This window comes from Amblyomma maculatum, chromosome 4 (assembly GCF_055883805.1).
Source record: "Amblyomma maculatum isolate TAMU_Amacu chromosome 4, ASM5588380v1, whole genome shotgun sequence".
In the NCBI taxonomy this organism is placed as follows: Eukaryota; Metazoa; Arthropoda; class Arachnida; order Ixodida; family Ixodidae; genus Amblyomma; species Amblyomma maculatum.
The window spans coordinates 10,501,148-10,573,236 of NC_139347.1; the positions used below are offsets into that span (position 1 = coordinate 10,501,148).

At 46.7% G+C, this 72,089-nt stretch overlaps 1 protein-coding gene across 2 annotated transcripts; it reads left to right on the forward strand.

Moving 5' to 3' along the window:
* Positions 1 to 4,297: 4,297 nt before the first annotated feature.
* Positions 4,298 to 49,217, forward strand: LOC146190290 (adenosine deaminase-like). 2 transcript variants are annotated; one of them, XM_084600738.1, is made up of 9 exons: positions 4,298 to 4,487; positions 24,218 to 24,363; positions 25,097 to 25,158; positions 26,494 to 26,616; positions 32,400 to 32,659; positions 34,483 to 34,628; positions 45,055 to 45,296; positions 46,248 to 46,374; positions 48,773 to 49,217. In XM_084600738.1, exons 2-9 carry the CDS (start codon positions 24,343 to 24,345, stop codon positions 48,965 to 48,967), a joined length of 1,176 nt encoding a protein of 391 aa, XP_084456864.1. In that variant the 5' UTR covers positions 4,298 to 4,487; positions 24,218 to 24,342; the 3' UTR covers positions 48,968 to 49,217. The 2 variants fall into 2 exon arrangements, with proteins under 2 accessions (XP_084456864.1, XP_084456865.1); XM_084600739.1 differs by lacking the exons at positions 4,298 to 4,487; positions 24,218 to 24,363; positions 25,097 to 25,158 and adding an exon at positions 25,585 to 26,021.
* Positions 49,218 to 72,089: the final 22,872 nt, after the last annotated feature.

Consider the following 72,089-nt stretch of genomic DNA (forward strand, 5'->3'; position numbering starts at 1 on the left):
TAGAGTATTCTCCACAAAATGAAAACTGGCCGATTGAGTGCAAAAGGTGGGTTTGGGGGTATTAGCTTGATCGTATTGGGCAATCACAACCTGACCCCTGTTTAGGCGTTTGTGTGAATGTGGGCATACGCGTGGTTTTCCGCGAGTGCCTAAAAGTGCGTGGCTTACGATAAGAGTATGGGGAGGAAGGACGCATTTAGTTCAGACCCTCTTTCTTTTCAAGTATGCGGTACCCGGCCTTTTCCACAATCGTGGAGAGATCCCTTGCAGAACAAAACGGAAAAATACACTATTTAAGAGGTTTTAAACCTTGCGTTCTCAATAACAGCAGGGGATTTTAGCGCCATACTAAAACTCCTAGGCACGGCACCGCTGCGAAGATAAACAAAATTAGCAGACATCTAGCTGCTCTTAAATTGATTAAGATGTTCGAAAGCAGTGTTTGGCATGGTTTGGTATGATTTTGCTTGGTGGTTTTAACGTTTGGTGAAGTTTTAAATGTCTTTAGTTATTAACAACAATAACTGGTTTACAGGAAAGGAAAGCCGCAGTAGCTGCCAAACGTTTTCCGTGGACACCTGAACCGTGCCGTAAGGGAGAAGAAAGCGGAAAAAGAGGAAGAGGAGCCGCAATGGAGGGCTGCGGAGTACTTTTGACCACCTGGGGATGTTAACGTGCACTGACATCGCACAGCACACGGACGCCTCTCCGTTTCGCCTCCATCGAAACGCAGCCGCCAGCGGAAGGGTTCGAACCCGGGTACTCCAGCACAGTAGTCGGGCACCCTGACCTCTGCGCCACCGCGGCGGGGCCTTTGCGCTGCCTGACAATATTGCTACGAAGACGAAGAAGCGGGCTGTGGCGCGAGGCGGAGTGCTTGCGCTAGGCCCGCTGGGCATCAAAGCATGTTTCATCGTCGTATCATCACGTCGTTCTGTTTCTGTTGTGTCGCCGTGTTCCATCGCTTGTTATGCCACCACGTAACAATACGTTTAGTGGGTTTGTGTTTTGGGGATAAAGAAAGGCACTCTTTCTGTCTCTCTTCTTGGTGGCCACCCACGCATACAATTCATCATCGTCATCAGCCGGACTATACCTACTGCAGGGTTCAGGCCTTCCCTGTTTTCCTCCAATTAACCCGGTCCTGTGCTAGCTGCGTCCACTTGACTCCTGCGAATTTCATAGCCTCATCCACCCACCTAATTTCCTGCCGACACCTGCATACAATTGCATACAATTAACGGTACTTAATTGTAGGTACATATGGCGTTGGCTCGAAGCCGTATTGCAAATTAGCCTTTAGTTTGACTAGCAGATAGATGCTGAATGGGAAGCGAAATGGTATGATGCCACGCTAAACGCTGCGTAATGGACGGTTACGTCACAATGTTGATACGATATCAAGCTATGCTTTTGTTGCCACTTGCTGACCCTTCTTTCCACGCTATGAATGAGCTAGGTAATGCTCTAGCAAGAAAGAAAAAAAAAAAAACACGTCACAAATGACGCATTTCCCAGCAGGAGTTTATTTCATTGCATTCTATGCGAGCTCCGCGCCTGAACCTCGGTCATTGCGCCTTATTTCCATTCCTCAAAATCCACCTTTCACCTCCCAACTTGTGCTAAAAATAAAATTAAGTATGTTTTCCCTTCACAAAAGCCGGCAGATGAGCCCCCAGCTTTTCGCATCCATGGAAACAGATAAAGATCGTCACAAACTCATGTGCACGAAGGGATAAAGCTGCTGTGGGCTTGTAACAATGACCTTCTGTGGATGAACTGGGACCCACACCACAAAGTCAAATCGATTGAATAGCGTCGGCAATAACTGAATACTGGAATTCACTGCTCTCGGCGGTTATGCTTTACACTAAACTCGCGACTGATGAATTGGTGTGGTTTGTGGGGTTTAACGTCCCGAAGCAACTCAGGCTATGAGAGACGCCGTAGTGGAGGACTCCGGAAATTTCGACCACCTGGAGTTCTTTAACGTGCACTGACATCCGGTCATCTAAATTAGTGATAATATGCAAGCAATGGAGCACAACAACAACAAAATAGAGTACTTTGAACTTTATTGTAAAATAATCAGGATAAGGTTTTCGCCTCAGAGGCGATGCCACAACCTGAAAGGAAACGGATATTGCAGACATCATTTCTTAACGCAGACTTTTGCTGAAAGCAATGCGGGGGGGGAGGGGGGGGGGGGGTTCTTTGAGGGTAACCACTGGACGGTGCATCAATGACGTCAGAGTATACTACATTGTTTTTTCGGCATGAACTAATTATTCACGAATGAATAAATAATGAATAAGATAAAGAGCTCGAAAACTGGAAAATGGATTTCAGTTTATGTTAAGTGTTGCGCAAAATATCCAAAGAAGCTCGAATTCATAACATTAGTTCTTTTTTGTAAAGTTTTACATTCACGCATTGAAATGGCATTAAGGATCTCATTGAAACACGAAAGTGGAACAACAGCAGTTTCTAACATTGCGCGCCTGCTGGACTTACGGCTGCATGTAACAAGGAAAACAATAGAAAAACGTCTCAGCAAAATCTCTCTTTCGAGAGGTTTTTTTCCTTATTTATTTGATACCGAATGCCAGCCGAAAACTTCCTGTACAAGCCGAAATATAACATATTTTAGTGGCGCGGCCACCATTAAAAAATGCGCGCCCTTTTCAAACAGGAAGGTCAAAGGCGCTGTATATATATCGTAGCCGAGACGTTTAAAATAACAGTGGTTAAGCTTGGTTAAACTGAAGGTCTTGATTATGCTATGTTTTCCGTTCGTTGGCGACATTAGCAGTTTGGGGCGCTCGTAATTGCCACCCGACATAGATATAAAGCTCTGCTTTAGTCAATCCCTGTCAAAGCGCCTGCATGAGCAGCGCTCTTTACTTGCTATTCAAGAGGACCGGAAGGTTGATACCTATCCTACCTTCCTGGTATGAGCAACTCGAGTCAGCAACTCCTCCCAACTTTGTGACGTATGCGGTAATGTTATGTCGCACAACCCGTCGACGAATGGGTGCTCGGCCATGTCGTCTTTCAACAGTTTGACGCAGTGTCTGTCTAGATGACATCATTTAAGGTCAAAGGACAAGGTCATAATTTAAGGTCATGGGTCGATACTGGTGCTACTGGGATTTACATTAAAGGTGTAACCTCGAGAAGCGTATGCATGAACGCCAAACCCACGTTAATTTGACCTTGAGGCTGTTCGAAGGACAATGTCCAACACGACATATGGGTCAACACTGAGTTACTTTGGTTTGACTTTGAAGATTTGGCCCTCAGAGGCATGAGAGAAAAACCCATGCTGGATTGACCTTGAAGATGGCTGAGGGTCATTATGTCGGCATGGAATGGGGAAGGACTCTTGCATAGAGTAGAGCTATCGCTCTAAAAAAAAAAGTAATTTCTTCTTCCTTCTATTTTGAAGGGTTTATCGTTTTATTAAATATTTTCTAATATACCCATTGAATGCAATGTTCAATAACAGTATAAATATTCATCCAGTCAAACAACTAAAATACAATTGCTGATTGTCTGAGGCGGCAGGCGACCATACTGTGTTAATTGTAGCTTGGCTCAAGGACTTTGCGACTGTCGTTATTATGTATGAAGCGTGGTATTTGAGATTGTTTATATGAGAGAAAACATACCTTTCGCGTCAATTAGAGCAGTTACTAATTACTCGAAAGAAGTGTTCGCTCTCCCTGCAACATTTTTTTTTTTTCATATCAGTTCAACAGGATAACAAAGGCGGCAAAAAATGCGGGAGAATACATATAAATCTACCGGGAATCACGCGCGATAGCTTCGGCGCCAGTGTACGTGCACTGCGCACACACGAATGATGTGACGGCCCGTCATCTTCGCGCAGCTGCGCATCCCTGCCTCACCGTCCGTCGTTATATGACCAGCGATCGCTTATAAGGGGGACTGAGCAATAAATAGTAAGCTTGAATGCAAGATTCCGGCGGCTGCAGTGCGTTCAGAGGTTCCGGTTAAACGAAAAATGAAGCATAGTGAGAATGGACTAAAAAAAAAAAAAACTGTCAAAAATTAAAAGGAACAATGTGTGAGAAGACCGTGACGAAAGGAAGGTACAATTTAGGGAAGAAAGAAAGAGGTGCTTCAAGCACGCCGCTGGCGCTAGCGTTGATTGCCCTGCTGTGCGCCGCTCAAAGCAAGCGCGCAAACCAGTAGAGCGGCGTGCGCACGCGCGTGGTGACGTCACTCAAAGCAGCGCAAAACCATAGAAACGGATGGGGAAGCCACCAGTGCAGGCCCTGTCTCCCAACGACGACCGACGGCGTCGCGTTGTGCCGTGCTGTTAGCAAGCCTCTCCGGTGTTTGTGCCGACGTCTGCGCATCGACAAGCGTCGCCGCCCAGCGCTTGCGGCGTCGACAGAACACGTCGTCGTTACCGACCGGCTGCGAGGCTTCGCCGTCGCCTCTGCTGCAGCAGTACTCAGGTAAAGCGGGCTTCGGCCGGTCGCTGCCGCGGCTCCGGCAGTAGTAGGAGCAGAGGAGGAGGGAGAGACACTCGCGTCGCGAGCCTAGTCACCATCAGCGGAGAGCGCGCTCCCCATCCCAGCCTATTTCATTTCTGTTCCCTTTATTTTTTATTCTCAATCATTTTTGATTTTCCTCCCCTTATGACTTTTTTTTTCTCATCTTCTTGGGGTGTTACTGAAAGCGATGCAAGTTAAATAGAGAGCATCAGGCAGATCCAGAAAGAAATTGAATAGTTGATGGGAAATGAGGATATGGGCGGGGAAAGCGTAGGAGTTGGAAATGGGGAGACGAATATCGATTTAGAAAGGAGAGTCGAATGAGCGAAGAAAGAAAGGCGTAATTTGTTACTGTCTGCTGGTTGGTAGCTTTTAAGCCCGAAGGTTGTATTCTCAACGCCTGCTGGTTGAATCCAGTCATTGTGGTCGGCTGTGGTGATTAGGCGCCACCGCAACACTCCGAAAGTTGGCTGAATGGATTGTGCGCGGTAAAAAGCGAAATAAAGGCTACTTTTCCGCAAGCTATTCACTTTCTCATGAGTCTGTCTTGAACGGCCGGAATAAAAAGTTTTGAAGACATTTCGCAGTTGTAGCTTGTAAGGCAATTGCTTCTAAACCTGTTTTGAAAAACCAGGAAACAGCGTTTATCGTTAAGAAAGCGCATTTTAATTTTATATTTAGGAGAACGTACTAGGTATATACTTTCCTCTTTAAAGAGGAAAATATATAACAGTTGCATCTTACCTGTACTCACCTATGGGGCTGAAACGTGGAGGCTAACCAAGAGAGTTCTATCTAAGTTGAGGACAACCTAGAGGGCTATGGAACGAAAAATGGTAGGGGTAACTTTAAGAAATAGGAAGCGTGCAGAGTGCGTCAGAGAAATAACTCAAGTTACCGACATACTAGGGGAAATTAAGAAGAAGAAATGGGCATGGGCAGGACATGTAGTGCGAAGAGTGGATAACCGATGGTCGCTTAGGGTTACAAACTGGATTCCAAGGGAAGGAAAGCGTAGCAGGGGGCAGCAGAAAGTTAGGTGGGCGGATGAGGTTAAGAAGTTCGCAGGGGTCAAGTGGATGCAGCTAGCACAGAACCGGGTTTAAGTGGAGAAATATGGGAGAGGCCTTCGCCCTGCAGTGGGTATAGTCAGGCTGATGATGATGATGACTAGGTATATGTATTCATGTTTTCTACAGCGGATTTGTTCTTGCTAAACTCACGTAACTAAAGGAAGAGAAACTGCCTGCATTTGGGACAAAAATAGAGGAGGCGATTTCAGTATTGTACATCTTTGTTTTCATGTTATCAAGCATTGTGTATTCTGCTTATGGCTTTTGTCATACTGGAATAAATTGCATAGAAAAAGCACTGCAGAAGTTTAATTAATTTCTCAGGTATAGTGCGTACATCTGACTTTGCAACTGTTGTTCTCTTTGGAGCCCTTCGTCCAAAAGAGATATACACGCCAATGATGGGATAGCTTAAAGTAGTCATTTCATCACGACCACATTTAAACGAGAAAAAATATAAAATCTTTGTCGTTTGATCACTTCTGTGTCACAGAAAAGTGCATTACCACACTCAATCACTATTCATTTACTATTAACTCATTCACTATTTACTTACTCTTAACAGGCTTGCTCTTCCGCTCGCTCGCTCTCACTCACTCACTCACTCACTCACTCACTCACTCACTCACTCACTCACTCACTCACTCACTCACTCACTCACTCACTCACTCACTCACTCACTCACTCACTCACTCACTCACTCACTCACTCACTCACTCACTCACTCACTCACTCACTCACTCACTCACTCACTCACTCACTCACTCACGAAACTTTATATTAGCAATGTGTCATTGCATACCGCCTTTGCACACACAACAGTAAAGCATGATAGGGCTCATGTCAGAGACACGGCTGCGAGAGAGACAGCCGTTTTGCGAAGCTTGTCCCTGCTTCCTGCCAGACTCCGACGTTTTGAGTGCGTCAAAATTATAACGAGACAACAGCAGGCACTGCGCAGCAGTACACATGCACACCACCTGTTCGTCCTTAATGCAGCTGCGGCGTCCAAGCCACATTTAAACGTGCGTGTCGCAGTGAAAGAATCCCGCATGAACAATGTCCTGTTTCGGCTGACCTTTTCGCATCTGAAGCCTTTCAGCCTCATAACGCCATGAGCTTAATCGAATTCGGTCACCCGCTGACTCGATCCACTCCGAAGACAGCACTGGAGAATGTGAATTATTTGCATAAATGTGTTTTTGCAGGCCTCCTCTGGGGCCTGTAAAGTTCCACTATGTACTGCTTTCTTTGGCAAACTTGATCGCATGAATCATTTAGTTGTGATAAAAACTCTAAGGATGATTACGGCATTCCCTAATGTGAAATTTGAGCACAGCTATTTAAGCGTTTTTGCGATATACTGAGCCAAAGAATTTCAGAGATGTATGTATGTATGTATGTATGTATGTATGTATGTATGTATGTATGTATGTATGTATGTATGTGTGTGTGTGTGTGTGTGTGTGTATGTATGTATGTATGTATGTATGTATGTATGTATGTATGTATGTATGTATGTATGTATGTATGTATGCATGTATGTATGTATGTATGTATGTGTATGTGTGTGTGTGTGTGTGTGTGTGTGTGTGTGTGTGTGTGTGTGTGTGTGTGTGTGTGTGTGTGTGTGTGTGTGTGTGTGTGTGTGTGTGTGTGTGTGTGTGTGTGTGTGTGTGTGTGTGTGTGTGTGTGTGTGTGTGTGTGTGTGTGTGTGTGTGTGTGTGTGTGTGTGTGTGTGTGTGTGTGTGTGTGTGTGTGCAGTTGCAAACCGCTCGTTATTTCCTCACGAGCCAGAGCTCGTGGCTCTTCTGTTCGCTCTCCTGAGAAAATCTCTCTGGCTCGACTCATGACCTTCCCGTGGCTCGTGACTCTCTTTCACTCGGTTACACTGCCAACCATGCATGGTGTGTCAGAGAAATAACTCGAGTTAATGGCATTCTAGTGAAAAGAAGAAATGGGCATGGGCAGGGCATGTAATGCGAATAGACGATAACCGATGGTCGAAAAGGGTAACAAATTGGATACCAAGGGAAGGAAAGCGTAGCAGGGAGCAGCAGAAAGTGCGGTAGGCGGATGAGGTTAAGAAGTTCGCAGGGCCAGTGCCGGTCTTTGGGCGACCAGTGCGATCGCACAGGGCGCCAGCATGAAGGGGCGCCGATCTGCACTGAAGAGCTCAACCCCTACCTCCTTCGTCCAGCCCCCTTGTTTTTCGTCCTTCACGATATTAGCTGTGCGCTTTTTGAAGTGAGAAAAACAACATTGGGGGGGCTTGCAGAACCCCCCAAACGAAGGCAGCGAAGGGGAAACGTGCCTTTTCAAACCGCCATGGGGCCTCGGGTCGTGGTGTGGTTTCCGTCTTCTTTTGTGACACACTGGAACGTCTGCGCGGCACTCTCGTACTGCCATGCACCGCCAACCAAAACAACCACCGGTGCCGGAAATGACTCTGGATTTTGTCTACATCTTTTTCACGATGGTGCCAGCTTGATGGTTGGTAAAACGAATGGCACGGAAGCTGCCGTTCGCGGGAAATATTTATCCGCCGGCCACTTCCTCAACCTAGATGTCTGTGCGGCATGGCTCATATCACAGAAATACGGAATGGTTTTGAAACGCTAAATGCAACGTTGAACTTTTTCCGCAAATCTTCTAACCGCTCACACATTTTACGAGCTATGATACGTTTGGTGCCCCGAGTCCACAAGGGAGGGTTCAGCCATCGAAATACACAGGTCAATCAGGTTAATGAACTGTCAAAAAAAAAAAAAAAATTGTTTTAATATAAGGCGTCCGCCAGAAAAAAAGATTGGCAGTGGCTTAGCTCGTCTATGCCAGGATATACATAGCGAGAGCACAACAGGTCTGCTTCAAAAATGTCCGGATCGCAGATGCACTTTCGGAAACTCGAATGGTGTGATTAGTCACATGACGGGTCTTCACATCCTCTTCTGTTGGTTCCCATTGACTGGCGTCTTCCATAGGCTCTCTCTCAGTGGCTATGCGCCGCCTGTTACGCTTGGCAGTCTGGCATATCCGTTGGCAAGCCGTTCCTCTCTCTGTCCGGGCGTCTCCGCTGCTCTCTCCGCCTTACGCTCATTCCCTCTTTGTTGAGTAGCCAAGCACCAGGCGACAACCTCAAGATCAGAAGAGTTAATCTTCTCTGTCTATACCACCTTTTAGCAGCGGCTGGACTCTCCTTCTCTGCATTCATGCCAAACGTTGTGATACAGCCGTCTATTTCATCTCCGCCTTTTATACACAATGCTGCGTATGCGACGCGCGGTCCGGGTGATAGAGCGGCGAGGCGGCGACGAAGGGCGCGGCGCACTTGTGCGGCTTCTCTGGTTGCCAAGGTATTGGTGCGTGCGCATAACTGCTAATCCGTTTGACGTCAAGCGCGGCTGCAACGGTGGAGTGGGCCGTCACTAGTGACGAGTGGGCGCGCTGTCGCGGCCAAACGATAGCTGCGGTGACGGCGAAGCGCACGCTACACCTGCCAAATGGCACCTACTGCTCCTCACAGGTTGTTATGATAACGGCGCATGCGCACAACTGGCCTCCCCGGCCACCGCGATATGCTCGACTGGCAGCCCAGTGTATCTTTCGCTGCAAAAGTTATGAATCGAGAAAAGGTAAATATAATAAAAGAGTGAAGGCCGAGGGAGGGGGGGGGGGGGGGGCTTGGTAGGAGTTCGCACAGGGCGCCGAATGAGGTAAGGCCGGTCCCGCGCAGGGGTCAAGAGGATGCAACTAGCACAGGACCGGGTTAACTGGAGTAATAAGGGAGAGGCCTTCACCGCGCAGTGGGTATAGTTTGGCTGATGACGAGTGCACTGGCAATGGCATCAATGGCGATGTGGCTCAGATAACGGTGGAAGAACAGCTGCGTTCTAAAAGTGCTACGCCTTTGAGCAGCTGCCAATCGTTTAGCAAATTTTGCACGACAGTTTACGCGATGCAATCAAATGAGGCTTGTGCCCCATCTTCCGTTATGAGCAGAGTGATGGATATGCTGACGTTCTAAACGAGCACCGTCTAAACAACCGCGGCACTGTAACCAACCCGTATGCGTCTCCTTGTATGTCAGACTGCTTTCCTTGTTTTAAGGCGAAATCCTTTAATGGCTCATGCTGTCGTGGACAAAATGTGTCCCGCTTTTGCGGCAGCTCTGATTGGCCGAGGCGGGATGACGTCATAGAGGTCTATCAATCACAGAGCACCACCGCTATGTCTCAATCAATGATCAATTAATAATTAATAACTAATTGATGACTAATTCAGTAATTATTTCATTAAGTAATTATTGGATAATCGGTGAATAAATACTTACTGACTAATTAATTATTTACTAATTAGAGCCAGTTACTTAGCAGAATGCGACACTGAGGCTTTCGCCTTTCACTACTTTAGTCGCTAAAGTCCCTCGTAATTTTTGCCTTTACTGCTCTCTCCGCAAGCAGTGAATCTGCACCGCGCTGCCGGACTCACCGTGATACACGATCTCGCAGTAGGCCAAGTGCGGAAACAGGAAGGGCGTCTACGAGTGCTCAATAAACCCGGAGAGCATGGTGTCTTTGCAGAAGCATCGCTGGTTAGAGCCACGACTTTGCGAATCTGTGGCTTTTTTACTGGCTGTTATAAAACGGACACATTCACACGAAGTTACGTTGCATTGCCTGAGTCTGGAAATTTATTAATTTGCCAACAGCCAAGGTCTGCCTTATGGTGCTGTCGTGCACGCGGTGATGAGTGCAGATAAGAAGAAATGAGTGTGCGGAAATAAGAGAAAAACCATAAAATACTGAGAAATCGTCAGGAAGTGTTGGCTTGAAAGCAGGAAAGTCAGGATGAAAATATGTCAAGGTCGGATAATACCAACATACAGCTGTAATGACTCACCTTGCAGAACGGGGCTCAGGTTGCATGAAAGGCGTCGAACACACTGGTTGGTCTTACGGTACTTCCAGGCACTTCAGATTTGACCATCGAAACTAGGTGGGTACAGACGATATTTTTATGAATTCATCAATACCGAAAATACAGGTTTCATTACCGCCGTCTAGTCTTTAAATCGTTTTGTCCCAGAGAGCAGGGCAGCACAGTACGTTTTTGGGGAGTAATCCATTACGCCGTCACTCACAGCTCGAGTCGCTTTGGGACCTAAAATGCAACCCATTGGTTTTCTATGGAAGCTTTAATTACTCGCTGTTAGTGCGGCAAGAATTTTTTAAGATTTTTTTTGCCAAGCTTCGAAGCTTAGACCCCGCCTATTAACATACGCTTAGCAACTAGTATGGTATCCCACAGTTACCCCACAATTAAAAGGCGTTCCAGAATCCCGCACTGGAGGAATTCGAATGGAAGATAGTGTGTTAGCAGATGCTATTTATTTATTTATTTATTTATTTATTTATTTATTTATTTATTTATTATCTGAATTGAGACCGGCAGCACCTCCACCAAGTGTAATGAAGCGGTTGAGGTAGTTTGCACAGCAATATTTTTATCTTATCGTAGCAGCTACGAAGGCCAGCAGTCACAGCGACAGCTCGAGCTTTTGTCATCTTCAAAACTTCACCGTCTTCGGCGCGCGACGTCTCTGTTTTCCTCTTGCTGCTTTTTACAGGTCAGGTATCTCTCTTAGAATTTATTTATTTATTTATTATCTCAATTGAGACCAGCAGCAGTGAGACACATACCCTCGGTCCTTCCATAGGTCCTCCTCCTACAGCCACTACCCTACCAATAGTCGCCAGTACTCAGTATATCTCACTAGTGCCCCTTCAGCATATATTATGTACCCTGATTCAATACAGGCTATACGCGCCATTCTTACGGGTCGCATTCCTGAAGAACGGCAGGATGATCTACACGAAGTTCTTAACAAACTACGTCCCCACACTAGCTGTCACACTGAGGTGGATTCTTGGTCTCGCTGGAATCCCAGGCAATGAGGTAATGCATCGAGGCCTCGCCCGCGAACTTCAGCACCAGGCGCCTGGGTTTCCCTGGTCTTATCCGCTACTCTTCACTAAAAAAAAAAAAAAAATAGCTGTGGTTTAGCTCTGGGTAAACCTGGATGGAAGCGGAAACTTCTTTCGCCTGCTACATTATTCCCCTATCCCGCCCTATCAGTGTAAGGTGCTGAATTATTGGGGACACTTAAGCTCATCCTTTAAGGGCATGACGCGAGAGCGTAAGCTACCAGCCCATATATAAAGTCACGCTTTAACCAAGCCGTATGAACGCGCCTGCGTGTCCTGAGGTAACGTGAATGCTAAGGGTTCTGGCAGGCCGATTCTGATATCATCCTCCCATATGAAAGGAGCGACCCGAGTTGGCAGCTCCTGCTCATGGCATAGTCATGAATTCAAATGTCATGGCAGTCCGGTTCTAATGCCACTCTCCCACACGAAAGGAGAGGCCCGAGTTGGCGCTGTTTCAGGCACCTACCGATACTGACGCTGAAGGCTCGAGTTGGCTGCCACAGTGAAGCTTTCGTTCAAAAAAGAAATCATTCTTCACTATGATAACATAAGGAACGTCTTCGTACACTTCCTTTTCGGGATAAATCCCAAATGCCACGCAAATACGCATTCTTCGATGCACACACCTAAATAGACTTCATGCCCCTTCCACAGTGCAGAGTAGCAGGCCAGATTTGTATTATTCCGGCCAACCTCTCTGCCTTTCGTTTCAATAAAACCGTCTATCTATCTATGCTCCTGCTCGATCGTTACTAGACAACATCAGAAGTTCCTCCCATGCCCGAATTATCCTGAACCATATGTTAACCTAGAACACTGCATGTTTTTCTGCTCTGTTCCAATTCAGTCCTTTTACTTTTCACACCCTTCTCCCTCAACGTGTGCGGGCTCGGTTAGCCTCTGACCAGCTGAAGGACCAATTGGCCTTGGTGACCGTGGCCCAGGATATTCTCGGGGCTTAATACTGCGTTTAATTAAAGTTTTTTTTCTCCTACTCGTTCTTATTTATTTACCCTAAATGCCGGAATGGGAGTTTCATAGGTGGTCACTAAATTACGTAGGTGAACGAAATCAAGTGCGAAATGATCGAGAAAGTATGGCGAACTTAAAATTCATCATAAAACAAAGCAAAGTGAGATGATACTTTCGATCACACGTATGGCACATTCGTTAGAGAAAATGGGATGGAAAAAATGCTACACACACTTAGGAAAGCTTCGCAGCGACAAAAAAAAAATAAATAAAAAATCCTAGCCATATTGTAAATTGGTAAATTTAAGTGGCATCTTCTGAGTGGTGCCCCGTATTACGTCGAGGGTGGTCTGACACTGTAGGTGCTTGTCTATGGAGCCTTTCCACAACTCAAAGGACACTGCCGCTCCTGCAGCTTGAATCGCGCATCCTGCGACACCTTCCGAGTGCGCCAGCTCTCTGCTATCGTGGAGCGCTCGTCGCGTGAGAGGAGTAAGCAAGTGAGCGACGTCTCCCTTGACGGAAGCAGTGCTCCATATCACGCCGCCGCCGCGATATGGAAAAAAAAAAAAAAAGAGCCCGTGTAGCTGCCCTGCATTGATATGTGTTTCACGCCGGAGCTGGACCGGTAGCTGCCGCGATGTGCAGCAATATTCAAATAACTCAGGGACACATAGAAAGGAGGAGCAGGAGGAGGAAGATGAGAAGGAAAGGCAGGGAGGTTAACCGGTAAAGGAACTGGTTTGCTACCCTGCACTGGGGGAGAGGGGTAGGTGGGTATAAAAGTTGTGGGTGAAAGAGGGATAGGTGAAGACAGTACAGTCACATCACAGACATGTCACATCATATCACGTCACAGTCATATCACGTAACATAAAAAATCATAGCCTTTCGATCAGTCCTACTTTTCATAAAGCGGAGCAGTGCCTGGGAGGCTTTCACCGCAGACGATCGCCGTGGCCAGGGACCTAGGATCTTAATTTCAGTCAGTGGGCGCCCATCTAGACGCTCCAGCGCACGGCATAGACACTGTCTTTCCTCGCTGTATAAGGGCCCGCACTCACAAAGAATGTGGCCTATAGTCTCGTCGCACCCGCAGTTTGAGCATGCAGGGCTATTTGCCATACCTATCACAAAAGAATAAGAGTTTGTAAATGCTACACCAACCCACAGGCGGCACAGCAAAGTTTCTTCACATCGGGGGAGGCCAGGTGGAAGCCGGAGCTTCAGGTCAGGGTCCGGGGATTTTAAGCGGCAGTTCGGTCAGAATTCCACAAGGAGGGCGTGTGTTGCCGCGCATGTGCGCGAAGCCTGCCCGCTGCGTCTGCCCTGAAAAAGGAAATCAACACACAATCGCTGTCTTGGTGGGCTGTTCGTGCGACCTCGTCCGCCCGGAGATTGCCCGCGATGCCGCTGTGTCCTGGAAGCCATTGGTAGATGATGTCATGTCCTCCATTCATGGCATAGTGATGAAGTTGTCGTATTTCCGCGACGAGTTGCTCATGGGCATTATACAAATGGACTAACAGATAGAGGAATGATTGCACAAATTACTCTGAGCGTGCATGTTAGCCTAGACTTTGTGCGTTATGTCTTTACAGTACAAGTTTAGACAAAATCCCGTCGGGGCAAGGGGATCGCTCGAGAGGCGAGCAAAGAAACCGTGCAAATAGGAGATTAAAGGCAAGCAAAATATGCTTGGGTGAAGGTTTTGCCAGCCTTTAATCTCCTACTTGTTCGGTTTCTTTGTTCTCCTCTCGAGTGATCCCCTTGCCCTTTCCTTCGTCCACCTGTACTAAAATCGGCCGCCGCCAATTACTCTGAGAAAAAAAAAAAGAACATTGGGCGCAATAATTGGCGATTGTGCAAAAGTCCTTTTGTCGAAGTTGCTTCGTCAAGAAAAAAAAAAAAAATTGGGGACGTAAGCGCTGTTTCAATTTTCCGCGAAGAAGCAAAAGTAGGTCAAAGAAAAAAAAAAATCATTCGTGAAACAAGATACGATCGCAGAATTTCATTTTAAAACTTTTCATTTGCGTTGTTCTTTCATACGAGTTCATTAGTGAAACAACAACAGTAGTTTTTCGCCTCGTCTTTGGTTACCGAACTTTCAAAAAATGTGGAGCATTAGAAAATTTGCATTTCACAATTAGGAAATAAATTTTTTTATTTTATCAGAGACCAACTTTTGCTTCTTCGCGAAAAATTGAAATAGCCCTTAGGCGAGCAAAATTTTCTTTTCGACAAAACGTCGTCGGATAAAAGACTTTATTTAGCCCAATCGCTAACACGCGCCCATTTCTTTTTTTTTCTTTTTTTTTTTTTAAATTCAGATGAATTTGCGGTTGGTCGATTTTTGGTGTCGGGACGTTTCGCATGGAATGACCGAAAAGGCGTACACTCTCTAAAGTTGGGCCCCGCCGGGGTGGTGCAGTGGTAAGACGCCCGACTACTGTGCCGGAGTTCCCGGGATCGAATCCCGGCCTCGGCGGCTGCGTTTCGATGGAGGCGAAACGAAGTGGCGTCCGTGTGCTGTGCGATGTCAGCGCACGTTAAAGATCCCCAGGTGGTCGAAATTACTCCGTAGCCCTCCACTACGGCTCCCCTTTCTCTCTATCCACTTTCACTCCCACCTTCATCCCTTCCCTTACGGCGCGGTTCAGGTGTCCACAGAGCAAGTGTGACAGATACTGCGCCTTTCCCTTCCTATGAACCAACCAACCATCTAAAGTTGGCATCCGCGTAAGAATGAAATGATTTTGTCAGTAGTTTCTTTTGTTCTACGTTTGGCGAGTGCCCCATTTTTTTTTGCCAATCTGTAAACTTTGACGATGATTGTGTGATCTCATGTTCCTCCGCCTTCGTCCGGCTACGCGTTGCAAGAACTATGAAAAACCAGCTAGCCCGATAACTTGTCCTCTTCATACTCATTATGAACTCGTATAAAACAGCTCGCTAGGCTTATCGTCGAAATGTGCAGCCTTTCCTATCGAATTGGAAGAGGAAGGAACGTTGCGAGCAGTGAACTTGGCCAGAACAGCAGTGTCTGAGTACGCTCCTAGTGCAATGAAAGTGACTGTTCGTGCTTTGACATCGGCTTTAATGCGAAGTTGAGATTGAGGTGACAATAAAAGGAGATGCGCCGAAGGAACCCGGAGATACATAATCTTCGACTTTAGTTTAGTTTTTTAGTTTTTTAACGCGCCAGCGGAAAAGTCGGGCGCCTGCATTGCCGGCGTCGTCCGCGTCAGCGAAAGGGCATGCCTCTGGCAGGTGGTAGTTGGCTGGTGACACGGCTTGATGGGGATTGGTCGTCAGGTTCTGTGACGTCACAAGACTACGTAGCATGGCAGAATTGGCAGGCGCTGCGGGCATCGCATTTGAGGTTGCAGCTTGGGATCGGAATCGAAGCTTGCTGGACAAATATATCCCGACACGTTGTCCTTGTGCTACGCAGGTACGCTCGCATACAGCTTGGATAAATGCGGGGATTTTATATCCGTTGCAAATTAAAACGTTACTGATTAGATGAGTTGAGAATTGCATGTACGCGACCCCGGATCCGCAAGAGGAGCCGTGAAACGGGCGCCTTTTAAGCTTTCACGTCATATATCCTCTATAAAGTCTGACCTTGGACGCCTCCCCTCCCCCCCTCCCCTACTCCCTAAATACTAAAAAAGTAAAACATTTGTATCGTAAATTTGAAACTTTGAATGCGACATGAATGTTCAGTGTTCTGCATGCTGAATAATGTATGCATGCGATGTCACTTTCTGAACCACTTTTCAGAAGCCCCTTACCGCAAAAATCTTTGTACCGCTCTGACTCTCACCCTCATTTATTCATTTACTGCGTATGACCCATTTTTGTCTATATGCTGCAATAAGAAAGTCTCCTAAGGACAGTTTAGGCATCTCTTCAGATGTGTAAAACAATATATGCATTCCGGTGATGCAGTGGTAAGACGCCCTCCGACGGTGCCGGATCGGTAGCCGGGTTCGATCCCGACCGCGGCGGCTGCGTTTCGATGGAGGCGAAACGAAGCGGATTGATTTATAGGAAGGGAAATGCGCGGTAACTGTCTCACTTATTCTCTGCGGACACCTCAACCGCGCCACAAGGGAAAGGAGGAAGGTGGGAGTGAAAGTGGAAAGAGAGAAAGAGGAGCCGTAGTGGAGGGCTACGGAGTAATTTCGACCACCTGGGGATCTTTAACGTGCGCTGACATCGCACAGCACAGGGACGCCTCTTCGTTTCGCCTCCATCGAAACGCAGCCAGCGAGGTCGGGTTCGAACCCGGGTACTCCGGCACAGTGGTCGGGCGTCTTACCACTGCACCAACCCGGCGGGGCGTCAGCGCACGTTAAAGATCCCCAGGTGGTCGAAATTAGTCCGTAGCCCTCCACTACGGCTCCTCTCTCTTTCCCCTTTCACTGTCACCCTCCTCCCTTCCCCTACAGCGCGGTTAATGTGTCCACAGAAACAAGTGTGACAGATACTGCGCCTTTCCCTTCCTGTGAACCAGTTATTATTATTATTATTATTATTATTATTATTATTATTATTATTATTATTATTATTATTATTATTATTATTATTATTATTATTATTATTATTATTATTATTATTATTATTATTCCTTCGTTCCGAACTATGCCATTATCTTCGAATTAGTAGAGATAAACTGAAATGATTTTTATTTAAATTCTTTGGCACAGGCTCCTCGATGTAAAAGTTTCAAAATATGTTGAGAAATGGCAATTGCAGTTGTTTTATTCAAAGTGCACTTTAGCGTGATTATGTTATTTCGCCTAAAAAAAAAAAAGACGGCTTACGGGATTAAAACCTCTCCGATGACGACGCTCTGCAGCGTCGCAACGTTTGTCCCCTAAAGCGCACCCTGCAGCATGATGGAAGGAACCAGGTAACCCTCTAAGACGTAGAGGCAACCTGTCGTTAATAAACAGGCTGTCCGTAGTTATTGTGTCACGATAGGCGCGGAAAATTTTGACGTAGCAGCAGCAGCAGCTTGACTAAGCCTTCGGGGTTTTGCAGCATCACATGGTTCCAGTAAAGCGAAGCGAACACGTTTGTTGCAGTACCAGTCTCGCGAATGGTGTCCATTATATTCCTTACTCGCTTGCGCAAGCTTATTCCAACCATGAGAGTCCAGTTTGAAAAAGGGTAATATCGCGACACTGGAAGCTGGATCACAGGGTCACGTGACAATTTTAAAATCTTGCAGATTTTAACTCTGAACACCCCATAATTATTTCGAGAAAAACAAGATAAGTGCATTTTTCAACATGCTCATAAGTAAGGTGGAATTTTGGGAGAGTTGAATTTGTCTCATGATGAAGTTGGCACAATAAAACGAGAACCAAGGTAGGAGCGCTCGTGGTGTCTTTTTTTTTTCTTTACTACCTTGGTCCTCGTTCTTTGCGCTGACTTCATCATCAATGCTCAAGACCATTTACATGGAAATTATGGTCCATGACCAAATAAGGCGCATTGAAGAAGTGTGCTTACCTGGTAAATAGTATTGGCTACGAGCCTGCACTGGCGTAATATTTGCAGAGCGTGGCGTTGCTTTTTAAAGCTTGGTATAGCTGCACTCAAAGCCCTGCACAAGAACATTAGTTCGGTGCCGTTTGCTTTCTATGGAAATGAAACTATGAGACTACCTTAAGTTCAATGTGGCTGTCATTATACATCCGCGGACTGATGGTTTCCCGAATAGCATGCGCTTTACAAAAGAGTTACAGCAAAGCCGTTAGAACAGCGGGAAATACTCAATGCTCGCGTGGTCGCTGGCCAGAAAGATAAATATGCGGTGCTAACCCTACGTAGTCAATCATGTTTCTTCGAACGTCCAGGTCTGGTACGTTTAACCGATGTAACGATGCGTTCGGGCCGTAACCACAGGTTGAGTCAAATTGCAGCCATCCAACCTCTTGATTCTCGAACACAATTTCCATCACTGCCGCAGGCTTTCAAGGACGCTCACGGTTCGGAAATATACGCTGCACCTTGGGCTCCGTAATGAAATCACAGGACTTGAAGTGCGTGCTTTACACATCCGTGTTACTATAATGCTGTTAGTCTTCAGACTGAAGACGCTTCATTGTCATTTGAAGCTCACTTAACACCGCCGTTGTTGCGACGGCGTTTTAGACAGGCGCTCTTTTGTGCTTTTGCTTATTGATCTTAACCTGGTGATGCAGGTTGCACAGATGTGTCAGTGTTACACCAGGAGCATGTTTTGTTGAGTGCGCAATACAGCCTATTCTGACGGCACTGGCGGAAACCCAGTGGAGATTCCAGGAAGTTAGGAACACTATATATTACACCGCCCGCCTACTATACCGCGCGTTATAGAGGTTAGGGATTAAGATACTTTAGTTCGCGTATTATTCGACTAACCCCTTTTTTACAAACCTGAACTGTCACGTTTTTTTTTTTTCGTAATGGTGCACCAAGGTGATGCCTGCAGGACCGTGTGAACATGGTAAAGCAAAACAGTAACTAGAAATAGGAGGTTTCCTGCTTTTTGTAAGCGCGCGCTTACACGGCATATATCGACTTTGTTACGAAATGATTTCGGGTCCAGCCTGGCGCAGTTTTTATAACTCCTTTTGAATCATACAGAGGTGACGTTCAGCGCACTTACGGAGTTCTGGTCACTGAAGTAGTCACCGTCAGTTATGCAGTAACAAATAGCTGGCTCATTGCTCTTTCTATCATTTTTTCTTTGTGCGGTTAATGACCGACTTTTGATCGTTCAATAATATCTGCCGGAAAGAGGCTTCCAGGACATGACGGCTGATTGATTGATTTCATTTCTGATGATATTTGTAGATGAGGAGAGAAATAGAACAGCGCGAGGCAATACGGGGCACGTGAAGGACAAACGCATGCGCTGACTAGCAATCAAATGGTTTATTGCTACAGGTGAGGCAGCATATAAAGGAACCAACATGTTAAAAACACGAAAAGGAAACAAGCACCTTAGGAAATAAAGTCAACGGGCTGCTGACGCAGGTGTCGCTTAACTTTTCTATATTGGAAACCTCAAAAATGAGCCTCGGGGTTTGATCTCGGGCGATGATTGAGATGTGCTTTGCAGTATTTACAATGCGTTGCAAGATTGTTTCAGGATTACTTGTTTTGTATGTTCACGCAGTCGATCGTTGACGTCTCGCCGATGTAAAAATGGCCACACGACTTTGGAATCTTGTAGACAACATCAACGCAACAGTCGACATACTTCTTGTGCTGTTTGGGGCAGCCTCTCTTCTTGCTTCCATCGTCGTTCACTCGTTTGCACATTCCGCTCAATTTATTCTTGGCCGAAAAATCCAGCCCGCTTTGCTAGCAATTTTCTTTAGATTGTGCGAAACTTTGTGCACGTACCGGGTACTCGCTGTTTCCTTTTTCTCTGCCACACCAGTGTTCTTCCGCAGTCTACGTTCGGGAAAAGAAAACGTACAGATTTATCCTCGCCGATCCACAAATATATTGCATCCATTTCCAGAGCACAGAACTTCTGAAGGCAACTCCGAAGGAGCAATTCACATTTGCGAGGTCGGAGTTGGAGGCGGTCGACCTTGTAGAATCTTTTACATTGTCAGTCTTTTTATTATAATTGGCATGTCCACTGTCATCAATGTGCTTTACCAGAAACAAGTTCGTTGTGGGTGCACCAGAGACCAAAATATTCAGTTATAAACAAAAATTTTACGTTACAAAGTCCGATTGCCGAGAATTGAGGGAAAACATTGATCGTAAAATCTATTTCGACCTACCATGGAACTCCTCGCCGCACAGTAAGCACGTCACATGACGAGCTTTCTGTGCTCTCCGGGCTGCGTGCCCCATATTTTCCTTCATTGCGACAGCTTCGCACCACTACTTGTTTCCAACAACTTGACATATGTAGAACAAGTGGGGGCCTGTTCGGGGATGCGAAGGCAAAACATGTCAATTTGATAAGCATGATTTTCGCTGGTCAGCTATTCCTATGTTAAAAAAAAAAAACGAAAAGAAAATGGCGCTCACATTAAATTGATTAACTTATTCTTGTATCTTACGCGAACATCTCATATTAAGGCGTAAATCGTCTAACTTTTAAAAAGTAAACATTTTATCTTTACTTAACCATTTTAAATCCAACATAGTTTCACTTTAATTTCAAGACCTCGAACAAAGGCAAATATTACGATGGAGATGGGGTCCAGGCGAATTCCACAATCCAGCATACTACTGAAAGAAAATTCACAGGGCATTAACCTAGTGAAGGAACAAGGGTACACATGAATGCTTTAAACTGTATTTCACGACATTATTTCTCACGTGTAGCGGTTTTGCCTGACTGTGCTTCCCGCACCACAGAAATTCGTCACATAAAGCCCTTCTCCGATACTTATTTACGCGCTGCAAACGCACTGCACAAAACGCTGAGGTGTCCCACAGTTAATTGCTCTTATTCTGACCTTATTGCATAGTAGATCCTGTCTGTCTTATTGTCACCAACTAATATTTCATTGTGCTGTGTTTGTTATTCTTGAGTTTTGACGTTCTTACCGACGGGAGGAGCAGGATTGTTTAGTCAGTATCAGTCATCTCGACCGTTGACCATATTTTGTGTTTCACTTTCTACAATATCTATCCTCTAATGTTTAAGTCCGCCGGAACAACGGGCATGAAATCGTTTGCAGGCACTGAAAAATAAATATCTGTTGTTCTGAAACAATAAGTCGAGGGCATATTTGCAGCCTCCGTTCCTTCTTGCCTTTCTGTAATATGGATTCCGTTCAACTTTATTGCGCAGGTTATGCGAGAATCCCATAGCGTGAGACGGTACTTCGGTTTTAAAGAAGGCATCGCGTCTGTGTACATGCGCATTTCCCCGAGCCGCACGCGGACGTCGTTTTGTTTGCTGTGTGCGTGGCAAAAGGGTGGTTCCAGCCTGTGACGGAGCATCCTCTTCATTTAGAAGCCGCGTGGGCGACCGAACTCCGCAGGCGAATCGAGACATGAAGTCTGCTCTCGATGCATAACCTTTTTTGCAGACGCAGATTAACCCTGCCTTTCCGAAGGCGGAGTTGGGAAGTATGCATGCTTTTGAAATAAACTTCAAGTGACGCTACGTCTTGCATTTCTCGTGACAAATGCGGAAGTGACGAGCAGGCTGCAGTGAGACGGGAAGGGACTTAAACTTCTCGCTGTGTGGATCGCCTATAGCGGCAAGCAAGTCGCTAGCGCGCTGTTTTGCGGAATGCGACCTTTGCAACAAGCAACCATCTAATAGACGTATTCTGGTATTTTCGCAGGTTGTGAAGCCTTCTGACTAATTCAGGCGTACCCGGACGTCTGCGTAAATTATGATACTCGTGCTTGCCGAGATAATTAATCATAAGCAATTAAGTATTTAAGAACAAAATGATGTACAGATGGGAGGAATGAAAATAATATTATTTTGTGGTCACCGATCACAATATGGTAACTTTTAAAGAAGAGGTCACAGATGTTCATAGCCTTTTAATCAGCCGAAGATATACGGATGGCTTTATTTCGAACACATCGAAAATCATTCACAATGTGCAAATACCTTCCATTACGAGGTTGAATAATGTGAGAACATCTCAGCTTATGAATACCTGTAACTTCATTTCGGAAGCTTTTTCAGCGATATGCCCGAAGGTGCGAAGCATAGAATAAAATATATTGGCTACTGGAGCGTGCGCTTGGAACTTGGCCGCAGTGTGTTAGTGGTCAGCTGGGAGACGTACAATAAGTAGCATACTTTGTTGGGCTTCAAGAAGAAAAAAAAAAAAAAAAAAAACCTCTGTGGAGACATCAGCTGTTCTGACTCACCTTGATGAGCTCAAATAATCTGCGAGGTACAGGATATTCATGGCGCCCTGTCTTGGGGCGGCCATTTCGGATTCGCTCACTATATGCTTATACAACAAAATCTGACAAAAATTCTTCTGTTACTGAAATTACAGGTATTGTGGGTTTTCTTTTTTTACACTTTGTGCTGTACGAATGGGATACTTTCGTGTGTATGTAGTGAGTCCATTACGCATAATAAAGTTTAGCAAATAAGTTATAGCAGTGACCACTATGTATGCGAAACTATTAAAAAAAATCTTTGTCATTGATACCTGAGCCATTTTCATTTTGAAGTGAAAGCTTCAATAAGGTAGGTAGAGCCGGACTTCGCCTGGGGTTCAATTTGACATTCAGGGAGTAGGAGGACGAACTGTTGCTACGCGGTTCAGGTGCCCACAGAAAATTGGTGACGGTTAAACTCGGTTAAGCCTGCATATGCATATCGAAAGCTACCAAACATATTTTTCACAAAGTCCGACTCGAACGTTCTTGTCGTCGATGCACTGGCTGTAAACCGTATGGTGTGATCGGCGATTCGGCGCGTCTTCCTGACGTCTTCCGAATCTTCTTGCTCTATTTGACCGGCTTCTTCTTGTTTCCCTTATTCTGGGGCTCGGAGCAACTAGTTGTCATGGTAACGGCGTGTGAGTAGTAGTGACTAGCGACGTTTACCTGATTACCTGAAATGCGCCGCTGACTAGTCTAGTGTAGCTTTCGCTACAAAAATGTGACAGGTACTGTGACTTTCCTTCCCTATAAACCAACACACAATGTCAGCTTGGGCTAGCCATTGACCTTCAGTGGCAGGACAAAGTGTTGTTGTAAATGTACTGTGTCTTCCTTTCCCCTAAACATCCCATCGCTTGAAGCATAACATTGTGGACCACCTTGGTGCCGCACCCTTTGGCCTTTTGGTAACATTTGAGCTTTGGCTAACCTTTCGAACTTGGAGCTGAGGAGAGAGTAGAAGCGGATGGAGCACGTGATTATAATAACGTAGCTGAAGTCACGTCGCGCCATCCTGCGATTGGAGCAGCCATGAAGTCAATGGACGGGTATAGGAACCAGGAACAATCACGCCTCTACTGAGAGCCAGCCATGGACGCCAGTGGCGATGATGCTGCGCTTAGCACGTCGTACCGATGCCATTTAAGTCGGACTGCGAAATAGCTCTACCAAGCGTGAATATGCTGCGAAGCTTTCGCTGAATACCATGTTTAACTATGCTATATCTCTGGTAACATTTTATGAAGCCGCCGCTTCATCGCCCAACGACAGTGACCAATGCGGAAGAACAAATGGATCCAAGATGAATATTGGAAGCTTAGGAAATGCGTCCCCACTTAAGCATGTCACAATGTCCGATCGTTCTTACAGGCGGAAAGCCCCGAAGCATAAGTAATTTTTAGTGTGCATGTTTGTGTGCGCGAGTACGTGTGTGGCTCCCACATTTGTTATGCATGCTTTTGGATTACCCTTACTGGCTCTCATTTTTCAAGGATGCGCATCCTTGTCCGGTAGACGCGGTTATTTAATGCACTGAGCTCAAACATTCATGCACAAATTTTAATGAAACAGAATGTCTTGTGCATAGCATCAAAGAGGAAACACTGCGACTCACTGCAAATAGGTGGAACTGTTTCGTCAAGTTGTGCTCACAATTTCTGAAATGAAGCCTCGGTTAATATTCTTTACTCGCATATTCTAACAGAAAAAAAAAAAACACAGCCGTGCATAATTCTTCTTTTGTTGTTTATTTCAGATCTGAAACCCCAGCGGATAAACTTGCACGAGCAGGGGACAACTAGCATTCCAAAGTTGAAAATATACGTTTGGGAAGCGAAGAACTGATTGCTTAAAGCTCTACGGTTTTTTTAAAAATTAAAGATGGGACTGCCTAAGTTCAAGGTAAGCATATTGAATCCACACGATAAATTAGTAAATCAGTGCCGAGCGGGCGGAAAGTTTTAGTGCAATATTGTGGTCTATACATGGCCTACGGTGGGTCATGAAAATTCACTTATCTGAATAAATTTTCTTGCCACTTAACTTGAGTTAATGAAACGCTAGGAACTCGTACCACAAATAAAGCAAAACACGTGTTGCTCATCTACGAGGATTGCGAATTAATGTTTTCTTACTAGAGTAAGCAGGTCACTTTGACTCATAGTCAAATAGTATAGATGTCGGAAAGCGATAGGATTAGCAAAAAGCAGCAGCAGTACAAGCGGGCTTTATAGAATCAAAAGGATACCGGTCTCACCATTGTATAATAGACAATGGTCTTATCTTTGTATACATTTTAGTGTAATTAAATACAACTCAGGACCGCTGCGACGATTCTCAGAAGCCTTCCAGTGTCTGGTTTTACCAGTGGTTAATCTCTTGTCAGTCAAGTGAGATTAACACACTTATTAGCCGCAACGCCATGATAACCGGAGGCCGTCATTGGCTAGATATCACAATGATTTGCGTGGAGATGCATGTCCACTGCAAGGTGGAAGTTGGCGGTTACTCAAGTATGTCGCGTTGTGCACTGCACACAGCACAGCTCCCGCATTCTTAGTCGGCTTCGGTTGGGTATATACGTTACAGTCCTAAAAGGATGGTACGGATGTAGCATACGCTTCCATATTCTCAGATCATGCTGCACAGCCACTTGGAAGGGCACCTGCGGCACACCACCATCTGGGAACTGGCACAGTTGAGTACTCTTTTTTCTCGCACAATAAAAAGTGATTGCAATAAATGCCTCATTGGCAACTGTCACTGTCATTCCCTTTGGTGTTTCATAGTCCTGGACGTTGTGAAGGATGGGGGCGTCGAGTAACGAGCACGCCGTCCATAAGGCGTGGAATGCACGCCGAGACTGTTGACGCCAAAGCGAATATTACGGTGTCACATGATGGAAAGCACTTCTTTTACCGAAAAAAAGTATTTGGCTGAATAGCTTGGCGGGTTCATTTCGGAAGTATGCTAAGTTCTTTGTCTTCTGGCGTTTTCGATATCGTCTACGAGACAATGTTTAACCTAAATTGCCGGCCAGAACTGCTGGATAGTCATGCTGACTAATTAGAAAATCGTACTCAGTAAAGCTAAACTTGGCTGTCGCCGCTTCGCTTTCAATACCCCACAATTAAGCTAGAGAAGACTTGTGATGAGGTACCCGGGAAGGTAACGGGAACTTCATTTTATTCTTGCTTTCTAGATACCCTCAGAACCATATATCCATCTCCTGTGAGAGAGTTCGGCGCATGTGTGGAGGAACAACCATTCAGCTTTAGTATTCAGCTGTCACCATTTTGTGGCGACGCGCCTTGGAAGCTCCTGAAAAGCTTCCACCAAGAGAAGGCATTTGTCAGTGGCGTGCACTGTCGAAGCCTTAGTTGTTAAAGGTCGCGTATGGAGCTGCGATGCTGGTTATTAGAATCCATGTGAGAGTGAAGAACTGTGTCCGAAACGCCCCTGCATTGCCGATGAAGCAAACTTTTGGCAGAATAGCGGCAAACTCTCTCTGATGTGATTCAGGGACTTGGATATCCCAAAAGGCACCCGTAAAGCTGCAGGTATTGGTGATTTTTTCCAGTGCAGCATTTTTGCGACTTTGTGTTGCGATGATGGAATGCTGCATGGCGCTTTTGGTCGATTAGATTGTCAGTTGTTCAAATACTGATTTTTTTTTTACGAATTATTCTACCTACCCGCCAGATTCGAGCACATAATTAGAACTAGAATAGCTTTTGCGTTTAGCTTGCAAATCTACTTTCTGAAAGCGTAAAATTACGGAAGGTTGTGGGCACACACTATGAAACACGTTCAGATAAAATTTGAAAGAGAAGTGAAAAATATAACTGGCTTATACTTTACAGTTTCTCGATACATAGCGCATTGGACCTACAATTAGAACAAGGGCGTTTTGAAGTATTACTCTCAAACTGAAACTCCAGCCAGCTGTAGTGGAATAAAATTAAGTGTTCTATGCAGTAAAGCAGACTGGCAGCGTGCAATGTTAAAGCGCAACAGCCCTTCTGTTTTTAGGGCAAAGAATATCGACCTAGGTTACAGCTGCCTCCAGGACATCATCCTCAAAACTCAACCGGAGAGGGGCAGCACCCTTCAAAACTACCTCAAGGAGATGCCGAATTTCCTGCGGGTGGTGGCGTAAGTACAAACTGTATATATGTCATGCGAGAAAAAAAAAAGAACTTTAAGAACAAGGCTTTAATGTGATGTTTTTCTTGTGCTGAAAACTAGAAAGAAAACGTTATGTGAAAAGCTTTGTGAGAGGATCTTCAAGAGCTGAAATAATATTTGTTATGTGAAACGTCCAATATCCGACCGCTATTATTTCCATGAACCTTGCTATAAGAAGGCAATTCTAGCATAACTATAAGTAGCAGCTTAGATATGCCCACTGCAGTTGAATATAATATTTATTGATATCCATTAACCCTTTTCTTGGATGGCTACAATTGCCATATCCCAGTTAATTCGCAATCTTTTCTACCCCATTCGATTTCCCGCTAAAGACGGACCTAATTTTCCTTCTATTAGAACATGCCCAGTTAAATAGGCCAGTAGTTAAATGCTCACCGATCTGCTTGTCGCTGCCAGGCTCGTTTTTCCCTCTTTGTTTGAGCTAGGATTTCCCATATATATATACATATAGGTTGTTTTTGGATAATATGCCAGGGAAATTCAAAAAAGATGTCACACAACTTTCCCGATTATCCTGTTTTATTCTAACAACAGTTTCGGACGAAGGACCGTCCTTCTTCAGCGTAGAATTAAGATTCTCATTTCTACCCTGAAGGGCAGTACACCGTCCGAAACTGGTGTTAGAATAAAATAGGATAATCGTGTCGGGAAAGTTGTGTGACGTCTTTATATATATATATATATATATATATACAGTGTTTTCCAACTATATCGGAACCATTCTGAGAAATTCTCCCGCCTCAAATGGAAGTTCATTTGAGCTGAAACCGCTCACAAAGCTTGCGCGTTGCTGACCATTTTGTTACGAGTGAGTTTGACCATAGTGCTTAGCTGGCTTGGCCGCGCATGATAAAAAAAAAATTAAGTCACGTATGCGACGAGACTGAGGAGCAAAAGAAAACCAACGCAGTTTCCAGCAAAAGGCAATTGTTGCGCCATCTGGCGTCGCTGGAGGAAAGCGCCGCGGTTTGCAAGCGCCTACGCAATCATGGAATGCATTTGTAATGGCGCTAGATGGCGCCACCGCTGTCCTTCGGCGGAAAATTGGTGTGTGCGTTTTCCGCTCCTTCAGCCTCGTCACAGACGGTTCTGGTTTCTCATCACGCGGGACCAAACCACATAAGAACCACTGTAAAACGTACTACACAACAAAAGGGACAACAGTGTGTGCGCGATTTCAATGCAAATGAGCCTCCGGTAGAGAGAGGCGAGATAATTTTTCAAAACGTCTCCGATAAAGTTGCAGAACACTGTATATAGCCTGTCTGACTCGGGATCCAAGGGTCCGATTTTCATATTTGTAAACCCGAGTTGGCAGTGCTTTCTAAATCGGTCATGTCATGTGCTCTCGTGACTTCACATAACCCAGAGACCAATAAGAGCTCCGTCAATTCACATGCCAGCTAGCACCTGCCAGATCCATGCCCGTGATTGATCGAGCACAGCACCGACAACGCCGATGTCGGTGCAGAATCATCTGAAGGCGTGGATTTGAACGTTATCGCGGCAACAGATTGCGCAACTAAGCGATCTAATCACGTAGCGGCTCAGCTGTTAGGAGTTTTGCTAAAGTAGGTACTGCACTCTGCCAAAGTTCAGTTCAGTTCAGTCGTTCAGTCGTGTCCGACTCTTCGTGACCCTATGGACCATGTCACGCCACGCTTTCCGGTCTCTCACTATCTTCCTAACATCATATAACTTCATCTGCAGTGCCTCGAGGATGCCATCTAACCATCGCGTTCGCTGCCTACCCCTTCTCCAGCGACCCTCAACCTTTCCCAACATCAAATCTTTCTCCAGCGACTCCTCTCTTCTCATCAGATGACCAAAGTAGCTGAGTTTTAACTTTAGAATTTGACCCTCCAATGAGCAGTCAGGGTTTATGGTCGACAATATGGACTAATTTGATCTTCTGGCAGTCCAAGGAACTCTCAAGAGTCTTCGCCAGCACCACAATTCAAACGCGTCAATTCTTCGACGGTCAGCCTTTTTCACAGTGCAACTCTCGCGTCCATACATCACAGCTGGAAAGACCATAGCACGAGTTATACGGATCTTGGTTGGCAGACTAATGTCTCTGCTTTTTACTAGGCGGTCAAGGCTAACCATTGCTCTCTTTCCCAGAAGCAGGCGTCTCCTAATTTCATGGCTGCAGTCTCCTTCCGAGGTAATCTTGGAGCCCAAGAAGAGAAAATCTGTCACAGCTTCCACTTCTTGTCCCTTGATGCTCCCGGACTTGATAGGACAAGACGCCATGATCTTTGTCTTTTTAATGTTCAGTTTAAGCCCAAACTTCTCACTCTCTTCTTGTACGCGCATCAGAAGTCTCTTGAGTTCCACTTCACTTTCTGCCATTAATGTGGTATCATCCGCATATCTAAGGTTGTTGATACGTTTTCCAGCAATCTTAACTCCAGCTGAAGACTCGTCCAGACCCGCCTTCCTCATGACGCACTCTGCATATAGGTTAAATAGGCAGGGCTACAGTATGCAGCCTTGCCTCACTCCTTTCACAATCGGAAACCAATCAGTAAGACCATGCCCAGTTCTGACTGTGGCCTCTTGTCCTTCATACAGGTTCCTGAGGAGACAGATGAGGTGAATTGGAACTCCCATCTCTTGGATAGCTTGCCACAATCTGCTGTGATCTACGCAGTCAAACACTTTCGCATAATCAATAAAGCAGAAGTAGATGGGTTTTTGGAACTCTCTTGCTTTTTCCATGATCCAGAGAAGGTTGGCAATTTGGTCTCTAGTTCCTCTGCCCTTGCGAAACCCAGCTTGCACGACCGGAAGATTCCGATTCATATACTGCTGCAGCCTACCTTGGAGGATTTTCAACGTCACCTTGCTAGCATGCGAAATGGTGCAATACAGTGAGTGTCTCGCCCTATCTCCACACACACACACACACACACACACACACACACACACACACACACACACACACACACACACACACACACACACACACACACACACACACACACACACACACACACACACACACACACACACACACACACACACACACACACACACACACACACACACACACACACACACACACACACACACACACACACACACACACACACACACACACACACACACACACACACACACACACACACACACACACACACACACACACACACACACACACACACACACACACACACACACACACACACACACACACACACACACACACACACACACACACACACACACACACACACACACACACACACACACACACACACACACACACACACACACACACACACACACACACACACACACACACACACACACACACACACACACACACACACACACACACACACACACACACACACACACACACACACACACACACACACACACACACACACACACACACACACACACACACACACACACACACACACACACACACACACACACACACACACACACACACACACACACACACACACACACACACACACACACACACACACACACACACACACACACACACACACACACACACACACACACACACACACACACACACACACACACACACACACACACACACACACACACACACACACACACACACACACACACACACACACACACACACACACACACACACACACACACACACACACACACACACACACACACATCACGCGCGCGCGAAGAATCTACCATAGGACAGTTCTGTATTTGAGCGAAAAAGAAAGGAAAGTAGACCGTCTAGGCAATACGGCCAACAGCGCAGATAACCGGCATCTCTTCTATGACGTGAATGACACGACCTGATTCGCACGGAAGGCACATCAAGTTTCGTTGCATCCTGCGGAACGAAAATAGCAGGAACGAAAATAGCAATTCTAAAAGAAAGTGCATCGAGCAGGAACGCTTCTGAAGATTGGTTATCGCTACTGTAAGAATATCGAGGCAACGGAGATGTACCTGAGCATTATGCAATGAAGGCTACGCGTTGCCACAACGTACGCTCTCCGTCATAGTTTTGCGCTCACTGTTTAAGCCCATTTAAATAGACAGATAGAAAATAAGCAGACCTAGAAAGAGAGAAAAGAGAGGGAAGGTGCGAGATGAATTGTGGACGCGCATTGAAGCCCACTGAAACCATGAGAAGGCAGCTATGATAAAATCTTCCATTTATAGGAACCCAGGCACGGCAATCCAGCTGCCGGTGTAGAATACAACCAATGGCAACTTGCTGTAGCACGAAGAATGCTTACATCGATGTCCTCCATTTGGCACCGCAGATCATCAAGGATAGCTCTCTCTTTGTTCAAACCACTTGACTTAATGTCAGCGAGCGCACACTAATGCACCGCCTTTAAGGGTATGGTGCGACGACGTTAATGACACCTGTTGTCAGCTTTCCTAGCGGATTCTCTTTCACGTTCGTTCATTACTCTGCTTGCTTAATCGGTGCGTAATATTTTATTTGTGTCTCTGTTGTCCCTAGCGTACTAATTAATATAAAGCCCTAAGGTTGGTTGGTTTGTGGGGTTTACCGTCCCAAAGCGACTCAGGCTATAAGTGACGCCGTAGTAGAGGACTCCGGAGATTTCGACCACCTGGGGTGCTTCAACGTGCACTGACATCGCACAGCACACGGGCGCCTTGCTTTTCGTCCCCATGGAAAAGCGGCCGCCAAGGCCAGGATTTGATCCCGCAACCTTTGGAACAGCAGTCGAGTGCCCTAACCACTGCGCCACCCCGGCGGGCTATAAAGCCATAAACTACCACCCTACATGGTTACCGGTAGGCTGGATTCTGTTCTCACCCTCCCATATCTCAAAAGCGAAGCCCAAGTTGGTAGCCATGATATGTGGTCTCGTGCCATCACATAACCCGATGACCGGTTAGTGCACGTTCCTGCCCCCTGGCAACTGTTACTTGCCAGAGACGTGCTCATATTTCGCTCATAATTCCCACGCCGACGCCGGATATTGTGAAGAGAGGGGCTTTGACGCGGGGGCGTTAAAACGTTTTGTAGCGAAAGCTATACTACGCTACCCTTGAGCATTTCGCCGGTGCATGGGTGCCTGAAAGAGTGCCAACTCGGGCTTCTCCTTTCATGTGGGAGGGTGACATTAGAATCAGCCTGCTATGGCATTTGAATTCACTTTAACCCTATGCCACGCAGACACGTTCATAACAGGCATGAAAGTGCGTTCTGCGCAGACGCCGGTGAACTTTGATGCGTTTAACGGAATGCTGGTTGTGTTCGATGCAACGCTTGGTCGCCCCATTCGGTTCAGCATTGTTGGACGCCTATAATTTTTTTTTTTTGTGTCGTCTGTGGCGCACTTCCCAGAGTTATACCAGCAAGAGCACAAAGGCTCACATAACGATACACATTCAATCGAATCATATTATAAATGTCAGGGCAGCCGGTTTAACCAAACCATTCTGTATCCGAATTAAGTATTTCTAACACATATTCATTTAGGAGGCGGCATTACTATATTAGGATGACCAACTATAACGGGGGAAGGAGCGCGTGATGAGGAGGACAGGACAGAACAGACTGGAACCAATGAACTAGATCAATGATGATCTAAAAGATGAGGACGTTGAATTTCAAGACGGGTGCAGCTATTGATAATGATAGTCATTGTAAGAAGGGCTCATAACTGCAGATGAAATGTGCGGGTTTTAGAGAAGAGGTCTGTCATATGGCACGTCCACAGGGGCGACCGCGCTGCCCTGGAGCGAGTCGCTTTTGAGGTGGGAGAGGACCAGGCCAACCAGGGCGTACTGTACAGCGAGATGCGCCTCTTCCCGCACATCATGGCCAGCCGGCACACGACGCTACAGCTAGGACCGGGACAACACACGGTGCTCGAGGCTGCCGAGGCGGTCGAGGCCGTGCTCGAAGGCTTCCGCCGAGCCGAGAAAGAGCACGGCATAATGCTACGACTGGTGCTGGCATGCTTCAGAGACAAGCCAGGTATGTGCGATGGTTCTTGAGTCCCTCTAGCCCGCCTCGCATATGTCCGAGACAGTCCGCAAGACGAAGGTAGCAAATGTTACTTCTTTTTAGAAGCAGCCTGGGTACTTTTGAAAAGAGCTAGGTGCACAAGGAAAGATTTATGAGCAAAAACGCAACAACTTCATTCTGCGGCTTGTGATTTGCCATTACGTCATGCTCGCTATATCTAACAAAAAGAAACAATCGATAAGCAGTTTCTTAACTGCCATTGTTTGTTACGTTGAGTAGTACTGCGATGCAGTATATTTCTATACACCACGGCTAAGTTATATGTTTGAAATGTTACTCATGCCATGAAGGCTCGTGATTTAGCTTTGTTATTCCATCCAGGAAGCATCTGGGACAAGAGAAATTCATTTCGTGCGCATGGGATTTGATCTATAGTGAGAGTTTTGAGATTACCTTACTCGGATATAGCCACCTATTATTCACTCGCGTAAGTTTAATTGTTCTTGCTCGAGCGAGTTGTTCTAGAAGAGTGACGTGGTTGTGGCTATTGGAGAGGCATAAAAAGGTAAAGAATTGTTGAACACCCACTCAGGATTGCACATGGTCTTCCACCAACCTCTGCACGATCACAGTTGTTACAGAAATTATGGGAATAACTTATATAATGCTTATTTCACATTCAACAGCCCCTTTTAATTTAAGCAATCATTATGGCAGCCTTTATTTCAGGGAACAACTATTTATTTGGCTTTAATAAAAGGAGCTCCTCATTCACAAGTAGCGAATAATCGCAAGTTACATGAAAATCAGAGGTTCTTTGTCATGGTCATTGGACTGGTGCAGAGCTGGCTGGCAGCTGCAACAGGAGGCAAGATTGGCTCAGTATGCCGTGGTTAGGGGTGCACCCTTGTAAGCGCTGGGGTTTAAAAATCTGCTAAGATATAAAGGGCGAAGTTATTTGATGTGTGGCTGCAGAGAGGAACAAATCTCTAGGGGGCGTTCTTTAAGGTGACTTTCACAGTTGAGATAATAATGCTTGCTCTGTTGTCCAAACGTCACAGGATTTGTCCATAGTAAGGGGCCCAAGGGTCTCAGTACTAAGTCGCGTGTAAGGGCTCTGTATAAGGAAAGAAGAATGTTCTGATCACTCTCAAAGGAATTAGGATGCTGGCGATGCCCAGGGAGCCAAACAGTGTGGACCAGAAGCTAATCCCTTGGGCTTAAAATAAGCTTTATGCGTTTTAACGACCTAAAGCGACTATGCGAGACGCTGTAGTGAAGTGCTCCGGAAATTTCTACCACCTGCGGTTCTTTTACGTGCACTGACATCGCACAGCACGCGGTCGCCTTGCTTTTCGCCTCCATTGAAAAGCGGCTGTCGCCGCCTGGATTCGATCCCGCATCCAGCCGAGCGGCCTGCTCACTGCACCGCCATGTCGGGCCGAAATAAGCTTTTGACATAGGCAGTGCACCGGGGGCGGATTTATGGTGTCTCTTGGTAAGGGCAGTGTAGGTGAGGGGCGCCCCCCCCCCCCCCTCTCCTCTTCTTTTTTTTTTAACTCCTTGCTCTTAAATCCGTCTCTGCAGTTTCATATCACAGTGCGGTGTACACTGAAACAGTGCATCTGGGGCACAGGTAATGAAGGAACAAGACGAATTTGAACTACATTCTGAACACTGTACGTGTCATGAAGACATCTTCTTTTTCTATGTTCCCACTCTTCCGGACGTTCACCAAAAAGGGCTCATCAGCAAGCAATGAAAAAGAAGAAAAAAAGAAATGTAAGAGTGCACAGAGAACCTCCATGTTACTCTTTTTTTTTGTTTTTCAGAATGGGCGGAGGAAGTTGTTAACCTCTGCCAGCAGTACCGCGACAGAGGCGTAGTCGGCATGGACGTGTGCGGTGTGTTCGCCCCAAAGAAGACCGAAACCGAGGGAGAGGAAATCCTCCATCCGGACGTCATCAGGGCGTTCCAGGTGCGGACAAGACGCTGGCACGCATTCCACGCTGTGCGGATTACAGCTCGCTTGCAAAGGGGGAAAACAGGGTTTGATTTGTGCTGCTATTCTACCAACACGCATGCTTTATGAAGCAATATCGGAGATAATATGATGGTGGAGATCACAGGACGGCAGCGTTGACAGTGACTCAGGGATGACAAATCAAGGCACCCTATGTCAACAGTGTAACCCTCATACGACGTATATTCCGCTGCGGCATGTGTATACAAAACCACCGACTTGCTTATTTGTTTACTAGGAATCTGCAGTAGCGGAGAAAAACAAGCGACGGAGAAATAAAATGCAAATGATAAGCGAGGAAGCACGTATTGTACAAGTGGAAATTTGAAAGTGAAATGTGGAGCCAATGCGGTTACTTTTCGCACAACATATTTTAAAGGGCCCGTTACTCAGAAAATTCGCCGTCGACGTTGTGAGCGAAACAGCATGGTGCTGGCTGGGCACTGATTCTTGGATGGTTTGTGCGACTTAACGAGACAATATGATATCACAAAGTTGGGAGGAGCTGCCAACTAGGGCTATTCATTTCAGGCTGGAAGGTAGAATCAACCTGCCAGTGCTTTTAGATGCCGAGTCAAGCATGCGACACCCAGGCTACGCGGTCGCGTTCATACGGCTTGGTCAAAACGGTTTTTTTTTTTTTTTATGTGGGGTGATAGCCTACGCTACCGCGTCATACCCTTAAAGGTGGAGTTTAAGTGCCCCCCATTTTTTTCACAATGAAATATGCTTCAGGGCTGTGCCAAGAAAAATAACCGTGGAAGCAACATTACTTGCTATTCGCTTGTCTTTGAAGAGACCCTCGCCCTGCTGTATGGCAGCCATCTTGGTACTAATGCAGAGACCACCTGCCGTTGTTAGAACCAGAATTTCAATTCGATCGCAAGGCTATAGAATCAATGTTTTATCAAATGCGTACGAAAACTTTAAAATGCCGCGGAACGTTTTCAAGCCCCACTGGTTATTAGATAGATCTTTGTAGTGCACGTTTTTACTCTGGGCATACGTCCTGATTACTTGTAGGCTAGACAAGCATCGAGAAAAATGTATGTCCTGCTTACGTCAACCATGCGTGCAATATCTGAGCCGAGAATTAGCATCAAATAAATTCTAAAGTTTATTGCTGCCGGTAGAAATGCATTAATTCCCGCCATTTACACAACCATTATGATAACGGACGGTGGCCTTACAGAATGCAAAGGATAAAAGACCGGTTGTAAGGCAGGTTGTGTTGAAAGACGCCAGATGATTCCCGACCATCTGTTGTTATTCAACACCCACTGACACGTATTTGCATTCATTTCCACTGAATTGTGCTCGCCCCGGGTAGTATCAAATAAATACTCACTCTCATAAATACTTTCCAGCCAGGGATAAATCACGGTGACTCACGGGCACTTGCAAGTTACCGAGAACTAGTAATCCAAGCCATTTCCGAGCGGTGACATGACATCACTCATATAAAGTCGTCGGCTAACATCGTGACACGCTTTAATCAAATAACTGATCTGAAAACAAGAAAAAAAAAAGCATGGGTAATGTAGACGAAATGAAAATTCACCAGACTCCACGTTTGCACTGTTTTGTTGTTTATTTATATATTTTATTTGTTTGGGTAGTTCGTTCTCTTTCCATTCATATTTCGGTGACATCATATACCTGAAGGACTGAGCTCATCGCTTTAGCGTTACGACCCCTGAATACTTTAAACGTCGCCTTAGCTCAGTGCTGCAAACAGATGTGCAACCATGTATGGTATTGACAAGCCGCAACTTTGAATCAGTCAGATCCGTGTTGTGCTTTTGCTTTTTTTTTTCTTTTTTTTTTTTTTTTAGCAGAAAACTGGAGCCGTGTCAGGGCTAACATCTAGTCTTGACGGTGTACCGTCACCGAGGAGGTCAATACGCTCCACAAAGCTTGCGTAAAACGGACCATCACCTCCGAAGTACTCTGCTCGTCTTACGTTTAAGGAACGTCTGAATAGTAACACGCGTCCTTGCATTTGGTATTCCGAAGAGGGGCGTTGCGAAAATGTGGTGAAAGAACTGAGGAATTCAGTGCGGCGGAATGCTGCTACTAGGTAATTTGTTTTCAGATTACTACATGCAATCCGAGGCGTAGAAATCACGCGGGCCGTCTAAGTTCGCTGTGGTATTAGGCGCAGGATATACAATTACTAACGTATGAGAGAGAGAGAGAGAGCAGGTGGAAAAGCAGAGGTATTAACCAGAAAAGGTGCTCTAGTTGACTACTCGACTGATATATAAAACGGGAAAACGAGTAGACAAGTCTAACCAATGGATGACTGCGTAATACTATTCCTTTGAAATTGAAATAACGAAGCGCTCAGCAGATTGTTCATGAAAACCATTTTCTTGTCGCTACCTTTAGTTTCAGAAACCGAAAACATTTCACATTCCGCTGCGATACAACCGTACATGTGAAAATTTTCACAAAGGTGCCGGAGATATGCCATTGGCTCTAACTGTGAATTTTACGCGGTTGTGGTAAATACAAAAGCAACCTGTGCTTCATAGTAAATTGTCATGCGTTTAATGCCGACTTCACTTTTTTTCATTTTGCAAGTTCACTCCCATCATAATATCCAGTGTTTCCAGTAATAGCGCCAAACAACAACATCATCATCATCATCATCAACAACAACAACAACAACAACAACGACGACGACGACGACGACGACGACAACAAAAACAACAACAACAACAACAACAACAACAACAACAACAACAACAACAACAACAACAACAACAACAACAACAACAACAACAACAACAACAACAACAACAACAACAACAACAACAACAACAACAGCAACAACAACAAAATAATCGTTATCTGAAAGGAAGGGCGACTGCGCTCTTTTTAAAGCTAGATAAAAAATCGCCAGGTACCGATTACATACCAAATGAGGTATTGAGGCATTATTGCTGGTGGGTCGCAGAATTGGCGGTTAATATTTTTTTATTGCACCCCTGCTCGAATACTCTGTTCCACACGACTGCCTGCTCACTAAAGCGGCACCATTTAGAAATTGGGTGACAAAATGAATATGAAAATGATCGTCCCATCTTTATTTCCTGCATGCGAAATAGTCCAACACGCAACTGCTAAATAATTAGCGTGACTTATCGCAAGTAATAATATTTTATATAACCCGCGATAAAGTTTTCAACATCGCTTGCCAATAATAAAGGAAGCATATGAAACTCTACATACTCTCTCTGCAGCCATGAAATAAAGACAGCAAATAGATATAAATGTGACAAAGCATTCGATAAGGCGAGTTCTGATGAAATTAAAAATGAATGAAGTATAATATAGGACCCGTAACCAGTACCACATCGATAAAATAACAGAAATTGAAAGGTTACTTTTGAGATAATATTTACCGCTTATTCTTAAACAGGCTCAGTGACAGCTCTACGCATCAAAGCTCGACCACCGGAAAAAGCCTTCCACAGAAAAGATATAGCTCTCTTGAAGTTTCTTTACATGCACCGTCAAGATGAGTTTATTTACACTCCGTTCAATAGATATGTCCCACAGGCAGAATTCCTTCCCTGACTAGTCAACTCATTGCTATTATGCAGCAAACACCTGGAGTGGATGTTTGTGAAAATTGTTCTTTTGGAAACCATTGTCAAATCCACTTATTTTGTTATCCGTACATTTATGGACACCAAACTTCTGCGGAGTCTTTCGAAGAAAAACTGAAATTGTATTTCTGTATATAATGCGAATTTCCGGCTCTGTGTTATTTTCTCACCTTATAGGATGAGCTTACAGTACCTAGCTGCTTAATTAAAAGAAACACTGAAAGAAACATTCACTCCGCACGTATTGACTGACCTCGGGTTCACCGCTGCGCTCGTTGTGGTGGCTTCTTTCCATCGACCCTAGTATCACAATTGGTGAAATTGCCAGGCAAGAGAATCATTCCTGAAACAAACAAACAAACAAACAAACAAACAAACAAACAAACAAACAAACAAACAAACAAACAAACAAACAAACAAACAAACAAACAAACAAACAAACAAACAAACAAACAAACAAACAAACAAACAAATCTTTAAAACATCTATGAGCAAAATAAGCAGTGCTTTAAGGATGGGACAAATATAGCAAAAACAACACAGTGCAGACCTTGTTTTCTGTTAAGTGTGGTTTTAGTGGTCATAAAATAGATGATTCGAAATGTAGATCCTTCTAGGCTTACATTTAAACATGCATCAAGCACATAATTGCAATGGTGAGCTTTGAGCATATGCAGGCTCGCTCAATGCGAAAGGGAATGATCCGAACTTGTTCGTCATTTTTCGGCTAAAGACAGTATTGACTTTTGGTTGTTTACGCAAAGAGGAATACTAATTGGCCTAGGGCGAAAAATCTGTTCGTCACTTAAAGTAACGGGGTAATCATTTATTGAGTTTTGAAGCTTCGCCCTTTTTTATATTGAGCGACCATGTATGTACATTCACGCTGCAGATGGATAGGAATATTCTGCTGTCTCATTGCAGTATTACTTAATGAGGTGGATTTACGGGAATATAATAAATTGATTAGGCTCGATTTTTGTCTCGATTGCCAGCATGCACTCGTCGATCGCTCCCTGAACCTCTGAGGGTTCGCTGCTTTCAGATCTCGCAATCATGGGCCTAACGGGAGCCGAGGGATGGTTATTTCCCATTCCTGTTGATTGGCCCCTATGCTGGTGGTAGTCTTTTGTGTCATTTTAAATATGTTTCCAAATCGACGGCTTCATATAGAGGTTGTCGTCTTCATCTACTTCAGTCAAATTCCTGCCATTGGTCACCAGTTAGCCCTGTCTAGGACCATCAGACATATTTAGTCTGAGCCTCTGTCGCACCCAGCTGCGTTTCTACGGTATCTTCTTGCTTCCTTTGTGTCAGTGTCTTTACTCTAAAAGACCAGCTAGCCCTGTCTTGTGCCATCAGATATATCTAGTGCATTTGAGCCTCTGTCGCACGCAGCTGCATTTCCACGGTACCTTCTTGTTTCCTTGCTGTCAATGTTTTTACTCTGAAAGACCGCATGTCACCTGTCTTTCACAGTGAATGCTCTGACCAAATAATTTATCTGCCCTTACTTAGCAAGATTTCATTATCCCTTGCTTAAGAGCGACACATGAAATAATATTCTTTTCCAAGATACTACAACAACGTGAATCTTTCTGTTGCCTCAAGGTAAGGCTCTGTAAACTCAATGACCTAAAAGAAAAAACAGACAGCACTTCTAGCTAGCTTTTGTTAAAACGACGCGCTAAATGCTACCCGTTAACAAGCTGTCGCATCTTGAAGACAAAGGTGAGCGAGGAGTTGTTGGTATATAGTGTGACAGCCGATGATTGCGCAGAAGCATATATTTTATTTAAATCACTATAGAAGAAAACAAACTAGCTTGATATTGCATCTGCATAGCCTAAAAGAGTGTTTATGAGCTGCGATCAAGAAGAAGAATATTGACGCGTGTATTAGAGGTAGAAGAAGAAAGAGCGCAATCGGTAGAATCAGAGGACGCTGAAGTGTAGGCATGTTTCTGGTGCCCTCTTTCCCTTGTTCAGCTTTTTCCGTGCCCTCGTTCAGCCGCTGCAGTAATTCTTAGTGTAACAACTGTTACACATCTGTTGGAAGTGATAGGTCCGCTTCCCGACCTGCGTACGCCTGTAAGATAAAAAATTACCGACGATTACGTTACTTCCTAATGCGAAATTTGAGTGCAGCTCATCAGCTGTTCCACCATTTCGTAAGATTGAGGCAGAGATTTCGAGCATGACACGTACGTACAATTACAGACTTTTCTTAATTTTTACACGTATTCCTTCAAGAACCACTCCATTAACAGTTCTTGACTGTCATGAAAGAAGCTTTGTGGTCGGAGAAATGAAGAGAGCAATTGAGTTATCGGGAGGTTGCAGGAGGCAGCGCGTTGGCCCATAGGAACGTTGCGCGACGAACAGATAGTAACGACTGACTGATGCCGCTGACGCTACTTGCGAGTGAAGCGACTGGGAACGGAATGCATGCACCGTGATCAGCCGGCGTTTCGGTAACCGGAGAGTACCCTCGCCGCCACACAGGAAGAGGGGAGGGGGGGGGGACTCCCTCCACCTCTTTATGCATGGCGGCGACTGTGTTCTACGCAGTCACGTTGCCTTGACTCGCTAGTGGCGTCGGCGGCATCGTCAGTCGATGCTAGCGCTGCCTCTGCCCCCCCCCCCCTCTTCGCCGCTGAGTGTACCCCCCTTCCTCCCCCCTCTTCCTGCGAGGCTCCGGTTGCCGAAGCGCCGGCTCGAACTGGGGGGATGAAAGGGGGGAGCAGCCGGTTACGAGACCGATGCGGCCGACGCCGACGGATCGCTTACGCGAGCCGCACACTTTCTCGCTCGGCAATAAACTATTAGACGACGGAAAAAGCGTGTTGCCGTCATTTGGGCTCTGAGTAAGTTTCGACCATACATCTACGGACGACCGTTTCATGCTGTCAGCAATTATCACTCGCTATGCTGGCTAGCCAGCATTAAAGACCCTTCTAGCCGGTTGGCCAGATGGAGCCTCCGGTTGCAGGAGTACGACGTGACGGTCGTCTATTAGTCGGGCCGGCAGTACCAAGACGTGGACTGTTCATCACGAGCGCCAGTGGAACTGGCTACGCAAGACATCATCGAAGACTGCCCTATTCTTTGTGCCATTAGCGTCTCCCGTATGGCGTGGCTTCAGCAGGCCGACTCTAAGTTGGCGCCACTCATTGAGTACCTAGTGCGCCGCGTGTGCTTCGCCGTGGGCTGCAGTCCTTCATTCTGCGCCGTGGAGTCCTCTACAAGCGCAACTTTGACAGCAACAAGGAGACGTTTCTACTTGTTGTTCCATTCCAGTTATGCTCCGAAATCGTGAGCGCTTGTCATGATGAACCATCCTCCCGGCCACTTGGGCGTCAGTCGACTGGCAAAGATTCAGCTGAAGTATTATCGGCCTAATTTACTACCATCAGTGCGTAAATACGTAACAACATGCCGCGATTGCCAACGGCGCAAATGTCCTCTTCTGAAACCAGCTGCCGGCTTTCTGCCGCCCATAGCACCCCCAAATATCCCTTTCTAGCAAACTGGCGTGGACCTCCTCGGCCCTTTTCCGAAGTCATCCAGTGGAAAACGGTGGATTGCGGTCGCGACAGATTACTTGACATGGTACGCTGAGACCACGTCACTTGCAAGCGGTACTGCTGCTGAAGTCGCCGAATTCTTTATCCACAACATCGCTCTGCGCCATGGCGCCTCTGGAGTTGTCATTACCGACCGTAGAGCTGCATTTACGGCCCGCTTCACTCAGGCTGTGCTGAAGCTCACGCACACCAGCCATATACGTACAACGGCCTACCACCCGCAGATAAATGGCTTGGTGGAACGCTTCAACAGAACCTTGAGCGACATGCTTTCCATTTATGTTGATGGGGAGCACAAAACGTGGGACCAAATTCTTCCGTTCGCAACATTCACGTATAATACCGCGCAGCAAGAAACGACAGCAGCTTACTCCGTTCGAATTAGTCTTCGGTCACTAGGTTACCACCCCGCTGGACGCTATGCTACCCATGGTCCCGCCTGACAGTGAGACTGAACCTGACGTCGACGTAGCCACTTATGTTCATGCGCGGAAAAAAAACTCGGTAACTGGCCAGACAACGTATTCACCGTCAGCAGCAGCAGACCGATGCCCACCGCTAAAACCTTGGACGCCGCTATGTTACCTACAACCCAGGCGAATATGTGTATAGGACTGGACGCCTGTTCGTCGCCGCGGGTTGTTCGAAAAATTATTGCGCCGCTACTTCGGCCATTGCTGTTAGCCGCCTGAGCGACTTAACGTACGAAGTTGCACCATCCTCACCAGCTCGTTCATCGAAAAACAGCAAGCGCAGCAACACGTGTATTAGAGGTAGAAGCAGAAAGAGCCCAATCGGTAGAAGTAGAGGACGCCGAAGTGTAGGCACATTTCTGGTGTCCTCGTTTTTTTGTTCAGCTCTCTCGGTGCCCTCGTTCAGCCGCAGCAGTACTTCTTCAGTGTAACTAGTGTAACTACTGTTACAATATCATGGAGGATAAGCTTATCCCAGTAATGTTTGAAATAATATTATTTTTCTGACACTATGGTAATTTTATATCATTACATACTTCGTTCTTCAGAAAATCTAGCGTTTTCTACGATGTCGGTATAGTGAGCGAAAAATCACGAGCACGTCCCTGAAAGGTCACATTTGGCAGGTGACGTGAATGGCCACTGTCTGTGGGTAGTGTGACGTCATAGTAGGCAACCTAGCCAAGCTGATATGTATCAGCAGCGCGAATACAATATGCGGCTCTTCTCAGGTAGGAGCAGATACCGTACCATCCGGGAAACTTTGATCCCGATTTAGAGACGCTGCTCCCAGACGTGGTTAAGGCAGTTTTATAGCTATGTCGGGTGGCCTTTCAGCTAACACATTAAGTGAAAGACCACCTACTGTATTACTACTGTATTCCCAAGAGCGTATTGAGATAATAGATGCAGAAATGCACACAACGAGGAGAGCCGCAGACGGAAGCCGTGAAAGTTGTCACGTCGTACTCTTAAAGAAGGGCCTTAAAGGGCAACTCCGGGGTTTTTTTGACATTCGAATATTGAAGCGAAAATTTTACCACAGGTTCTCCTCCCCGTCCTGACGCATTCTACAAAATTTGGGTGCCGTACGATACGGCTTTAAAATATGCCGTTTTCATGGATTAAGTTGAGAGTATTTCTGCGGGCAACACTGAGTTTCTGACGTCACAAACAGTATACAGGCGTTAATGTCCACTTCCCGCGTGATTATGAAATTGTGAGGCTTATGTTGAACTACCTCAGACATTTTATGCAGTGCGTCATGATTTCTATACTATATTTTCACCATCCAACGCACGTACGAGTGTTTTTCTAATACTGAGTGTGACGTCATATTTCGTCGACTGGAACGTCGTTTCTGGCCGTGTAAGCAGTTTCGGCTTCGAGTTTCTGTTTTCCTTTTATAAATATACTTCTAATTGGAATTTTGAAAAACGGTTTTTTGTGTTGGAGTCAGGACGTGCCGATGAATGTATTTCAATTAAAAACACAAAATGATGAAAAACCACCGGAGTTGCCTTTTAAGTGTCCCCTATTTATTTTTCTTTATTTATGCGCGGTGAACTTTTTCATAAGATTAACGTTTCTTTAACATCAGGTTAAAATTTTGTCCGTCAGAAGGTTAAATATTTTTTTATAGAGGGCTATAGAAAACAGTTTGTTTAACCCAAAGGTTTTGGATCATACCAGTTGCGAAACTCCACTTCAAAAAGTGACCGGATTTTGTACGCATTTTTCGGTGTCTATGAATTGGCGCGCCATCTGGAAGCGCTCAATACAGCTTTTTGCTATTGCCGCCATAGCCTTTTGGAAATTGCATTTTTCTCTCCTCTTTTCCACCTTATAACTAAATAGCAGTTACCCTAATGATTTTTACCAGTGCGAGTATTCAGCTAATTTTATTTTCCATAATGGTTGTGCATTTATCAAAAATCAGAAAGTTTGGAATTTAGACACAGTTTTCTTTAATGGCCGCAGGTGCCGCCACCATTTGCAAACACGCGAATTTTGACCAATCAAAACCGCCGTTTTTTGATACATGAGTCCTATGGGAAGTTTCGCAACTGGTAGTATTGAGGAGCTCTGGTTTAACCTGCTCTTTTCTCTATTTTTTTTTGTTCACTCAGCGCTACTCCCCTGTTACATTTCTTGGCATAAATTGTGCGACCTGTGGAGATAATGTTGTTTGTGTAATGATCCGAAAGATAGTCAAGAAAGGAAAGGAGAGATTTACACAGAATAATTATTTTGTTTTCTTTGTTGTTGCACGAGGCGAAGCTGGGATTGAAGGCATGATTCGTCACGGGTGTCTCGTGACCCTTGTAGAAATGAAGAGATGTGTCTGGAAGATGGAAAAAATGACAAGGATGATTAGAATACTTTTTAATACGAAATTTGAGCGCAGCTAGTACGTTTGCGATATTTAAGGTAAATAAATTGAGAGGTGCATGTATGTATGCATGTGAAGCTACAGAACACTCTATTTTTCTGACAAGCCAAATAGAATTTCTGAAAAGAGAAAGAAGAGTCATGAGCAAGAGCCGCACTAGCCGTCGCTAGTGTGCGGCCTGCGCTATGGGGAAAGATGGGGTTGGGGGTGTGTATTTTTATTTGGGCTGGTAGGCTCAACCGCCGAACGGAGCGGGAGCACTCTAACAATCAGCATCGAAACTATTATTTATTTATTTATTTATTTATTGCAGAAAGCCGCGACCATAGGTGTGCACCGCACGGCGCACGCGGGCGAAGCAGGCCCGGCTTCAAACGTAGCCAGGGCCATCGAAGAGCTTCGCACGGAGCGCATCGGGCACGGCTACGCCGCCATGCGCGACGGCGGTGCCCCGTTTCAGCTGGCGCTCGACAGGCGTATCCACTTCGAAGTGTGCCCGAACAGCAGTTACCTAACGGGAGCCGTGAGCCCCGGGGAGAGGCATCCCATCCTCTCGTGAGTTTCATTTTTTGCGTGCAACCCCCCCGAAGTGCTCCTGTTAATCAAAGTCCCCTAGCACTTCTGTTAAATAATACCACGCGTTAAGAGCAGGCTGCCGTGTATTTCCGAGACGAAAGAAATGGTGGAGGTTTTAGCATGGCTCGAACATAGTTACATGAGCGAAATATCTGTTAAGCATGGCTTGCGTGGTTTAGGAAGGTTGTATATGATCGGAGGGTTTACGATTTGATTTAAGGGGAAGCTTAAGCTTTGCTGTAAGAGTAGATGCGATAGCGCCATTGCGTTTCGCCTCCACCGAAACCCGACCGCGCTGGACGCGTTTCGATGAAGGCGAAATGTAAATACTTTATTAAGGCGAAAGCCTTTAATGGCTCATGCTGTCGTGGACAAAACATGTCCCGCTTTTGCGGTGGGTCTGATTGGCCGAGGCGGAATGACGTCATAGTGGTCTCGACCAATCACAGAGCACCACCACAGTATGCGCGAATGCGTGCCTTATGTGGCCATAGGGCAATCAATAATCGATTACTAATTTATGATCATTATTTGGCAATTAATTATAAATAATTCTAATAAAATAATTCATACCTAACTAATTAATGGATAATCAATTAATTACTAATTAATGCCAAATTAAGTGACACGTTATTTAACTAAACAATCACTAATAAATTGAATAAATAATCAGTCATCTACTAAATGACCAAGTCATTAAATAATTACCACTTAGTGCCAGTTGCACAGCAGAATGCGGCACTCAGGCTTTCGCCTTTGACTACTTTAGTCGGTAAAGTCCCTCGTAATTATTGTTTTGTGCTGTGCGGTGTCAGTGCACGATGAAATCCCCAGGTGGTCGAAACTATTCCGTAGCCCTCCACTACGACACCTGTTTCTAGTAGAGCTTCTGCTGTAAAACTTTTCCCCTCTGCTGTCAATCTTACGCAGACTGCGAGACCGCTGCGCCAGCTACTCGCTCAACACGGACGACCCAACCATAACTCACACGCGCATATCCGACGAGTACCAGTTGGCCCTCAAGCTGGGATTCCGACCCGACGACATTCTGGAGTCGGTGAGAGTCCGCTGTTTTTAGTTTTTTTTTTTTTTTTTGCAGCTGAATAGTGGCGTGGGATACAAGAATCTGTGCACATTGCGGCTGGACTAAATGAGATTCAACCAGCCTGCTATTTTGAGCTTGATGTAATACAGGCAAAGTAGACGCGCCTCCTCGATATAGAGTATTCCAATGCACATGGTAACTATACGCAAAAGACAAGGAAAGAAGAGAGACGAGCACCACGAACGCTAGACATCAACTTGGGTTTATTCCAGACACCACATTCATTATATAGGCAAACCACGTAAAAACGATCACACCCTAAAGCGCATGTGCAACGGCAATTTTCGGTTCAAGAATTGTATTCTTTTGGATGACAAAGATAAGGATGGCTTGCTTATGCACGACCGTCGATCCACGTCAGTGAGAAATGCGTCCAGTATTTCACGCTCCTTCCGGTCTGAACTTGAAAAAAATGACCCGTGTCTGATTGTATATTGGAGCACAATTATCCCTACAACGTTTACAGTGTGCCGCCAAGTGTCCCGAGCCTGATAGTGCCTCGACAGCCAGCCTGTGCTCCATTAGTCGAACATCGATACATCGGCCAGTTTTCCCGACGTATCAATGCAAGAGCACAGGCTACACTATCAGGCTCGGGGCACTTGGCGGCACATTGTAAACGTTGTAGGGATAATTGTGTTCCGATATACGATCAGGTCATTTGTTTAAGTTTAGACCAGAAGAAGCATGAAGTACTGGACGCATTTCTCACTGACATAGAGCGACGGTCGTCCATACGCAAGCCATCCTTATTTTGTCATCTTAAGAAATACAATTCTTGAACCGGAAGGTGCCGTTACACATGCGCCTTAGCACGTGATCTTTTTACAGGACTTTCCAATATAGTTGGTTGTGTGGAATAAAACCAAGTCGATGTCTAGCGTGCGGGATGTCCGTCTCACTTCTGTCCTTGTCTTTTGCGTTAGTTACCATGTGCATTGAATCTGAAGATCACCAACTAGCCCAGTTATCCGCTATAAAGAGTCTTTGAGCCCAGCTGAGACATAATAAAGCAAGTGCACAACGGTTTACAGAGCACAGAGTCCACATGCGTAGTGGGCCCGTACTCGGTAATCTGAGTTCATCTGTGCTAGTGCGCTTCCGCTGGGATTAAATGTCTGCGTTAATGCGAAAGAAGTTCTTGCCTCTAGCTTCGTCTGACCAGGAAGTGTGGCTAGTAAACATCCTTCGCATAGTCACTTGAAGAAAAAAATTTGCCGATGATCACGTTATACTTGCTAATGCGAAATTTGAGCGCAGCTCATCAGCTGTGTCACCTTTTCGATAGATTGAGGCAAAGATTTCGAGGAAGACACGTATGTACAATCACAGACACCTTTTTTTTAAATTTTTCACACGTATTTCTTCAAGAAACACTCCACTAACAGTTCTTGGCTGTCATGAAAGAAGCTTTGTGGTCGCAGAAATGAACAGAGAAATTAAGTTATCGGGAGGTTGCGGGAGGCAGTGCTTGGGCTCATAAGAACGTTGCGCGACAAACAGATAGCAGCGACTGACTGATGCCGCTGACGCCGCTAGCGAGTGAAGAGAACGTGACTCTGCGTTCCGGCTTGGGATGCCCGCACCGTGATCCGCTGATAGCGAGCCGGCGTTTCAGCAACCGGAGAGCACCCTCGCCGCCACACAGAAAAAGGGGGGGGGGGGGGGGCGCCGACACCCGCGGTCGGCGCCACGAAGAAGAGGGGGGCTGAAAGGGGGCGGAGCTGGTTACGAGGCCGAGGCCGACGCCGACGCGAAACCCAGGAACGGAGGCCAAAGAGCAGCGCTCTAGAAATCGTGTCGCCGCCAGGAGTAGAACCACCATCCATCCGATCCCCAGCCGAGCGCGCTAATTACTGCTCTACGCCGGGATCGTGGGAATGGTTTTGTAATTCTTCTTTTCTAGCGCAAGGACATCGGAAGGCGCTGAGGGAAACGAAAGCAGCAGCAGCAAGAAAAAGAAACACATTAAAATGAACAAAAGTTCTAAAAGCTGCTCCCGAGTATGGCGTTTGAAGGCCAACGGAAGCGTTTCGAAATCTGCTAATGTAAAATTCAAAACAAATCAAAGACAATGAATATTTCGTTGCGCTGACGCGTGACGCCGTCTAGCGAGGTTGACAAAACAGCACGGTAGTCTCTTTGGCTCCTGCCAGGGAGCAGCATACGAGGCGCAAAATGTGTATAGACACGGCGAAGTCATAAAGGAATGAAATTGCGCAGCAACAGAATCGCCAAGAGCAAGGGAAATGCTTTCACATTTCTGCACGTAAGCAGGTTTAGGTTCGCCCCTGGAAATTTTTCATCTTGCCCACGATGTTTTCTGTTGTGTGTTTTGATATCTTTCCAGAATCGTGCTGCTATCGAGGCATCTTTCCTGTCGCCCGAAGAAAAGAGGGAACTGCGGTGCAAGTTTGAAAGACTCAATGCCTCATCGAGCTACAGCAGCTGCTTTTACGACTGCGGCAGCCCGAGAAAAACTGTAAAAAATGGCGACGTGTCTTCTAGCAAGTTGGCCTCAAGCGACGTCATTTCCGGTCACTGAGATTGAGTCAAAACGCAACAAGCGCTTCTCCCTTGGGGCTTTTATATTACGTCAGGCTTAGCAGTGTTTGGAGGAGATGACCATTGCTAGCTTCTTTTTTCCCCCTCTCTCTTAGGCGGACGCAGTTTATATGCAATTTTCTTACGTTCTCGGTACGAAAGGTGAAGGCAAGATGTAAGCAGCGTAAAAATTCCATAATAACAATGCACTTGACAACACAAACGAGTAGAGGAGGGGATAACAACAACAACCCCCCCCCCCCCCCCCCAAAAAAAAAAAAAAAAAGGCAGCGCTGTTGTGCCCCCTTCTCTACTCGCTTGCTTTGTCAAGTGCGCTGTTATTGTGGATGTTCGAAACCAACTCGCCTGACATATTGTTTTGTCTAAAGTGAAACTTATTTAAATGTGTATTTAATAAAGCATCAAAAACCCATAAATCGCAGAATTTCTACTAGGTCTGCGTGGACTTTGAACTCAAGCTGTAGATTTTGGTGTCCGTAATTAGCCAGTAGGGAACGACACGCCGCTGTGACGAATGTCGATCGCAAGGAAGAAACAGGAGCGCACCGGTTGCAGTTAAGGACAAGTACACGGTACGTGGCGTCCACCTGTACGTTGCCTAACCTTTCTTTGCTAGAAGGCTACACTTGGGCTCTGGCGCACCATGTGGAACGTGTCCGAAGTTCCAAGTAAATTATGATGTTTCTATCGCCGTAGAAAGGATTATCTTAGCGCATCTCCACATTACACAGTATATAAGTTACAATATTATTTCCAGACAACTTCAAGAGAAAAAAACAAGAATGAAGTAATAATTCAAACATTCGTCCACAACAAACTTTTCAGCCTACTGGACTGAAAGCCTTCTTTTCAATGCTGGATGATGCCCAATATTTTTTTCGCACAATAAATAATTAATAAGAAAAAGAACCAACTTACGCCTGCCACGAGAAAGATGGATGAATAGTTCCTTTATGTTCGAATGTGAGACTGAATAAAGACGCTCTTACTACTACTGTCACACTTGTTTCTGCGGACACCTGACCCGCGCAGTAAGGGAAGGGAGGAAGGTGGGGAGTGAAATTGAATAGAAAGAAAGAGGAGTCGTAATGAAGGGCTACAGAGTAATTTAGACCACCTGGGGATCTTTAACGTGCGCTGACGTCGCACAGCGCACGGACTGCCTTGCGGGTTTTGCCGGCAATTTGTATACTCGTTGTTTTGCTGTCGTTCTTTGTTTTTCCGGTTCTGTTCCCTGCTTTTGTCTTGCTGACGTCGAGATGCTACCTTCTGGAGTTTTTTTTTAATTTTTTAGGTCAGCGTAGACCATCTTGCGACTCGGAGCTCGTTTTCTTTTTCTTTTACTGCTGTATTATTTGTATTTCAATGTTTTAAAAACATCTTTTTAATCATGAGCTTTTGTACCTTTTATTTATTTTTAATTGGCTTATAGCCAGGTAAATCGTTTCCTAGTACGGGTTCTCGCTTCTTATTTAATGTTTTTTTATTAGTTGTTCGAGAGGACAAATAGAATGGGTAACATGGGCTTAGCCATAACAATGGATTGGATCGCGGCAATGAAACGTTTTACAGCGTATGCAACTGGAAATGGGTGAAACGCGACAAAGCGAGTGCTTACAACCATCTATTCGTAATGCTTGTGCGCTTAGGTAAAAGGATAAAATATTTAGATATGCTGCTCTTAACAAGCACAGTTTAAAAGCATTTATATGAATGTACCATATGGTCTTGGAGCACTGTGTTTAATTAATTAAATTCCGTATCCGAGGCTCATATCTGTCTTTAGTTTGCACTCAGGACCTATTATTGGCTTCGAAAGTTAAGTGCCATAAAAATATACAGTACTGCACTAAGTAAATTAACTATTAAAGGTACTCTATAACCAACATATTTTATTTTTCCTGTACCTAAAGGCGAATAACAGCGATCCTCAGAAAACTCGCGATTATGCGCCGATATTTTTTGAACTGCTTTCATATCGAAATATGAGACAGGAATAACAGGTAATTTGTTAACTAGAAGTGAACTGGAAAAGTACGCTCTCGATCGTATTGCTTGTCGAGCTGGGACGAGTAAATACAATATCCAGCACATTTTTTATAGCTTTCTAACATTTATCCAAGGAAAAACTATCACTCGAGATGACCCGTAGTTTGTGTCACAGTGCATTGGCAGCCGGTGCTGTTTATGAAAACGAACTCATGACGCGAGGACTGCATACCAACACACGGCTAGCAGACGACGCGGCCGGCTCCGCTCCCGGATATACTTTCAACTTTGCTACCAGTGGCGTGGCCATCGCTTTGCACGGGCGTATATCCCAGGCATGGTTTGCACATAACTCTGGTGTATCTGAAATGACGTGGGCCTTGACGTCATCCTTTCCAACGAGCAAAATGGTAATATCACAGATGTCCATTGAGCAAATGTGGAAAGTGCCTCTTCATTCGACGTAAAGCAGAGCTTGTACATAGATTGAAGTTCACAATTTCAAAAAAAGGAAAAATGGATGCTTTAAAGTACTGTCGAAGCTTCGAGCATGCTATCGTACTTCAAGGCAGCAGCGGCAGTGAGACACAATATTCGCCTGCGTCGGACTCTGCAGGGCACAGAAAAAGAAAGCAAGGTCAACACGAATCTGCGAACAAAGGCCTAGTAAAGGCGAGAGTAATACAGATGCTGGAACAATTCTGAGAAGGCGGATATCGAGTTCCGGTGATGGATTTGTGCGCCTATAGGAAAGCGATGAAAGTCACAACAGAGTTACGGCTGCTTATATAGATTCCGCCAAGGAAGTTTACTGGATTCTACAGGTGGGTCATATTGCCCTCTCTTGGCAATTGAATCAGGTACAGTTGCCAACGCTGTGGTTTTATTACAATTTTAATTCTTGAAAATAAAATTAATCTTCTGTGACGTTGTCGGTAAGATTCGTAAAATCGTAAGGCGAGTCTAAATTCGTAACTTCTGCGGACATTTCGGAAGAGTTCGTAGATAGGACAGCAGTAACTGTCCCTCTTTCCTTGCTGCAGACCTGCGTAGTGTCTGCAGTCTTAAGGGACATCCTTAAACTAAAGTCTGCATCAATTTTGTGAAGAGGAGGAGGACAATGATCGTGCTGACTGTCCTAGATCTCTTTAACATTGCGCAGAATATCACGAAGAAAGATGCCATCGCATCTTTTAAACGGTTGTGACGTAAGCGACGTAGTGAGAGCCAGAATACCTGCGGATTCAAGACCTGGGCTGCAATGCCCTGTTGTTTATTCAAATGCGATGATACAACTATTCATCTGACCAGACAAGCCATTCACTTATTTTGCAAGAAGCTGACAGGACCAAAGTTGAAAATTCAATAATTTTGAACACAGCTCTCGTCTGGTATTGAACTGCTCGCCTATGGTTCGCATCTTGAGAGGGGCAATACAAGGCCTCCCCGGCAACGATAGCTGACTTCGACAAGCTCGTTGAATGCACAAGTTTAAAATCACAAACGCTGCCCTGGAAGTTGTTCACGACACCGACTCATCAGAGCCTACGCATACTATAGCTTGCCGGCACGCGCCTTAAGCGGGTGACTTTCACCAGTGTTTTTGTCTACGTCCACAGTGGATTACTCAAACTAAATATGAACAGAAGATCGGGATGCCACAGGGCTTGTATCAGCTTGATACTGGCGCGGCTGTTAGGGCGATGAACGAAGAATATTGCCTCCTAGCGTTGCCAGGTGGCGCATGACTGAGTGAAGGAGGACGAAGTTGGAATGACGACGAAGTGTCGCTTGCGCGTTTGCGTTTGTGCTGCTCGCTGCCGTTGTGCCTGGCCTAACCCCTTACTATTCCTGGTATCCTCAATCACCGTGTAGGTGACATTCTGGTGGAGCTGCTGGGTACGATCACCTATGCAAGAATCTCCATCTGAAATACGTCGCGCCAGCCCTGTACCATTGGACATCCCATGCAGTGCATCGCTCCAGTCGACGGCACCAGGGACTGTCTCCGGAGCTTCAGCCATTAGCCGCCGCCATGACGTCCAGTGCTTCTGCTCAGCAAGTAATGGGCGTCACACCGGCCTGTAACTACACCTTGCTGGCCCCTCTGGTACTGAAGTCTTTCCATGAGGACCTCTTTGAGAATGTGGAGGATTGGTTCCTTCAGTGTGAACGTGTCGCTGCTTTCAACCAGGGGGACGATGCTGCCAAACTAAGGAACGTCAGCTTCAGCCTTGAGGATGGCGCCCGAATCTGGTTCGAGAACCGAGAGCAAATGTTAACATCGTGGCAGGAATTCCGACGTCAACTGCTCGAGGCCTACACTAGCGCGGATCGTCGCGAACATGCAGAACGGGCCATTCACTCTCGCATCCACATGCCGAATGAGTGCAGTGTACAAGCGTACGTCGAGGACATGACGCGCCTCTTCAGGCGAGCCGATCCCGCCATGTCCGAGGACAAAAGGTGAGGCACTTGATGCGGGGATTGAAAGAGCAGCTTTTCGCAGGCCTTGTGCGGAACCCACCGTCGACTGTAAACGGATTTCTTGCTGAGGCTACCACAATGGAAAGGGTACTACAACAACGTGCTGTGACTCATAACCGACCTTTCGAGACTGGCACAATCGCGGAATCATTTAGATCTTCCGAGCGGCATCCTGATGCTTTGCGCAAACTGATTCGCAGCGTCGTGCGCGAAGAACTCAGCAAGTTCTGTAACCCCTGCAGCCATCACCAGCTTTCGTTTCTGCTATAGTGCGGGAGGAGGTGCGGGAGGCGCTCAAGTGCCCTCTTTCGCCTGTAGTTACGAGCCCGTCATTGCTATCGGGGACCGAAAACCGTCCCACATATTCGGAAGTTCTGCAGAATCAGGCTCCCCCTTCACCGCAGCCCATTCTCGCGCCGCCTAAAGTTCCGCTACCCTCGTTGCAGCCAGTGCAGTATGTCGGCGATCGTCCCCTGCCCCGACGCAAAGCCGACATTTGGCGCACGCCTGACCGCCGTCCGCTCTGCTTCCACTGCGGTGAACCAGGCCATCTCTACCGGGATTGTCCGTATCGACGCCTCGGTCTTCACGGCTTCCGCATTGCCTCGCCTCCTCCTCAGTTTGTTCAACGACCCCGATTTATTGAATAGTACCTGGCGGAGCAGTGTTCATCTCGTTCGCAGCGTCAGTCCCGCTCCCCTTCACTGAGGCGCTCCTCGACGTCCACCCAAGGTTACTCGCGAGAGGGGCAAGGCCGCTCGTCTAGCCCTCATCGGGAAAACTGAAAACAGCGACCTTCGGGGGCGAGGCCGCTGGTAGTCGCTGCGTTGAAGACCTCCCGTCGTCGCCGCTTCGATCCGAAGAGCTGCTGGTACCGTCGCCTAGGGAAGCCAAAAGCGTTTCTCTGGGCATACCTGTTATTTTAGACGGGCGTACTGCAGTCAATGCATTAGTGGACACCGGTGCCGATTATTCACTTTCGAGTGGCCGCATGGTAACTGTTTTGAGAAAAGTGCTCACGGCTTGGCCAGGTGTGTACCTACGAACCGCCGGCGGTCATATAGTTACTCCAAAGGGGATGTGCACGGCTCGCATTCAGATCAACGGATGTACGTTCGTCGTTAGTTGCGTCGTTTTGAGTGATTGCTCCCGTGACCTTATCCTCGGCATTGACTTTCTGCGAGAGTACGGAGCAGTTATCGACCTGCGAAATAGACTCGTCACATTTTCGATGGGACAATCTGCCGAACCAGATAGTAGCAGTCCTTGCAATGCCGCACTTTGCGTTTCCGCCGAGAGCGTCTCGCTGCCGCCGCGAAGCAGTGTTCTTGTGGATGTTACCTGTGACGATTTCCGGGCCGGCGATGCTGTAGCGGAAGCGAACCATATTCACTCCTGCTTGCTCAAGGCATCTGCGCTGCTTGAAGTTTATTGTCGCTTCACAATGGCCGGGCTGCACTCCTTGTCACAAATTTTTCTAATGAGTACCGGCACTTGTTTTCGGGAACTGCTATCGCTTTCGCTGACCCTGTTACGCACGATCCGGTCTGTTTTGCATCCACGGCAGTCGAAACTAATGAGCCATTTCTTGACAACATCGACATTAACTGCCACTTGTCGAAGGAGAAACGGCGGGCCTTAGAGCTACTGTTGCTGGACTTCAAGCACTGTTTTGCTTCTCCCTTCAAGATTCGTCAAACGCCCATCACACAACATGGCATCATTACTTATGAAGACGCTCGCCCTATACGACAGCAGCCTTATCGCGTGTCTGCAAAAGAACAAGAAGTGATCCAGACGCAGGTTCAGGAGATGCTGGATGATGGTGTTGTGCAGCCTTCACAAAGTCCGTGGTCTTCACCAGTAGTCCTGGTCAAGAAAAAAGACTGCACTCTCCGATTTTGCGTCGATGTCACGAAATCGCGCCCATTTTAGTCAAGCCGGCACGGCGCGAGGCCCGCGCGGCGTCGCGTGGAGAGCATGGAGAGAAAAGCCCCTTCCCCGAGCGGGAGAGCGCGTAGCTTTGTACGCGTTGCGTCACCCTCTTTCCCATTGCCCGGGGAGGACGGTGGTTCATCGGCCAGGAATGTGCCAGGCCCTTCGAGAACTTTCTATGGGACCTGGCCAATGACGACGCGCGGCTCAACGGGAGGAGAAGAGGGAGCTATAACCAGCGAAGTTATGTGTGTGTGCGCGCTAGCTTTGACGCGTGCTAACAAACAGACGCGGCGCGCCCTATTTAAAGAGACCGCGCCGTTTGAGGAGTCAGTCAGTCAGTCAGTCATTCAGTTCGTCAAGTGTTTTGCGACGTGCTCGCGCTTCGGCTGGACTCCCGGGGATCACCCGCTGCTGGCAAGCCCACGGACTTTCAAGGGAGCGGCGCTCGTCTCGTATGGCGGCCACATCGTGACTCTTGAGGCGTCGGACTGCAACAGTGCCCGGTGAACAATTTGGTGTTTGTTTATGTACTCTCTCGTGTTTCATCTGTTGTAAAGCCTCTACGTTATTGGATACCTGTGTAATTGCATGCTTAGCGTTTGTATTCTGTGAACCTCTCGTCTGTTGTATTTCAAGTGACCTTGTGTATTCCTTTGTATCGTCTCTTGCTGTGCATAAATTGTGTTTTGTTTGTTACTTCTGACTCCGATCCTTACTCTGGTTTGAACCGGCGACCGCTGGGCACCAAACGACCACCCCCTTCTGTCACTACAAGGTAGTTGAATTCCGGCTGAGCTTGCCACGCAGGTCGAGGGCATCTCCTTTGCGACCGGAACAGCTACCCCCACTCACTCTAAGGGTGTCTGGGAGTGTGCGCACCGTTAAGGGCTCATCGTTAATAATCCCCCCCTAATTATTAACGGGTGACAATTATTCTGGCGTCCGCGACAGGACGTTTGGTGCATTCAAGCTCAGAGGACGGAGAACGAGTTGAAGAGTTTACGAAAAGGTCGTAAACAGTGTAACAGCAGAGCGATAGCGTGAGGTACCGCGCTGAAGCGGTTGTGTAAGGTCCATTGATAGTGCTATGTGTTAGTATTAGGCAGTTCAGATTGAAGATGAATCTCAAGGAGATTATTGCGTTGGGCTTAGAGAAAGGTCTAAAAGGAGCTGAACTGCGGGAATGGGTGGACCGAAAAGAAAGAGAGGTTCGAGAAGAGGCTGAGAAAGAAAGAGAGAGGCAAAGAGAAGAACGAGAGAAAGAATGGCTCAGGAAGCAAGCAGAGGCAAAGAGACAAGCAGAAGAAAGAGAAAAAGAATGGCTCAGGAAGCAAGCAGAGGCAAAGAGACAAGAAGAAGAAAGAGAAAAGGAATGGCTCAGGAAGAGAGCCGAAAGAGAAAAAGAATGGCTGAGGAAGCAGGCAGAAAAAGAAAAAGAATTCTTAAAAGAGAGAGATATCCTTCTCAAAAAGCTGGCTGAAGTGCGGCGTTTGAAAGGTATTACCGAGCCTCCGGAGGTTACCTTTCCTTATATTAGAAAGTACAGTGAACCAAGCGATACTGTAGAAATTGGCTCCAGCAGCCAGAATGAGGTTGTGGATCAGCGTGTTCCTGCAACAGAAACTTCAGATGACCGAACTGAAGTTCATAATTCTCAGAAAAAAGAGATTGTGCCCTCCGAGACGACAGGTTGCAGAGAAGCTGCAACGGCAGATGTCGAGCCAGAAACCTCGGTGTTTTCAAAGCCTGAAGATGAAGAAGGGCAGGATTGTAGCTCCTCATTAAATGACACCATGGCTGAGTGCATGAGTGACCGGGATGAGGAGACTTCAAATAGCAGTGAGCACGAAAGCTTGAATGACGTTGGCAGTGCAGATCCTAACCTTGAGGATTCAGAAATGGAGGAAAGTGAAGACTGCACGGCAATGAAGGAATTCATGGAAACATTTAAGAAAGAAGAATTAATTAAAAGTGAGGAGAATGAGTCTCTAATTGAAAATGAGTCCTGCTTCAAGAAATTACCACTGAAGGTCGTAAAGAGAAGAAAGAAAATGAAAAGGATTGAGAGAGAACCGAGTTCTCAAAAGGACGCTCCTTTCAGACAACAATGTTCTGATTATGTGGGTAAACCTGGATCAAACGTTCCTCGGCCAAAGGTGCGAATAAAAGAGGAAACGAAAAGAAACAAATCCAAACCTGCCAAGTCAGGCGAAGTCTACAGGGAAATGTCTCATAGAAAAAGAAGGAAGAAGCGGCTGAACGACTGGATGCGCAAGCGCATGGAGAGCAGCCCCGACCGAGAAAGAATGAGACGGCCTGCTCGAAGCGCCGCTAGGCAAGGTGGAGTTAGTTCTGGCCAAGCTTCCGATCGGAAAGCAGAACTCAAGAGTAAAAGGAGGAGCGAGATAAAATCCCGGATTAGAACCAGAAAAAGAGCCAGGACACGCGTAAGAAACAAGCACCAGTGCTTCGTAAGAGAGAGAACTGGCGCGCAAGGTAGTTTGACAGGAGCTCACCTGTTCGAAGGAAGGGCCACAAGCCGTTTTTGGAAATATAGGCGAAAGCATGCCTTAGGTTTGTGCGCTCCACATTTTAATAGCTGCGTTTCTGTGTTGTTGATTCTTATGTGTATCCGACAACAGTGTGGTGTCATGTTTGTGAATTTCATGGCCTTGATGTGTGAATTTTGTAATGTGTCATTACAGTTTGTGAAATTTGTGCAATATGTGTGATGTGAACATTTGCCCCTACAATTGTGAGCGCATGCACGTGCGCGCGATGTTCGTGGTTGTTGTGAATATTGTGGGACAATATTCTTTAAGGGAGGGGCAGTGTCACGAAATCGCGCCCATTTTAGTCAAGCCGGCACGGCGCGAGGCCCGCGCGGCGTCGCGTGGAGAGCATGGAGAGAAAAGCCCCTTCCCCGAGCGGGAGAGCGCGTAGCTTTGTACGCGTTGCGTCACCCTCTTTCCCATTGCCCGGGGAGGACGGTGGTTCATCGGCCAGGAATGTGCCAGGCCCTTCGAGAACTTTCTATGGGACCTGGCCAATGACGACGCGCGGCTCAACGGGAGGAGAAGAGGGAGCTATAACCAGCGAAGTTATGTGTGTGTGCGCGCTAGCTTTGACGCGTGCTAACAAACAGACGCGGCGCGCCCTATTTAAAGAGACCGCGCCGTTTGAGGAGTCAGTCAGTCAGTCAGTCATTCAGTTCGTCAAGTGTTTTGCGACGTGCTCGCGCTTCGGCTGGACTCCCGGGGATCACCCGCTGCTGGCAAGCCCACGGACTTTCAAGGGAGCGGCGCTCGTCTCGTATGGCGGCCACATCGTGACTCTTGAGGCGTCGGACTGCAACAGTGCCCGGTGAACAATTTGGTGTTTGTTTATGTACTCTCTCGTGTTTCATCTGTTGTAAAGCCTCTACGTTATTGGATACCTGTGTAATTGCATGCTTAGCGTTTGTATTCTGTGAACCTCTCGTCTGTTGTATTTCAAGTGACCTTGTGTATTCCTTTGTATCGTCTCTTGCTGTGCATAAATTGTGTTTTGTTTGTTACTTCTGACTCCGATCCTTACTCTGGTTTGAACCGGCGACCGCTGGGCACCAAACGACCACCCCCTTCTGTCACTACAAGGTAGTTGAATTCCGGCTGAGCTTGCCACGCAGGTCGAGGGCATCTCCTTTGCGACCGGAACAGCTACCCCCACTCACTCTAAGGGTGTCTGGGAGTGTGCGCACCGTTAAGGGCTCATCGTTAATAATCCCCCCCTAATTATTAACGGGTGACAATTATTCTGGCGTCCGCGACAGGACGTTTGGTGCATTCAAGCTCAGAGGACGGAGAACGAGTTGAAGAGTTTACGAAAAGGTCGTAAACAGTGTAACAGCAGAGCGATAGCGTGAGGTACCGCGCTGAAGCGGTTGTGTAAGGTCCATTGATAGTGCTATGTGTTAGTATTAGGCAGTTCAGATTGAAGATGAATCTCAAGGAGATTATTGCGTTGGGCTTAGAGAAAGGTCTAAAAGGAGCTGAACTGCGGGAATGGGTGGACCGAAAAGAAAGAGAGGTTCGAGAAGAGGCTGAGAAAGAAAGAGAGAGGCAAAGAGAAGAACGAGAGAAAGAATGGCTCAGGAAGCAAGCAGAGGCAAAGAGACAAGCAGAAGAAAGAGAAAAAGAATGGCTCAGGAAGCAAGCAGAGGCAAAGAGACAAGAAGAAGAAAGAGAAAAGGAATGGCTCAGGAAGAGAGCCGAAAGAGAAAAAGAATGGCTGAGGAAGCAGGCAGAAAAAGAAAAAGAATTCTTAAAAGAGAGAGATATCCTTCTCAAAAAGCTGGCTGAAGTGCGGCGTTTGAAAGGTATTACCGAGCCTCCGGAGGTTACCTTTCCTTATATTAGAAAGTACAGTGAACCAAGCGATACTGTAGAAATTGGCTCCAGCAGCCAGAATGAGGTTGTGGATCAGCGTGTTCCTGCAACAGAAACTTCAGATGACCGAACTGAAGTTCATAATTCTCAGAAAAAAGAGATTGTGCCCTCCGAGACGACAGGTTGCAGAGAAGCTGCAACGGCAGATGTCGAGCCAGAAACCTCGGTGTTTTCAAAGCCTGAAGATGAAGAAGGGCAGGATTGTAGCTCCTCATTAAATGACACCATGGCTGAGTGCATGAGTGACCGGGATGAGGAGACTTCAAATAGCAGTGAGCACGAAAGCTTGAATGACGTTGGCAGTGCAGATCCTAACCTTGAGGATTCAGAAATGGAGGAAAGTGAAGACTGCACGGCAATGAAGGAATTCATGGAAACATTTAAGAAAGAAGAATTAATTAAAAGTGAGGAGAATGAGTCTCTAATTGAAAATGAGTCCTGCTTCAAGAAATTACCACTGAAGGTCGTAAAGAGAAGAAAGAAAATGAAAAGGATTGAGAGAGAACCGAGTTCTCAAAAGGACGCTCCTTTCAGACAACAATGTTCTGATTATGTGGGTAAACCTGGATCAAACGTTCCTCGGCCAAAGGTGCGAATAAAAGAGGAAACGAAAAGAAACAAATCCAAACCTGCCAAGTCAGGCGAAGTCTACAGGGAAATGTCTCATAGAAAAAGAAGGAAGAAGCGGCTGAACGACTGGATGCGCAAGCGCATGGAGAGCAGCCCCGACCGAGAAAGAATGAGACGGCCTGCTCGAAGCGCCGCTAGGCAAGGTGGAGTTAGTTCTGGCCAAGCTTCCGATCGGAAAGCAGAACTCAAGAGTAAAAGGAGGAGCGAGATAAAATCCCGGATTAGAACCAGAAAAAGAGCCAGGACACGCGTAAGAAACAAGCACCAGTGCTTCGTAAGAGAGAGAACTGGCGCGCAAGGTAGTTTGACAGGAGCTCACCTGTTCGAAGGAAGGGCCACAAGCCGTTTTTGGAAATATAGGCGAAAGCATGCCTTAGGTTTGTGCGCTCCACATTTTAATAGCTGCGTTTCTGTGTTGTTGATTCTTATGTGTATCCGACAACAGTGTGGTGTCATGTTTGTGAATTTCATGGCCTTGATGTGTGAATTTTGTAATGTGTCATTACAGTTTGTGAAATTTGTGCAATATGTGTGATGTGAACATTTGCCCCTACAATTGTGAGCGCATGCACGTGCGCGCGATGTTCGTGGTTGTTGTGAATATTGTGGGACAATATTCTTTAAGGGAGGGGCAGTGTCACGAAATCGCGCCCATTTTAGTCAAGCCGGCACGGCGCGAGGCCCGCGCGGCGTCGCGTGGAGAGCATGGAGAGAAAAGCCCCTTCCCCGAGCGGGAGAGCGCGTAGCTTTGTACGCGTTGCGTCACCCTCTTTCCCATTGCCCGGGGAGGACGGTGGTTCATCGGCCAGGAATGTGCCAGGCCCTTCGAGAACTTTCTATGGGACCTGGCCAATGACGACGCGCGGCTCAACGGGAGGAGAAGAGGGAGCTATAACCAGCGAAGTTATGTGTGTGTGCGCGCTAGCTTTGACGCGTGCTAACAAACAGACGCGGCGCGCCCTATTTAAAGAGACCGCGCCGTTTGAGGAGTCAGTCAGTCAGTCAGTCATTCAGTTCGTCAAGTGTTTTGCGACGTGCTCGCGCTTCGGCTGGACTCCCGGGGATCACCCGCTGCTGGCAAGCCCACGGACTTTCAAGGGAGCGGCGCTCGTCTCGTATGGCGGCCACATCGTGACTCTTGAGGCGTCGGACTGCAACAGTGCCCGGTGAACAATTTGGTGTTTGTTTATGTACTCTCTCGTGTTTCATCTGTTGTAAAGCCTCTACGTTATTGGATACCTGTGTAATTGCATGCTTAGCGTTTGTATTCTGTGAACCTCTCGTCTGTTGTATTTCAAGTGACCTTGTGTATTCCTTTGTATCGTCTCTTGCTGTGCATAAATTGTGTTTTGTTTGTTACTTCTGACTCCGATCCTTACTCTGGTTTGAACCGGCGACCGCTGGGCACCAAACGACCACCCCCTTCTGTCACTACAAGGTAGTTGAATTCCGGCTGAGCTTGCCACGCAGGTCGAGGGCATCTCCTTTGCGACCGGAACAGCTACCCCCACTCACTCTAAGGGTGTCTGGGAGTGTGCGCACCGTTAAGGGCTCATCGTTAATAATCCCCCCCTAATTATTAACGGGTGACAATTATTCTGGCGTCCGCGACAGGACGTTTGGTGCATTCAAGCTCAGAGGACGGAGAACGAGTTGAAGAGTTTACGAAAAGGTCGTAAACAGTGTAACAGCAGAGCGATAGCGTGAGGTACCGCGCTGAAGCGGTTGTGTAAGGTCCATTGATAGTGCTATGTGTTAGTATTAGGCAGTTCAGATTGAAGATGAATCTCAAGGAGATTATTGCGTTGGGCTTAGAGAAAGGTCTAAAAGGAGCTGAACTGCGGGAATGGGTGGACCGAAAAGAAAGAGAGGTTCGAGAAGAGGCTGAGAAAGAAAGAGAGAGGCAAAGAGAAGAACGAGAGAAAGAATGGCTCAGGAAGCAAGCAGAGGCAAAGAGACAAGCAGAAGAAAGAGAAAAAGAATGGCTCAGGAAGCAAGCAGAGGCAAAGAGACAAGAAGAAGAAAGAGAAAAGGAATGGCTCAGGAAGAGAGCCGAAAGAGAAAAAGAATGGCTGAGGAAGCAGGCAGAAAAAGAAAAAGAATTCTTAAAAGAGAGAGATATCCTTCTCAAAAAGCTGGCTGAAGTGCGGCGTTTGAAAGGTATTACCGAGCCTCCGGAGGTTACCTTTCCTTATATTAGAAAGTACAGTGAACCAAGCGATACTGTAGAAATTGGCTCCAGCAGCCAGAATGAGGTTGTGGATCAGCGTGTTCCTGCAACAGAAACTTCAGATGACCGAACTGAAGTTCATAATTCTCAGAAAAAAAGAGATTGTGCCCTCCGAGACGACAGGTTGCAGAGAAGCTGCAACGGCAGATGTCGAGCCAGAAACCTCGGTGTTTTCAAAGCCTGAAGATGAAGAAGGGCAGGATTGTAGCTCCTCATTAAATGACACCATGGCTGAGTGCATGAGTGACCGGGATGAGGAGACTTCAAATAGCAGTGAGCACGAAAGCTTGAATGACGTTGGCAGTGCAGATCCTAACTTTGAGGATTCAGAAATGGAGGAAAGTGAAGACTGCACGGCAATGAAGGAATTCATGGAAACATTTAAGAAAGAAGAATTAATTAAAAGTGAGGAGAATGAGTCTCTAATTGAAAATGAGTCCTGCTTCAAGAAATTACCACTGAAGGTCGTAAAGAGAAGAAAGAAAATGAAAAGGATTGAGAGAGAACCGAGTTCTCAAAAGGACGCTCCTTTCAGACAACAATGTTCTGATTATGTGGGTAAACCTGGATCAAACGTTCCTCGGCCAAAGGTGCGAATAAAAGAGGAAACGAAAAGAAACAAATCCAAACCTGCCAAGTCAGGCGAAGTCTACAGGGAAATGTCTCATAGAAAAAGAAGGAAGAAGCGGCTGAACGACTGGATGCGCAAGCGCATGGAGAGCAGCCCCGACCGAGAAAGAATGAGACGGCCTGCTCGAAGCGCCGCTAGGCAAGGTGGAGTTAGTTCTGGCCAAGCTTCCGATCGGAAAGCAGAACTCAAGAGTAAAAGGAGGAGCGAGATAAAATCCCGGATTAGAACCAGAAAAAGAGCCAGGACACGCGTAAGAAACAAGCACCAGTGCTTCGTAAGAGAGAGAACTGGCGCGCAAGGTAGTTTGACAGGAGCTCACCTGTTCGAAGGAAGGGCCACAAGCCGTTTTTGGAAATATAGGCGAAAGCATGCCTTAGGTTTGTGCGCTCCACATTTTAATAGCTGCGTTTCTGTGTTGTTGATTCTTATGTGTATCCGACAACAGTGTGGTGTCATGTTTGTGAATTTCATGGCCTTGATGTGTGAATTTTGTAATGTGTCATTACAGTTTGTGAAATTTGTGCAATATGTGTGATGTGAACATTTGCCCCTACAATTGTGAGCGCATGCACGTGCGCGCGATGTTCGTGGTTGTTGTGAATATTGTGGGACAATATTCTTTAAGGGAGGGGCAGTGTCACGAAATCGCGCCCATTTTAGTCAAGCCGGCACGGCGCGAGGCCCGCGCGGCGTCGCGTGGAGAGCATGGAGAGAAAAGCCCCTTCCCCGAGCGGGAGAGCGCGTAGCTTTGTACGCGTTGCGTCACCCTCTTTCCCATTGCCCGGGGAGGACGGTGGTTCATCGGCCAGGAATGTGCCAGGCCCTTCGAGAACTTTCTATGGGACCTGGCCAATGACGACGCGCGGCTCAACGGGAGGAGAAGAGGGAGCTATAACCAGCGAAGTTATGTGTGTGTGCGCGCTAGCTTTGACGCGTGCTAACAAACAGACGCGGCGCGCCCTATTTAAAGAGACCGCGCCGTTTGAGGAGTCAGTCAGTCAGTCAGTCATTCAGTTCGTCAAGTGTTTTGCGACGTGCTCGCGCTTCGGCTGGACTCCCGGGGATCACCCGCTGCTGGCAAGCCCACGGACTTTCAAGGGAGCGGCGCTCGTCTCGTATGGCGGCCACATCGTGACTCTTGAGGCGTCGGACTGCAACAGTGCCCGGTGAACAATTTGGTGTTTGTTTATGTACTCTCTCGTGTTTCATCTGTTGTAAAGCCTCTACGTTATTGGATACCTGTGTAATTGCATGCTTAGCGTTTGTATTCTGTGAACCTCTCGTCTGTTGTATTTCAAGTGACCTTGTGTATTCCTTTGTATCGTCTCTTGCTGTGCATAAATTGTGTTTTGTTTGTTACTTCTGACTCCGATCCTTACTCTGGTTTGAACCGGCGACCGCTGGGCACCAAACGACCACCCCCTTCTGTCACTACAAGGTAGTTGAATTCCGGCTGAGCTTGCCACGCAGGTCGAGGGCATCTCCTTTGCGACCGGAACAGCTACCCCCACTCACTCTAAGGGTGTCTGGGAGTGTGCGCACCGTTAAGGGCTCATCGTTAATAATCCCCCCCTAATTATTAACGGGTGACAGTCGACTATCGGAAATTGAATAATGTGACAAAGAAAGATTTATACCCGTTGCCGCGCATCGATGACTCACTGGACAGATTGCGACGTGCTAAGTATTTTTCATCTATTGATTTAAAAAGTGGCTTTTGGCAAGTCGAAGTAGACGAAAGAGACCGAGAAAAAATCGCATTTGTCACTCCAGATGGCCTATATGAATTCAAATTACTCCCATTTGGATTGTGTTCTGCCCCAGCTACATTCCAAAGGATGATGGACACCGTCCTCACTGGCCTCAAGTGGCAGATCTGTCTTGTGTACTTGGACGACGTAGTCGTTTTTTCCGAAACATTTGACCAGCACCTCGAACGCCTTCGAGCTGTACTGGAAGCGCTCCGTTCTGCTGATCTCACGCTCAAGCCCCAGAAATACCACTTCGGGTATGCAGAACTCCAGTTTCTTGGCCATGTTGTGAGCGCTGATGGGGTGCGCCCGGATCCCGATAAGACTGCTACCGTCGCACGGTTTCCCGTTCCAGCTAACAAGAGGGCTGTTCAGCGCTTTCTAGGCCTGTGCTCATATTATCGGCGGTTAATTGGGGACTTTTCTCAGATTGCGGAACCCCTGACGTGCCTTACAAGGAAGGACACCTCCTTTGTGTGGAACTCTGAGCAGCAGACGGCCTTCTCTTTGCTTCGCGAGCGCCTTCAAACATCCCCTGTTCTGGCGCACTTCGATGAAGCGGCCGACACAGAGGTGCACACTGACGCCAGTAGTATCGGTCTTGGCGCGGTCCTTGTCAAGTATCAAGACGGGATTGAGCGAGTAATAGCCTATGCTAGCCGCACACTCTCTCGCGCCGAAACGAACTACTCCACCTCGGAAAAGGAATGCCTGGCGGTCGTGTAGGCCACTATGAAGTTTTGCCCCTATCTTTATGGTCGACCATTTAAAGTCGTCACGGGCTATCATTGTTTGTGCTGGTTGGCAAATCTGCGAGACCCATCTGGACGACTTGCACGCTGGAGTTTACGGCTTCAGGAATTTGACATAACTATTATTCATAAGTCAGGCCGCAAACACGAAGACGCTGACACGCTGTCACGAGCACCCGTTGACACTGATGATGTTGCAGCCGATGACGAGAACGGCTTTCTAAGAGCTCTCAGAGCATCTGAGCTCAGGGATCGACAAAGAGCTGATCTAGACATCCTTCCACTCATCGATTATCTGGAAGGGCGTGATACGACGCTCCCTCGACGCCTATCTTGGCACATTGGTTCATTCTGTATGCAGCAAGGCGTCTTGTATAAAAGAAACTCCCAAGGCCAAGAAAGAGCTTTCCTCCTGGTAGTACCATGCGAGCTCCGTGCGGATATTCTACTTGCTTGCCACGACGAACCGACGTCTGGTCATTTGGGTTACTCACGGACGCTTGCTCGAGTCCGCAACATGTATTACTGGCCAGGACTCTCCGCAACTGTGAAACGCTATGTAAGAACCTGTCGCGAATGCCAGCGCCGTAAAACACCGCCCCTGAAGCCTGCCGGATTTCTCAAGCCCGTTAGAGCACCACGTATTCCGTTCGACCAAATCGGCATGGATCTCCTTGGCCCTTTCCCTTTGTCGCAGGCGGGAAACAAATGGATAGTAGTCGCTACTGACTACCTGACCCGATACGCTGATGCAAAGGCAATCCCTTATGCCACAGCTTCCGAAGTAGCCGAGTTTTTCATGCACAACATAGTCTTGCGGCATGGCGCCCCTTCGTACGTTATTACCGAAAGAGGGACAGCTTTCACTTCGCAGCTCATCGACCAGATATTTGAGTTGAGTTACACGACCCATCGCAAGACCACAGCGTACCATCCGCAGATCAATGGTCTTACCGAAAGGTTGAATAAGGCGATTGCGAACATGTTGTCAATGTGCGTCGATGTGCAGCACAAGACCTGGGACGAGGTGCTGCCGCACGTCACATTTGTGTATAATACAGCCCTACAAGAAACAAAGCGCTTCACACCATTTCGACTTGTGTACGGGCGTGAAGTTCAGAGCATGCTCGATTCCATGCTCCCGTGCCCAGATGATGACCAGTTTCCCCCAGATGCCCAGCAGTATGCCATCCGCGCTGAGGAAGCCCGCCAGCTCGCCCGTGTGCACATCGGGAGGCAGCAGACCTCTGACGTGCACCGCTACAACCTCCGGCACCGCCAGGTTCACTACAAACCTGGGGACCAAGTCTGGGTGTGGACACCAGTTCGCCGTCCAGGCTTGTCAGAGAAACTCCTTTCCCGCTACTTCGGGCCGTACAAAGTGTTGCGTCGTGTGAGTGACCTCAGTTATGAAGTTATTCCAGACGGCGCCGCACTTTCAGAACGTCGAAAGCCCAGCTCGGACATTGTGCACATTGTGCGGCTGAAGCCGTACTACCAACGATAACGCACGGCCACCCCCTTTGACCACTCTCTTACTTTTCACACCGTTCTTACCGGCCGTCTTCATTTTTTTCTTCATTTTTTTTTCGGAAGGGGGGGTAATGCCACCTAGCGTTGCCAGGTGGCGCATGACTGAGTGAAGGAGGACGAAGTTGGAAGGACGACGAAGTGTCGCTTGCGCGTTTGCGTCTGTGCTGCTCGCTGCCGTTGTGTCTGAGCTAACCCCTGCTATTCCTGGTATCCTCAATCACCGTGTAGGTGACAATATATTAATATGTACATCATCATCATCCTCAGCCTGACTATACCCACTACAGGGCGAAGGCCTTTCCCATATTCCTCCAATTAACCCTGTCCTGTTCGAGCTGCATCCACTTGACCCCTGCGAACTTCTTAATCTCATCCGCCCACCTAATTTTCTGCCGCCCCCTGCTACGCTTTCCTCCCCTTGGAATTCAGTTTGATGCCCTAAGCGACTATTGGCTATCCTTTCTTCGCGCTACATGTCGTGCCCATGCCCATTTGTTCTTGATTTCCATCAGAATGTCAGTCACTTGAGTTATTTCTCTGACCCACTCTGCACGTTTCCTGTCTCAACGTTATCCTTATCATTTTTCTTTCCATAGCCCTCTGCGTTGTCCTCAACTTAAGCAGAACCTCTTTGTTAATTTCCACGTTTCAGCCCCATGGGTTAGTACAGGTAAGATGCAACAGTATAATATGCAACACAATAATAATGTTGCACATTATAATAATAATGTATAGGATGCAACATAATATGTGCAGTCGTGAGCAAAAGTGGTATACAACACGCAGCCCATGGCGATGGTCAGAAGAACTGCATCGGAACGCAATCTAGCGATAGTGACAGGGAAAGTGTCTGCGACATATGCATGTCAATAAAATGAAGCACTGTCACGACTGTCTCAATCTCAGATAGCTGTTGCTAGATGGCGTTTTCCCTAAGGCTCCTCTGTTTTTTTAAGGGTAGCGAGAACTACACGAGCGCCCTCTCGAGGGGTCCAGGCGGCAGCGCTAGCAGACTACGCGCCGCACTGTTTCGTGCATATCGCATACTCATGAAGCCGCGCTCGGTGCACGCATAAACGGGTAATTCAACAGATTTATGTCCTTTGCTGCTCAGGAAACTCCAAAAGACAGGAATAATAACTTAAACATGCTTGTGCAGCATAAACGTAAAAAAAAGAAAACAAAAAAAAAAACGCGTGCGTTAAACGAGCCAGCTCATTATTCAGAACCATTCGCTTCAGTACAGCGGTAAGAAAAATGTTTATTAGTTATGCTTTGAAATTAGTATTGAACTTAAAGTAGAAACGATATTTCAGTGAACTTATTGGGCTCGTTTCCTTACTAAAAAAATAAGTATACTGCGAGTTTTCTGCAACTTTGGGAAAGTCGTTGCGCACAGAGCTCTAATGAAATATCGGCATCATTGCTTTTCTAACCGTTCGGGTATACTCCGTTTTACACAGTTTTTTTGGCTGGAGTTTATTTCGTTTAGACAGTATTCCAACAGCTTTATTTATTTATTTGTTTTATATTGTTTTCCCTATAGCCTGCCGGGCAATAATGTCACTAGTAAGCTTGGATGCCGCCTCTCGAATCTTGATGAGTCCCAGTGTGCGTTGAGCGGAACTTTGCATTCGATGCAACGCCTCCGTTAAAACAATGGCTCAATAGCGTTGTACACACACGATTGCTTTTACACTTTTTATGGTAAAAATTTTTGTTTTTATTTTTTAATTTTGTACACCGATATTTAGCATAGGCAAATACCGACTTTCCATTTCGATCACTTTGACACATTTGCACCTTCCTCTTTTTCCAATGTTTCATTTTTTATTTATATCAATAAACTGATCAGTTGTACGAAGCAAATTTTCATAATAAGCATTATCAAGCATTGTATTTTCATTCTGAAGATTTTGATACTATTGATTCCACGCGTTATATTGCAGTCCTGATCTGTTCGGGAAATTAGGGAGCTCGAAACGACAGTGACTTTTCACTTGATATCCAGAGTACAAGTAATGACTACATATAGTCATAGCGTTTTGCTCATGAAATAGCCTATGCCCAAACAAATAAAAAAATTTCAGAAAAAAAAAAAGAAAGGCCATCCCGGGCAAGCGAACGGCTTTTTAAGCAGACAGAAATCATTTCGCATAGTCGGGTGTTTTCCGTGGCCATAAGAATCTCACGCCCGATCTCATGAGGCCATAGCATTCCTTCTGTTGCTATTATCGTCACCGCGAGGAATGGGAAATGACTTTTTCGCGTCTTCTGCACGGTTCCGGCAGCCGAAAGCACAGCAGCCCGGCGCAGCCGCATGTCATGCGCATGCTTCGAGATTTGAGTCGAGAGAGGCAATTGTTGCGCCCGCTTTAATCATTTAGTACTGCACATACACTCCTAAAACTGCAATAGAGGCATGGAGAATACTTTTTGCTTAACTAATCAGTCACTATCACGCTGGTAAGAGCAGATCGCCATGCATTTCAGCGGCGCAGCGAGCACTACTGAACCCTTTGGGCGGAGCTTGGAGGTGAAGAGGTCACGTGCCGCCAACCGGCCTATCGGAGGGAGGGGCAGCTGGATCAAGACCTGTCGCTACCTTTAAAAAATAAAGGAGCCTTAGTTTTCCCCAGCTCCGCCACCGGCTGCGTGTTGTATATACCACTTTTGCTCACGACTGTACCATGCCTGAAAGTGCAGTGTGCAATGTCGGCAGCCGACCTTGCACAGTAGCAACTGGGCAGCCAACATCAAGGGATAGTCCTTCACGTTTTTGACAACATTTGAAGGTAAAAAGAGTGTACGCATATCTGTGCATGTCCATATATGCGTTCTTCAAGTGAGGGCCAAGGGGTTTTCTAACGAGATAGCGTTAAATGCTCCATTCTGCAGTAAATCCAGCGTTGTCAGCTTTGAGCAAAAAAGAAAAAGAAAAGATAAGATGGGAATTTTCTGCAGGGGGCAGTTAGTAGGGGAAATTACCACGTACTGGATGGTCGGCGGGTTATGTTACGCTAGGAGACCATTTGGTACAGTAGGAGCAGGCAACTTATTATTTGAGATGTTTATGTGAGATGGACATTTAACACTGCTGGACACTGGTCGATGAGTAAGACACGATCTGGGACGTAAGCAAGATGCGGTGACGCTGCTGGCACCCAGCTGCGCTGGCTGGGCCACGATCCAATAATTGAAAGGTGCTTGAAAGAGCGCTCCGCAGGTGGAATAGGAACTCTCTTAGTTCCCCGCGCTCCGAAGCCAACACAGCTTGGGGAGCGATCACGATCGTCACATGCTGCGGTTCGAAGCATCCCCATGGCACCGACAACTCATGAGAAACGAAGGCCCTGCACAGTTTTTCCTGCTACAGCCTATGAACAAGTGGCCCATGAATTTGAGCTTAGCTCCCACCGAGCAGAGGTAGTCACGTATGGCCAATACATCAGTGAACGCCGTTGCATTATGCAGAAGCATGTGAAGATGGCAAGCGAGCATCGAGGGGTCTGCAGAAAAAGCTGGTGGGATGAGGAGGTTAAGGCAGCGCCGTGCGCTCGTAGCCTTGCCAATCGACAACACCGTCGGGTGGTTAAAAATCCAGACGGCGAAAATGTCTAGGGTAGTTGGCAAGAGTATTTGCTTCGAAAGCGGAAAATGCAGGCTATTACGCAGCGGAAAATAGCCGAAGCCAACCACAAGGCGCTCCAGGACATCAAATCCGCTGGGAAAGGAGCGGCGTTCGAATTCTGGGTGCATGTGGCACGACGGGATGGCAGACCGGCACAGGCAGAATTCCGCGACGAGTCAAGTGGGGAAAAGGCGGCTGATCTTTATCATGCCTTGACCGAGCATGTCTGCCAGTTATACGCACCTTTCATGAGCCTTTCATGAGTTACCCTACCTGTGAGCAGTCAGGGGTGGCTCCTACTGAACAAGAAATTTGGTCTGTGTCGCTGGGAGCCATCGATAAAGCAATCGCCCGGATTAGCACGAACACAGCTCAAGGGCTGGATGGCATCCCTGCTGGGCTCGCGAAAAGTCTGGGCACTGAGTGCCAGGAACAGCCTGCCGGTATCTTTACAGATATACTGGCAGGCAGACCTCTGCCAGATGACTGGCACCGTGGCAGGGGGATCTTGTTACAAAACAAAAAGGGTGATGATGCCGGTCTCTTAAGACACTAACAGCTTCTCACTATCACCAGCGTGTTGTACCGGGTATTCGCGCAAATCCTGAAGGCTTGGATGACCGAGTGGGCCGAAGAAGGCAACCACTTAAACGAGTTGAAAAATGGATTCCGGCGTGGCCGCCGCCTTGAGGACAATCTGCATGTCTTAAGCCAATGCATAGAGATTGCGCGAAAAGAGGCAAGAGGGCTGGTGAGCTGTTTCCTGGACGTAGTAAAGGCTTATGACAGCGTCCACCAGGAAAAAATGCTGCAACATCTTGATGCAATTGGAATGTCCAAAATCTGGACAGAGACGTTCCGACGTCTCTATGTCATCAACACGATGATAGCCACCTCAATAACATCTATTCGAGCTAGGTGGTAGTGGGTAGGGGCCTAGAAGAGGGCTGCCCACTCTCACCCTAATTATATCTGCTATATACGGCGAGCGTTGAGCGGCAGCTCCTGGCATAAGGTGTTGGTTTCGTAGTGGAGCGGATGAGCGAAGGCATCAGAAACAGCGAGTGTTGCCAGCGTTGGTGTTCGTTGACGACATTGTGCTG

Excerpts from the sequence above, each read along its gene's own strand:
- LOC146190290 (XM_084600738.1), top strand. The coding sequence starts at position 24,343 with ATGGGACTGCCTAAGTTCAAG. Across the intron at positions 25,159-26,493 it reads ACCATCTGGGAACTGGCACA|GGCAAAGAATATCGACCTAG; the intron begins GTTGAGTACTCT and ends TTCTGTTTTTAG. Across the intron at positions 34,629-45,054 it reads ACGTCATCAGGGCGTTCCAG|AAAGCCGCGACCATAGGTGT; the intron begins GTGCGGACAAGA and ends TATTTATTGCAG.